Consider the following 61,293-nt stretch of genomic DNA (forward strand, 5'->3'; position numbering starts at 1 on the left):
GAAAGAAATGATACTAGCTGGGCAGGAAACTAATACTACTTTACCTCTAATCATACATTCACTTTTTTATTGTTTCCATGAAAGACCCAGATCAAACACAACACATGGTCCAGTCTAAAGTCCAGTGAGCGTGGGAAGTGGAATTCCATCAAGGCCACTCCATTTTGCTAACATGTACCAAACTAGTGTGATGTACTCTGTAAAATGGGAGAAATAAGCAGCAGGTGGCGCTGTGGTCCATACCACTGAGCCTTTTGAGCCTGCCGATTGGAAGGTCACCAGTTCGATTCCCAGTGACAGAGTGAGCTCCCAGTTCCTGCCAACCTAGCAGTTCAAAAGCACACTAGTGCAAGTAGATAAATAGTACCACTGTGGCTGGAGGATAAAACGACATTTCCATGTGCTCTGGCACACGTCCTGCTGTCCCATTGCGCCAGAAGCAGTTTAGTCAAGCTGGCCACATGACCCAGAAAGTTGTCTGTGGACAAACACTGGCTCCCTCAGCCTGAAAACAAGATGAGTGCCACAACCGCATAGTTACCTTTAACTGGACTTAGCCCTCCTGGGGTCCTTTACATTTTACCTTACTCTGTAAAACAAAACAAAACAAACAAACAAACAAAAAACCAGCAACAAACTGTTGTGTTCCGTGCCTTTAGCTGCTCCATTGATTCTTAAAAGCTCGTATTTGCTTCTTTATCCCAACCAGTACGTTTCCGAGTACAATTAAAAGTGTTGGTGCTGACCTTTAAAGCCCTAAACTGCCTCGGTCCAGTATACCTGAAGGAGCGTCTCTACCCCCATCGTTCTGCCCAGACACTGAGGTCCAGCACCGAGGGCCTTCTGGCAGTTCCCTCACTGCAAGAAGTGAAGTTACAGGGAACCAGGCAGAGGGCCTTCTTGGTAGTGGCGCCTGCCCTGTGGAACGTCCCCCACCAGATGTCAAAGAGAAGAACGACTACCAGACTTTTAGAAGACATCTGAAGGCAGTCCTGTTTCGGGAAGCTTTTAATGTTTAACAGACTACTGTATTTTAATACTTAGTTGGAAGCTGCCCAGAGTGGCTGGGGAAACCCAGCCAGATGGACGGGGTATAAACAATAAATTCTATTCTATTCTATTCTAACTAGGGACTTCTCTGCAATTTGTTGTAGAGACAATGACCAATTTATACACGTCCAATTGACATGCAACCCAGAAGTGGCCAGGGAAGGGTGTGGGGCCTAATGGGGTGGGCCAGTTGATGCACACTCCACCATCAGGCACAATGACCTAGAACTCAACCCCTGTTCAAATCAGTGCCTGTACATGTCACCGCTTTCCCCACTGCCACTCAACAAAGATTCTCCTTGTCATCTTTGCGAAATGACAGAATTCTCTTGAGCACGAGGTGTAGTGAATTGAGAGAGCTTGGTTCTTGCATCTTCCCAGAAGCCACAGGGGTGGAAAAGAAACGCGTTCCAGGAAAGACCTCATTCTCAAGACAGTATTGTAAAGTGAAATTGTGTTTATTAGCTGCAGGATTCTGGTCTATTTCTGGCTTACTGTGCTTATGATGGGTTGCAGTTGTTTCAGAATGAGCCACTAGAGAGAGATATTGCACTTCTGGCATCCCAAATACCTGCTGGAGATGTGGAGAACCAGGTGGCACCATGTATTATTTGTGGTGGGTGTGTAAAAAGATCAAAGTCTTTTGGAATGATATTTATTTATAACTTATTTTTTAAAGTTCTAAGCACCTCTGCTTAAAAAACCAGAATCATTCTTACTTGGTATTACGGGCCCCGATATTCCCTGGAATGCAAGAAGGATCTTTCTATATGCCACAGTAGCTGCGAGGGTACTCATTGCTACATATTGGAAAAGTGATAAAATCCCCTCTAGATCACAGTGGCTAATGAAGCTTGTAGAATACTAGACAATCTTTCAGAAAAGACCAAAAACAAGCCTAAGCAAGAGTTTATTTCAAATTGGGAAATTTTCAAGAATTACCTCAAGAACAGTTGCTATAGCTTAAATTGGGCAGCAGCCTTTGAACAACCTCAGTAAATAATTCATGTAAAAGGAAAATGACAAAGATATCTTTACTTTATTACCAAACGAGTAGATATGTTTATGCAACAGATTTAAAATTTATGAGATATGGAAAGGACGGGAGGTCAGACGCTTTGGAAGAAAGTTTATTGTTAAAATGTCTGGTATTTTATTTTATGAGTTTTTTTGATGATTTAGTCTATCGACAACAATGAATTGAAGTCTATGGTGTACAGATGTAAGTAATAATAATAATAATATATTTATTATTTATACCCCGCCCATCTGGCTGAGTTTCCCCAGCCACTCTGGGCGGTTCCCAATCAAGTGTTAAAAATAATACAGCTTTAAATATTAAAAACTTCCCTGAACAGGGCTGCCTTCAGATGTCTTTTGAAGATAGAATAGCTGCTTATTTCCTTCACATCTGAAGGGAGGGTGTTCCACACGGTGGGCGCCACTACCGAGAAGGCCCTCTGTCTGGTTCCCTGTAACCTCACTTCTCGCAATGGAGAAGCTGTCCCGGTTTCTGATCTGATCCTTTTCCCACTTTTCCTTAGGATGCCCCTATTTTCATTGGAGAAATGTTGGAGGGTATGGAGTTATCTAACCCCTGAGCCATCTAAAGGCAATCCTGTATAGGGACGGGTTTTTTTTAAAAAAAATTAATGTTTGATTTAGTTTTTATATATGCTGGAATCTGCCCAGAGTGGCTGGGGCAACTCAGAAAGATGTGTTGGGTATAAATAGTAAAATTATCCTTATGGAATGGGACGTCTCTGTTTTCATCGGAGAAATGTTGGAGGGCATGAGGTGAGTGAATTACAACCAATCACTCAACAGAAGAGAAAGGAAGATAAATATTCCCTTTGCCTGTGGTGACCCCAGACTGCCCCACCAAACTGTCCTGAATTGAAACTCTATGGACCCTCTGAGGGTATTAACAGTGTGGCGTGAATGAGCTGTGGGTTCTGATCTCTATTTCTGTGTTGCAAAGAGTTGCTGATAGCCTCCTTCCCTGGTCCAATGGGCGCCTTGCCCTTCTCCTGCTCCCCAATCCCACTGCCGCTGAAATCAATCTGTCTTCTTCTAACATCAGGCTCTCTCTCCCTCAGCTACTCCTGAGAGGTGGGAATCCCATGCATCAAGATGGAACCAGGGAGAGAAACCTCACAAAGAGAAAATACCCAAAGGTGATGGTCCAGTGGCTATGGACAGCCAAGGAACCAGGCATCAAATTGCAGTTCAACAATAGACTCGTTTGAGTGGCCTTAGAGCTCAGTTCACCTTCTCCAAAAGAGAATAAGTATGAGCTACCCCAAGGCCAGGAGTGGGGAACCTTCAGCTCTCCAGACGTTGCTGAACAACAACTCCCATCAGGCCTAGGAGGCACAGTGAATGGCCATGGATGATGGGAATTGTAGTCCAGAAGCATCTGAAGGGCCAAAGACTCCAACCTTCCCCCCACAACCACACCATAGGGTTATTGTAAAGGGAAACATGAAAATGAGTGTATAGCATTTTACAAACTTAGGAAAATGACAGAGAGTCCTGCAGGATTTCAAGATGGTGTTTCTCCACTATTCTGAACATACAGGGTCCGATCTGAAGTCCAAAAAAGTGCAGAACTTGGGGAGTGGGATTCCACTGAGGCCACCCTATTCTGCTAACAAGTCCCTAGCTGATGTGATGCACCCTGTTAGAAACAACAACACAAAAACAAAACCCTGTTGTGCTCTGCATGCCACTAGCTGCTGCATTGACTATTAACAGCTCATATACCCCTCCTTATTCCAATTACAGTATTCTCTGCTGAGGATGCATCATGCCCTATGACTATAGGAGAAGGCTGAGTCTCCACTACAGTATCTGCTCTCCCAGTTACAGACAGAGAAGCAGTGCTGCAATCACCACCTTCTTAATACCATCAGGATCCCAAGGGCTAAACAGCTGAAACTCCTACAGTATTTGACAGGTGGAAGCAGGTACGGGGGGGGGGGAGCCATAGGAAATAAGGAGGGAGGCTGAATTAGGACTCTTCCTTCTGTCTTCCTTCTGTCTTTCTCAAACTCCCCAAACCTTCTATTTACTTTCTTAGCCCACTTTAAAAATGGGGTGAACATATGAGACCTTTGTGGGTACATGTACAGTTGTGTACAAGAAGGGATTGGCATGAATGGCTATACGGGTCTTCTTTCCCAAGACTCAGAGCTCATCCACACTTTCTTTTTGCCCCATGCTTTCTAGACTATGCCGGTCCATGTCCAAGGACTTTTTCCCCTTTGCCTGAGAAATCCTGATCTTTACAGCTGAATCAGAACAAATAGCAATTGGGGTTTTCTGTGGATTGCTGTTTGATCCGATTCAGCAGTAAAGAGCAGGTTTTCACAAGGAAAGTTCCGGGCCAAAAAGAAAGTGCTCAGACATGGGTCTGGAAATCCCAGACCTGTGCCTAGCAATGCGGGGTAAAGAGAAGTGTAGATGAGCCCTTATATACTAAAAGGTAAAGGTACCCCTGCCCGTATGAGCCAGTCGTGTCCGACTCTAGGGTTGTGCGCCCATCTCACTTAAGAGGCCGGGGGCCAGCACTGTCCGGAGACACTTCCGGGTCACGTGGCCAGCATGACGAAGCTGCTCTGACGAGCCAGCACCAGCGCCGCACACGGAAACGCCGTTTTCCTTCCCGCTATAAAGCGGTACCTATTTATCTACTCGCACTTAGGGGTGCTTTCGAACTGCTAGGTGGGCAGGAGCTGGGACCGAAGGATGGGAGCTCATCCCGCCGCGGGGATTCGAACCGCCGACCATACGATCGGCAAGCCCTAGGCACTGTGGTTTTACCCACAGCGCCACCCGCGTCCCTCCTTATATACTGCCTCTCAGTAAAAAGCTCCAAAGGAAAGGTACAATAAAATCAACATAAAAACCATAAAATCACATGCAGACTCATCAAAACAATAGTAGCAAAAAGGCTGCAAACTGAAGCCACATCAACATGTGAAGTTCAGCCCCATCCCAACCAAACTGCCTCTGGGCTGCTTTAGTTTTTCTCACAGCACTCTGTCTTATTGTTGCCTTTTTTCATCAGCTCCTCAGTTCCCTTAAACCCTGCTTGCCCCTAGACATCAGTTTCCTTCCTATTCAGTTAGGTCCATACTTCTCAGTCCACTTCCTTTTCTGCACCTCCCCCCTTAAGCACCCTAATCTGTATCTTCATCTCACTCCCTTTTCCTCAATCCTCATCCTGCCCCACACAGAGTTTCCTATCACTGAACTCTGTACTAGGTTTTCATCCCAGCCCAGTGTGTAGTTTTCCCCCCCATCTGCCACAGAAGCTAAGAAGGTGCACATTCTGTTGCTGTTCCCTCCCTGCGCATTCAGAGGGTTCATGAACATTTTGTGATGTGACAGTTCAGGCAATCAGTGTCAGAGGTCTTACTGCTATGTGCAAGAATACAATGTATGTTTCTATTTTACTTAATATATGTGGGGTTTTGTGTCAGTGTTGCTTGTGCAGGTTCTCTGCTGTTCACTTGTGTTCCTTTGGTGGTGAGAGAGGTTGGGGTTGGCCTAGGGTGTGGTTATTCATTTGTGGTTGGCTGTGGTGGTCTTTGTTTTCACGTGTGAGTGGGGTGAGTGGGTGTTTTGGATCAGGTTAGCCATATTGATTTGTATGCTGTTGGTGGATTTTTGTCGTTGTCTTGTTGGGCTGTGTCTACACCACATTGCAATAAATGTTGTAGGTATTTCTACACCACACTGCAATAAATGTTGTAGGTAGGTCCGTGTTCTGTTTTGTATATTTAATAAAATCACTCCATATAGTGTAAAAAATCATCTTGTTTTTTCCTTTTCCCTTGCCACCTTCAGTTTTTGCAAACATTCCCATGTTTGTATGTTGTATTTGGCATCCTCTCCAACATAACAGAGAGCTATTGTGCCTTATGTAGGCACCTCAGTGTTAAATAACATCTAGTGAATGTGACAGAGATTTATATGGTGCTTTTATCCATAAATTGTTCCATTTATCCTCTTCAATGTTTATATCCCATTTTAATTCCCACCAGCTTTTTAGACCTTCTCCCAGATAAGTATATAACAAATCAGCTGATGCAGAGAAGGTATTTTGGGCAAACCTTCATGGGCCAAATTTAGCCTGCAAGCCAGAGGTTCCCCACTCCTGATATAACAATTGAAAAAGGGGTCTGTGGTGCAGATTGGTCTTGAAGGTCTGAAGAGATCAAAGATGACTAGCCTAGCCTGTCCGACAGTGCCTCTCCAGGGAATGGGGCAGTTCTGCCATCTAAAATTCTTTAACTAAAGGAGACACCAGAGGTCAACTTGGGGGCAGCTGTCAGGCCATGTGCTTGGGTGGGAGTCAGTGTGGATTACATGGATGGTGGCTGGATGGACTGAAGTGAGCTACAGAGTTACTTATCCTTGCACCCCTCCCAGCTTTTAGCTTATTTTTCTGTGTTTCTCTCTCCCCAGCTCAAACCCATGGGAAGTAAGAACCACACCAGCCAGCCTGATTTCATCCTGCTGGGTTTGTCCAGTGGGCAAGAGCAGGACCGCCTTCTCTTGGCTCTGTTCCTCACCCTGTACCTGCTGAACTTGCTGGGGAACCTGCTGATTATCCTCCTGATCCGCTCCGATGCCCAGCTCCTCCATGCCCCCATGTACTTCTTCCTCAGTCACCTCTCCTTGGTGGATGTTTGCTTCACCTCCACCACCATTCCCAAGATGTTGCGCAACCTTCACACAGGCCACAAGAACATTGCCTATGCTGGCTGCCTGGCCCAGATGTACTTCTTTGTGGCCTTCGCCATCACTGAGAACTTCCTCCTGGGCTCCATGGCCTTTGACCGCTTTGTGGCCATCTGCCAGCCCTTGCACTATTCCTTGGTGATGAGCCCCATGCGGTGTCATGTGATGGTGTTCATCGCCTGGCTGCTGGCCCACCTCCACTCCTTGCTCCACACCGTGCTGATGTCCAGGCTCTCTTTCTGTTCCCCTCGCCACATCCACCATTTCTTCTGTGACTCCCAGCCTTTGCTGGTGATGGCTTGCTCTGAGAAGAACCTCAATGAGATACTGAATTTCTACGAAGGTGGCAGCATTATAATAGGGAACTTCATCCTCATCCTCATCTCCTATGCTTTTATCTTCCGAGCTGTGCTCCGGGTGTCTTCTTCCCAAGGCCGGAGCAAGGCCTTCCAAACCTGCGCATCTCACCTGACTGTGGTCACCCTCTTCTACGGCTCAGCGATTGGAGTCTACTTCCGACCCCTCTCCAGCTACTCTGGGGACAAGGACAAGATTGCCACCGTCATGTACACCGTGGTGACCCCTATGCTCAACCCTTTCATTTACACCCTGAGGAATGCAGACATGAAAGCTGCCCTTCACAGAGCATTGGAGAAAGTAAGACATGCTTTGGGGAAGCCACACAATGTCAAGCCATGATGGGAAGGAGGGGAACCTGCGATGATCAGTTGTGAGAGATGCATTGTGAGAGACATGAGAGATCAGGCGTGAGTCGGAGAAGCATGGATCTTTGAAGGACACCATTGGTTGGTAGACAGTCATCAAGGCTGTCTTATAAGGCGAGCTGGAAGGGCCTGACCTTATCCAGCTTTCCCGCCTGGATATTCTGTGCAGAACCAGTCAACATCAGAGGGGTAGAAAGGAACTTCCATAGAAATTCCATTGTTCTCCACAGGAGGGAAGTCTGTCTGGGAGCTGGATGCAAGGGTCTTTACTTGGTGCTGGGTAGCAGAGGCAGAACAGGAATCTTGCTGGTTTATTGATCATTCAGGTGCCAAACAACCTCCCTCACAAAGCTGGCAGTGGCACTCTCTAGTATACTGTTGGAGAACTTCACTATCAATGTCGAATCTGCCTTGCCTGGGCCAGCTCATGACCTCATGGGTGCCATGACAACCACAGGGCTGTCTCAGTATGTCATGCACACAAGACACATGGCAGGTTTCATGAATGCCCTTCCTGGCAAAGTGCATCTGTCTCCTTCATTATTGAAATTTATAAGAAATTTTAAAACATTCCTATTCACCTAGGCATTTGATGGCTGAAATATACTGGCTATGACAGCCATAAAATTAATAACTGTGAGGGTCTGTGGTTGCTTTTTTAAAAAATAAATAAATCAGATATTCTAAACATTTTTAGATTGTTTTTAATTGTTTTAAATGTGGTTTTTATTGTACTGATTTAATCTTTTAATGTTTGCTACCCTGGGAGGAAGGACAGGATATAATAATAATAGTAGTAGTAGTAGTAGTAGTAGTAGTAATACAGAGCTCTTCAAAATCTGCTATGGACATAATTGGATGGGGCTTATATTTCAAATAACCTGATATTATTGTTTTCCTGTCAAGAGGCAAAAATACCTTTAACTTTAAAAATGAATTACTTGACCTGCATTGATAACACACTGCTATAGCTATTAAAGGTAAAGGGACCCCTGACCGTTAAGTCCAGTCGTGGATGACTCTGGGGTTGCGGCGCTCATCTCACTTTACTGGCGAGGGAGCTAGCATTTGTCTGTAGACAGCGCACAGAAACGCCTTTTACCTTCCCACCTATATATCTACTTGCACTTTGACATGCTTTAGAACTGCTAAGTGGGCAGAAGCTGGGATCGAACAATGGGAGCTCACCCCATCGCGGGGATTCAAACCACCGACCTACGGATTGGCAAGCCCTAGGCTCCAAATGCATTTTAAAAGAAACAACAGAGATACACCTTCAGATATTCTTCAGATACACCTCAGGTGTGACCAAAGCGAAGCCTCAAGAGCGGCTCTTTCTTTCTTTCTTTCTTTCTTTCTTTCTTTCTTTCTTTCTTTCTCTCTCTCTCTCTCTCTCTCTCTCTCTCTCTCTCTCTCTCCTTCTTTCTTATAATCTTTATTTGGTTTTACAAATTCATTCACATTCATATTCATCCGTAATAAAAAAAATTACACAAGATTCTTCCGAATCTCAAGACTTCCCTTCTCCCCTCTGTGGATTCTTTGCGTAACTTTTTAACTGCATATTAAAAGTCCATCCAGTTTACAGCCCTCCATTGTGTCCAAAATCTATTTAAAAATAGTTATTTAAAACTGACTAAAGAGTTCAAGTGTTTACAATGGTCTTTCAAATATAATATAAATTTGTCCCATTCTTTGTTGAAGTTTTGATCCTCCTGGTTTCTGATTTTCCCAGTTAGTCTCACCATCTGTGTGTACTCCAATAGTTTCATCTTCTAATCCACCCTGGTAGGCATCTTGTTCTCTTTCATCGCCCAAATCTCCGCTCCATGGTGGGCCTCAGACAGGAGTGCAACATCTCTCTCTAGTGGCTCATTCTGAAACAACCTGCAACTCATGATAAGCCCAGTAAGCTTCAAACAAGGAGTTACGCTAATACCAGACCATGTTATTACCAAGGAGGCAGGTTTAGTCCTTGTTTGAAGACTATCCCTGTCTCTGGGTCTGGTCTTGACTGGAAGGATACTGGAATCAACAAAGGAGACCCAAGTGACCTTAAGGTGCTCCTGTGCAATGCCAGGTCAATGATTCACAAGACCTCTGTCATCCACGACTTGATCATGGATGGAGGACTTGACCTGGCATGTGTAACAGAGACTTGGTTGGATGAAGCAGATGGGCCTGTTCTTGCCGCTGCTTGTCCACCAAGGTTTCTCTTACACACAGCAACCCAGGTCATACGGGGGGGGGGGGAGTGTTGCAGTGGTTTTTAGGAATTCATTAGCTTGCACCAGGCATCCTGTCGGAAAGATCCAGTTTTTTGAGTACATGTTTTGGAAGTTGGACAATAGGGGCAGTACAGGATTCCTTTTGGTGTACCGACCTCCCCACTGCATCAAGGATTCCCTGCCCGAGCTGCTTCAGGTCATGGCGGATGTTCTCCTGGAGACACCTAGTTTGGTTGTCCTAGGGGATTTTAACATCCATGCTGACATGACCTTACAAGGGGCCGCTCGGGACTTCGTGGAAAGCATGGCCTCCATGGGGCTGTCCCTGAATAAGTTTGGCCCAACTCATAGTTGTGGACATGCCTTAGACCTGGTGTTTACCTCTTTGGATGTGGGTGATCTGACACTAAGTAAAAGTGAAACAAAAGAAGTGCCATGGTCGGATCACTTCCTGGTGCAACTGGTCTTCTCCATGACCCTTTCCCTCTGCAAGGAGGTGGGACCACTTTGGATGGTCTGCTCCCACCACTTAATGGATCCAAATGGTTTCCAGAGAATGGTAGGGGATGTTTTATCCCACACTGATGGCCATTCAGCTGATTCCCTGGTAGCCCTAGTGGCCTACTGGAATGCAGAGTTAACCAGGGCTATTGACTGTCTGGCTCCACATTCAGCCCGGACACTGAAGTCCAGCACCAAGAGCCTTCTGGTAGTTCCCTCACTGCGAGAAGTGAGGTTACGGGGAACCAGATAGAGGACCTTCTCGGTAGTGGCGCCCGCACTGTGGAACGCCCTCCCATCAGATGCCAAGGAAAGAAACAACTATCCGACTTTTAGAAGGCATCTGAAGGCAGCCCTGTTTAGGGAAGTTTTTTATGTTTGAAGTTTTATTCTGTTTTTAATGTTCTGTTGAAAGCCGCCTAGAGTAGCTGGGGAAACCCAGCCAGATGGGTGGGGTAGAAATAATAAATTGTTGTTGTTGTTTCCTGACCTGCAGCTAATAAACACAATTTCATTTTTTCACAATTTCAAAGAAATTAGGTCATTCCTGAAATACATTTCCCCATCACCACCTTTCTGGACAGAAAATGCGCTTTTGGAGCACATGGGGATATCTGGAAGAAACCAGATATATTGGGTCACTGCTCCTTGTTCTCAAGAGAATGTTATCTCCTCAGAAAGATGACAGGGAGGAACTTTGTAAAGTGGTAGTGAGGAAGCTGACAACATGTAGAGGAATGGGATTTCACCACAGAGTCAAGAGACGACAGAGGCAGGTCAATAACTCCTCCACAGACAGTGGTGGGCAAGAACATGTTTGTTTGTTTGTTTGTTTGTTTGTTTGTTTGTTTGTTTGTTTGTTGTGTTTCTTTATCACCTTTTTTCTCCAAGGAGCTCAAGGTGGCATACATGGTTCTCCTCCTCTTCTTTTAATCCCCACAACAAGTCTGTGGAGTAGTTTAGGCTGAGAGGCAGTGCCTGGCCCAGCATAAGTCAGTGAGCTTCATGACCAAGCAGGGACTTGAACTCAGATCTGACTCTGCTGTACTACACTGGCTGCTCCTTAACTGGCTGGGAGTTAAGGATAGCTTGATGGAAAAACTGAGCAAGCACCCCAGAGTCGTCTGATTCATGCAGGAAAGCCCCTCCCCACCACACAACCTCACCTTCCAACCCTGCAGGGCCCCAAACTGAGGGTCAGAATTTGAACTCTGGAAGCTGCCTTAGCAGAACACTAGCACAGCTAGCTCAGTATTGCTAACAGCAACTCTCCAGGATTTCAGAGCAACACCATACATTCAAAGCACATGACTTCCCCCTCCCCAAAGAATCTTAGGAACTGTAATTTACCACCCACAAAACTACAATTCCCAGTACCCTTAATAAACCACAGCATCCAGAGTCTTTGGGGCAAGGCATGTGCTCTGACTGCATGGTATAGATATCTCTCCAAGCCCTACCTAGAGATGGTGGGGATTGAACTCTACCTCTCTTTTAAATCAGAACCAGTGAAGGCGGTAAAGGTCCTGTGTGAGTGTCTGGAAGCGGTTGGGGGATGGATGGCGGCTAACAGATTGAGGTTGAATACTGACAAGACAGAAGTACTGTTTTTGGGGGACAGGAGGCGGGCAGGTGTGGAGGATTCCCTGGTCCTGAATGGGGTAACTGTGCCCCTGCAGGACCATTTTGGACTCACAGCTGTCCATGGAGGCACAGGTCAAATCTGTATCCAGGGCAGCTGTTTACCAGCTCCATCTGGTACGTAGGCTGAGACCCTATCTGCCTGCAGACTGTCTCGCCAGAGTGGTACATGCTCTGGTTATCTCCCGCTTGGACTACTGCAATGCACTCTACGTGGGGCTACCTTTGAAGGTGACCCGGAAACTACAACTAATCCAGAATGCGGCAGCTAGACTGGTGACTGGGAGCGGCCGCCGAGACCATATAACACCGGTCTTGAAAGACCTACATTGGCTCCCAGTACGTTTCCGAGCACAATTCAAAGTGTTGGTGCTGACCTTTAAAGCCCTAAATGGCCTCGGTCCAGTATATCTGAAGGAGCGTCTCCTCCCCCATCGTTCTGCCCGGACACTGAGGTCCAGCTCCGAGGGCCTTCTGGCGGTTCCCTCACTGCGAGAGGCCAAGTTGCAGGGAACCAGGCAGAGGGCCTTCTCGGTGGTGGCGCCCGCCCTGTGGAATGCCCTCCCATCGGATGTCAAGGCGATGGACAACTACCTGACATTCAGAAGACATCTGAAGGCAGCCCTGTTCAGGGAAGTTTTTAATATGTGACATTTTAGTGTATTTTTTATCTCTGTTGGAAGCCGCCCAGAGTGGCTGGGGAAACCCAGCCAGATGGGCGGGGTACAAATAATAAATTATTATTATTATTATTATTATTATTATTATTATTATTATTGAACCTGGGTCCTTGTGCATGCCAAGCAAGTGCTCTACCACTGAGCTACAGTGGCCTGTATAAATTAAGGGACCTATATGGAAGTTGAGTGTGCATGAAAACAATGGAATCCCAAGACTGAGGTCTGAGTTTATCTCTGAGTTCAGGGTGAACCAAAGTGGAAGTTGACTGGACAGCATGAGCAGTGTCAAGGTCCAGAGATCCAGAGATGATCCCTGCCTCTGTTTCCTTATCAGGAGCTCTCTTCAGAGTTTTGGTCCTGCTAATGTCCACAGCCCTTAGAAGTACAGTGGCACCTTGGTTTGCATACGTTTTGGATTACAAACACGTCAAACCCGGAAGTGCGGTTTGCAAGCTTTTTTTGGATTACAACCCATTTTGGGGGGATTATGAACAAAAAAATTTGGAGGCCCCATTAGCAAAAGCGCGCCTTGGGTTACAACCTTCTTTGGTTTACAAATGGACCTCCAGAACAGATTATGGTTGTAAACCAAGGTACCACTGTACTAATAAAGTGGACGCTCGGGTTGTGAACGTGATCCATTTGGGATGCATGTTCGCAACCCGCAGAGTTCGCAACCTGCGTCTGCTTGTCTGCACACATCCGGGTTGCAGTTTGGTGCTTCTGCGCATATGCAGAGAGCAATTTAGTGCTTCTGCGCATGCGTGACCACGGAAACCTGGAAGTAACCCGTTCTGGTACTTCTGGGATTCGGTGGTCTATAACCCAAAAAAACGCAACCTGAAGCGGCTATAATTTGAGGTATGACTGTACTAGTATTCAACAATGACACAAAGTAGAATTAACAATGCAAACCATTGCCTTTGTGAACAAGCAGGTAGCGTTCAAGATACAAGAAGTCCATGATCCCAGTTTGCAATCTTAGAATATTGCCATTATACATGACTCTCGTGTGGTCCTATACAATTTTTTTTTTCATTCCACCACCTAAACAAATCCCATTTCCCGCCACAAATGATTGTATTGCATTCTCCCCTCTGCTGTGGAATTTGCTCTGGTGGACCACACAACACTGCAGAGCTTTCCGGAAACATCTGAAGACTTTATCTCTCTGCCCCCTGCAGGGGTTTCTCCCCCCCCCCTCCACCCCGTTGAAGGAGGTCTTAATTGGTGGGTTTGTTTTCTACTGCAGGGTTTGGCTCTATCTTTGCAATCTTTGCCTGGCAGCTTGTCTTTGCAGTTGTAGCTTTTTACTATAGTTTTTGTACTGATTTTCTGTGGTTTATTGGAAAGTTTAGATCCTTATTGTCAAAGGTTAACTTTATATTATTGTTCGCTTCCTTGTGAGAAATTTTATAAAAGGTGGTGTAGAAATTTATTTTTAAAATGAATAAATAATTACATTTCCAAGGCGCCTACACAAAATTACTGTTGCCTTATTTGTAAGTATAATGTTCCTAGTTTTCTGGTGCCATTCCCTCAGAAGCTAAACTTTTGTAGAGAAATTCAACTCTGTCTGTTAGCTATTAATATATCACTTACTGTGTCAGAGGATTCCAGTATCAGTTAAAAAGGCTAATTGGAATTCTATTTTCCACCATGAACCAAGATTATCCCCAAAGTTGTTGGTCAAAGTTCATCACTGAAATTGGCCTTTTTCAATGTTATCAGACATTTCATATGACTGTAACAGCCTCTAAACAAGTTGGAACAAGACTTTAGATCATATCTGTGAATCTGGAGTTAATCAACAAAGGATAAGGAAGTGTTGAAAAGGATTCAGATTTGGTCTGGGTTTTTTTTTTAAAAAAAACCCCAATATATTTGATTGAATTGCTAAGTGCTCAAAAAAGTTTCATTTCAGGTTAAGGTTGAGAAGCATAAGTAACCATGTTGAGCCATCAGGTAGGTTAAAAAACCCCCAACTTTAATGGGGCCAATAGAATTGTGCAAGCTTTCAAGATCAGCAGAACTATGAATCCAGACTCAGAATCTAGTCTTAAAAAGAAGCATAGGGAATTAAAAAGCTTACACATTAGTTTGCGGTAGATCTATTTTGTTGGTCTTAATAAATGCATTGCTGTACCCACAACAACAGCAAAACTTGGGGTCTCTTGAAGACTAATGCAATGTTATACATGTCTATTCAGAAGTGAGCCCCATTGAGTTCAAAGGGTTTGCTCCCAGGAAGGTGTGTGCACATACCTATTTACCTGGGAGTAAGCCTCAGGGAACTTCCTGGAACTTACTTTTAAGTAAGCAAAAATAGGCATAATTGCTCTGTAATAGGTCTATTGTGCCCTAACCTTTCCTGAACTAGAACTTAATTTTCAGACCCCAGAAGACAATATGACTCAGTATGGATGTGGTGGCCCTGCCTTCAGGCTTGTACATCTTGGAATCTGATTTTTAATGACCTACAAAAGCTTATAAAGCAGCCTATGGAAAGAACTCCACAACTGGCATTGCTGAAATTTTCCTTAAACCAAAATAAAGACGTTCCACATGATAATGAGACTTGCTGGAATGCCTCTTAATCACAATGTTCCTGACTGTTGCCAAACTCTGGAAATACATGGAAGGTACAACGTGGATATATTAGTAAAATGCAGGGCATATATGGAAAAACGGAGACACAAACTCAAAGTTACACATGTTCTTTCAAAATAGGATAAAACGAAGTTTGATTTTATCATGCAAAGCTAAAATCTAGGTCCACCACCACAATAAGTCACAATAGGGAATGCACAGTGACCCTACCTCTTCTTTGACTTTTTCATGCCCTATTTTGATACTTTCTCTGATACCTCTTCATGTTCTCAGTACTGTATTTTTTCTTTGAATCCTGCTTACAGTCTGGATTATAGGTATTTGGATTATAGGTATGGGGGGGCGATTATCTGGATGTTTTTATTGATTGCATGTTTAAAATGATGTCACTTCCTTTATAATTAAAACAATAAAGATTTTTTTAAAAAATAGCAAAAAACCTGTGCTTATGAGCCCTTTCGTGTTTCCACAAGACTTATTTGATATGGTGCTGCCACCCAGCTATCCTTCTGGACTTCCTCAAGGTTAGTGTCTCAGGAGTAAGGCTCGATTTTTTAAAAGTTCCATTGAAATCATCGTCGGAGCCACACATGTCTGGGTTGAAGCGGAGATGGCAGGATGGAAGGCAAGGTATGGTTGGAATCTTGCTCTTCTTGCATCCTCTTTTCTCCTCCCCCCCCCCATCAAAACTAATTGGCTCTTCTGATCTAATCTAGTCTGAATGTTAATGAGAAGCAAGCAGGGCTCACAGTTCCCCCTTCCTTGCACAATGGTTCATCTCCTTCCCCTCCCATCGCCCTTTGATATTCATGGCTGTAGGAGCCCAACTCCCGCTGTGGGGTAAGACAATGAAGGCTTGATTTGCCCGGGGCCCCTCCAAGAAGACTTTCACAACCTCCATCCATCCATCGAACCAGAAATGGAACCGACTCAACAACAGGAGCTATCTCAAATAACCAGTCCTTCTTAGATGATGTGGGATGGGTCCTCCCTTGGGTGGCATAGAGTTCCTAGTGTTGGTATTTGACATGTCTTTTACAAAGTTCTAGAGAGAGGACCATGAAGGGACTGTAGCTTTCCCCCCTCCCCAGTCAAGGATCCCCTTGAGCTGAATGTCTCCTTGGGAGACAATCCTCATTGGTTCAAATTTAGAAGGATAAATAACTACGAACCCCCAAATTTCGTGGTTAATGGGGCCAAATTAAGAGTCTTGTGACAGCCTAGAGACTGAACAGATCTATGATGCCATCCGGGATTTGTGGAGTAATAACAGTCCACTTTCTCAGGTGTATTAAGATGTACAGTTGGTAGATAGATAGCACACACATACACACACACACACGTGCAGAGAGAGAGAGAGAGAGAGAGAGAGAGAGAGAGAGAGAGAGAGATATGCAGAGGGGGGAAACAGTAAACATGATGTTCAAGAACAGCAGCCTGTGACAATTGTACGTAAAACCTACATTTATATAAGGAAAGCGCATTGACCAGTCACACTGTGAGTTTATCTTGTGTATGGACTGAAACATTACTTGAAAACTACTTTTTGCATGATGTGGACATTTGACTCAATATACTTCCATCTCTGGAACACTTTGGGACTTCACCCATATTTGAATTCTCCCAGTACATGAGATGTAACAGGGAGTGGGGCTGTAAGTTTCCACTGAATTTTGACCAAGGGATCAGCATATTTGACTGAACTCTCATTCTACTTCCAGAATTGCAGTCGCCCAAAATATGGCAATGAATAGCTCAATCTTATTTACTTGCAGTATTGCCACACTCTGATCTTCCTCTAAAACAGGGATGGGTGACCTATGGTCTTCCAGATCATGTTAGACTCCAACCCCCATCAGCTCCTGCCAGCATGGCCAAAGATGAGGGAGATGGAACCCAATAACATCTCAAGGACCCCTCCTGTTCTAAATGCCATCTGCCAAAAGGCAAACATAAGGGCCAGACCTGCTTCGCTTCAATAACTGAACTGACTTGTGTGTCTTTGGCCCAGTCTTATCCTATTAATGCAAGGCACAGTCCAATGTCCACGTTTCTTCTAAGGTGCTGAGGGTAGCATACTCAAGAGTTCCCCCACTTATTCCATCACAACAACCCTGCCAGGTAGGTTAGGCTGAAAGATAGTGATTGGCTCTGGTACACCTGGCCTAAGCAGGAATCTCAGCCCATCTCTTACAGGTGGTAAGGTGCATTGTATTGACTTTCCATATTTGATGCGTCTCACTGTTCATCTGAACATGTGGAGTCAGTTTCCATGGACAGGGGGCAGGAGTTCTCAAGTAAGTTCACATCCCCAGGCGTATTGCTCCACACCTTCAGTCACTGGCCTTCCCTGCACTGAGCAGGGCAAGCTTATAAGTGGCCTCTACTCATGTTCCCTGGGCTGGTGGGCAGGGCTGGTTGCCAGTGTCAGTGACAAAGTGCTCGGCTGTGTGGTTCCCTAGGCTGATTCGCGATCATTGTGTTGTAAATAAAAATATGCCCTTTTCCCTTACGGGGTATCCAAGAGCCCATATAGAGTCCTTACATAGGTTCCCTATTGGTAGGAGAAAATAACAGAGGCCAACCAGAGAATATTGAGAAGCAAAGCAGCTAGTAAGCTTGATCTTTATTGATCTGTTGCAACAGGGTGCTCCCCTCACACGCAGGAGAGGAAGAGGACCCCCAAAATTGCTGTGCAAGGGCTTATAAAGACTTGAAATTCCCATCCTCTAGATCAAGACCACCCCCCAGAAACATTATGCATACATCACAGAAGGGTTGTAACCTAAGACCACCCCTCAGATACATCCCACCTACATCACAGAAATTTAAATGTTGTTTTTCTCTTGTCCTTGTTTATCTCCTGTCTGGCAGGTTACTTGATTGGATTTCCTGGGGAGCCTGGACATTCTTTCCTAGTGGTAAAATACTTATTTCCTGGGCCAGGTCACAGGCTCACACCTTGTATCTTAAATGTGTCCTTAAGACAGGATTTGTGAGGAAAGAGACAATGGAGAGATTTTTCCATTTTGACCATGCAGAGAAACATTTGCTCAGTTTAGGAATCAAAATGGTTCCAGGTTGGCTTTCCTGTGCTGATCTATGTACATGTGGTTATGAACGTTGCCATATATCTAAAGCCATAAATTTCCTATCACAACTGTAATATCCGATCAGAGGGAACAAAGTGTGTTAGGAATGTTAGACTCGGTTCAAATCCAACAAAGCCATGGAGCTATGAATCAACTGACCTTGGGCCACTCAGCCTCCTTCACAGGGTTCTTGTGAGTAGCAGGAAGATGTAGAACTTGAGCTTCCAGGAGGAAAGAAGGGATCTAAATGTAATTTAATACATTTGTGAAAAGCACAGTAAACTGGAGGACTGGGGGCTTAGCTAGAAGGTATATTATCTTTGAGGGAGAGCACAAAGAGCTCAAAAAGCAGGGGAGGAGGAGTCCCTCAGCACAAGTAGCATATCACAGCCCAAAAGAGCTTGTAGAATTTATTCATTTATTCCATTTCTATCTCTCCTGCATACGGGGTTCTCCCTCTCCTCGTTTTATCCTCACAACAGCCCTGTGAGGTAGGATGAACTGAGAGACAGTTTCAGAACTGCATGCAGGAATATATAGGGCTGTGGTTTCTTCCTAGGTTCTTAATTCAGGAATGGAGTGTAGGGGTGGAAAGGTGTGACATAAATGTTTAAACAAACCCACCCATGTGTCACTATCATTTCCCTCTGGGAAATATCCGAGGTTATGCATCTAGTGAGTTTGTGGCTGAAGAATGATTCGATCCCAGGGAATCTCCATACCCACCACGCAAGCTAACATGCTTAAAAAGGTAAAGGGACCCCTGACCGTTAGGTCCTGTGGTGGACAACTCGGGTTGCGGCGCTCATCTCGCTTTACTGGCCGAGGGAGCTGGTGTTTGTCCGCAGACAGCTTCCTGGTCATGTGGCCAGAATGGTAAAACCAGAGCAGCACACGGAAACACCGTTTACCTTCCCGCCGGAGTGGCACCTATTTATCTACTTGCATTTTGACGTGCTTTTGAACTGCTAGGTTGGCAGGAGCTGGGACTAAGCAACAGGAGCTCACCCCATCGCTGGGATTCAAACCGCCAACCTTCCGATTGTCAAGCCCTAGGCTCTGTGGTTTAGACCACAGCACCCCCCCCCCCCGTGTCCCTAGCTAACATGCTTAGCCACTGCCTAAAACCAGCTCCATTGCCACCAAAAGTGTCTGGATCCCCCAGAACTGAGTAATAGCTCTGCATCCAAGGTTGGGAGCTAAAGAACAGAAGAAAAGCCAAATGAATCAGGCGAATGGCCCATCTAATCTAGCATCCTGTTCTCACAGGTGCTAACCAGATGCCTATTGGAAGTCTGCAAGCAAGACCTGAGTAAAACAGAACTCTCCCCATTTGACCCCATGTTCTAGTATTTATGACGGAGAGAGAACAGCCTATCCAATTTCCCTGTGCCATGTATCCTTTTTAAGCACCTCTATCATGCCCATCCTTACCTAGGTGAAGTCCTGTGCTTCAACTGTATGGTTTGTACCCTGCATATGCCTACTGAAACCTCTGGAGAAATGTGGTTAAGAGAGGACTGTGGACAAAGAAGGCAAATGGCCATATTTATTCAAGGACATCTATTTGAATTAATGTCTACTGATGCTAACTTGCTCTCAGCAACCTTGCCATAATAAGCCAGCTCAGAATACACTCGCCAAGTCCAGCGCTAGTCGCTCACTTGTTCCATGGCTTCAATAACCTCACACACACTTCCTCAAGCATTATCCCCAATGAACTCACTGGGGAGGACTTCCTTCAGAGTCAACCTGCATAGACTCCAGCTGTAAATCATTCCCTACCAAGTCTTTTGCTTGCAGCAACCCCCAGAAGCCATTGCTATTGCTGTGACTTTGCTTTTCCTCACCACATTCCCTTGGGGAAGGGGGGGGGTTTGCCCTCCCTCCAGAGAGAACTGGAATGGGCAGCCAGCAGCAGGTCTGGTGGGGAGGGCTCATCTTTGGGGTGCAGACAGCTCTGGATCCAAGCCCTCTTTATTGCTCCTTTCCCTCCTCCACAACTCAGTCCTTTGTCTCTGTTTGCTTCCCTTCTTCCTGCCCTTCCTCAATTTGCAAATGAATTTCAGCCTTGAAGGCCACATTCCTGCATATCAGATTAAGGGATGTGAGAAGGAAAATAGCTCCTTGCATACAGGCAACACACACAAACACACACACTTGTCACTGGTTTCTGAAATCCCTCTCCCAAGTAGGAATAAGGATTGTGGGGGTTTTTTTGACAGGCCCCAGCAATATCAATCTGCACCAACCTGGGCCAACCTGGCTTCCTCCATCCATCCTTCGGGCTGGGGCTAATATGAGTTGCAGCCCAAAGCATCTGAGGGTGCCAGGCTGCTAAAGGCTGATCTATGGAATCTCAGTCCTCACATATTTGGGAGCGAGCCTCATGGATCACAGAGGGTCTTACTTTTGGGTCAGTGTGCCTGGAGTTAGGCTGCACAATGTCTAAACTTCATTGTATGTGGGGCTACCTTTGAAGGTGACTCGGAAACTGCAATTAATCCAGAATGCGGCAGCTAGTTTGGTGACTGGGAGTGGCCGCCAAGACCATATAACACTGGTCCTGAAAGATCTTCATTGGCTCCCAGTACGTTTCCGGGCACAATTCAAAGTCTTGGTGCTGACCTTTAAAGCCTTAAACGGCCTCGGTCCAGTATACCTGAAGGAGCGTCTCCACCCCCATCATCCAACCCAGACACTGAGGTCCAGCTTCGAGGGCCTTCTGGTGGTTCCCTTGCTGTGAGAAGTGAGGTTACAGGGAACCAGGCAGAAGGCCTTCTCGGTAGTGGCGCCTGCCCTGTGAAACGCCCTCCCATCAGATGTCAAGGCAATAAACAACTACAGTGGACGCTCGGGTTGCGAATGTGATCCGTGTGGGATCACGCAACCTGCAGCGTTCGCAACCCGAAAAAACACAACCTGAAGCGGCTGTAACCTGGGGTATTACTGTATTTTACTTTTAAAAGACAACTGAAGGTGGCCCTGTTTAGGGAAGTTTTTTACTTCTGACGCTGTATTGTTTTTAATATTCATTTGGAAGCCACCCAGAGTGGCTGGGGAAACCCAGCCAAATGGGTGGGGTATAAATAATAAATTATTATTATTATATTATTATTACTAACTCCCACAAAAGCAGGGAAAGTGGTTGCTGCAGGGTACCCTCCAGGTATGCCATTCATTTTCATTTCTTCAATGTGTCATAATGCATCTGAATGATGAAACAAGTGAAAAGTGGAATGTACATCTGTCACATAAATATCTCACTACTATACAGCAAATGTGGATAAAGTATGTTTTTTAAAATTTTCAATAAAACTTAAACTCTCATATTTCTATCACTTTCCAATTTCTTATCACATTGCCTTCTTTTGCCTTTTTTTTTTACAGCTTTTATAATTCTGAGTATTTATTTCATTTATACCCCACCATTCCTCCAAGCAGTTCCAGGTAGCATACATAATTCCCCCCTCCAACTTATTCTCACAGCAGCCCTAGGAGGGGGGAGACTAGGGTTAGAAACAGTGACTGGCCCAAGGTCACCCAGTGAGCTTCATGGCTGAGTGGGGATTTGAACCCTGGTCTCCCAAGTCCTAGTCTAAGATTCCATCTACTACATTACACTAGCTCTCAACAGGGAAAGGGCCATAGCTCAGTGGTAGGAGATCTGCCTTGCATGTAGAAGATCTCAGGTTCAACCCACAGCATCTCCAGGTAGATATCAGGTTTGGCATCCAGGTCTCTCAAAACCAGACTCAGAATTCTCATTTCAGTAGCTTACATTTGCTCTCACCAACAACTGTAATTTGAAGAATTTTGGGAGCTGTCTTTCCAAGCGACTAATGTAACAACCATCCTAGTAAGAGTTAAAGGGGAGACCTAAGAACCTTTAAACTTCCCAGTATGGTATAAGAAACAGAACATATATATTTTTTTACTATTGAGGACTGCATTCCCTTGGGGTTATCTAGTGGGCTCAACTCCCCACTCAGCCATGAAGCTCAGTGGACCTTGGACCACAGGGACACATCCTTGCTGAGGATGGTCTTCATCTCCAATAAGCGTCAGCAATGAGGCTCAATAATGAGAAACACACCAAAAAATAAAAATGCTTTCCCCAGCACATATTGAAATGCTAGTTGGTTAGAAAGCAAGACTGAATTTGGGGTCATGTGTTTCTTTTGGCATTGGCTGAAGTCATTTCACATGCTGAGGAAGAAAACAAAGCCCAGAGATGATTGGATTTGGGATGGGTGTGAGTCATCTTTGCCTAGATGGTGATAGCATTTACACAAAGGGTGAGTGATAAGGATTGAGTCACTCCATGGAGCATTTGAGGTGCCACCCTTGGCCAATAGCTTAAGTAATGATCTATCAACACAAAGCTCAGGAAATCCCCAGGGAATCTGCCCATCCCATCCAGGCTTCCAAAATAATGGATCTCTGGAGTTTTGGAGAGAGGGGGTCTAGAGGAGGATAACTGCATCTAAGCACTGTGAAAATAAAATGGTGGTTTGAACATAATGTGGCTCTGTCAGTGCAAGGCCAATGTCTCTCAGCATCTTGGTAAGAATACCCACATACAACCCAATACATTTCCTGGCTATTGGAGACAGAGACACAGGCTGGCCAGGCTTCTGACCCAAACTTTGTATCTTGCACTACAGAGGAATGGACAGGTGAAAGGGGATCAGGGATCTGATACTTTCCACGCCCCCACCCCCCAACACTTGGGACTACCAAGATGTATATGAAATTGAAATACTTTATTGTCACTTGTACAACTTGTATACAGTGAGATTATACGAGCTCCCCCCACTCAGCTCTCTTAGTCTTAATTCCCCTCGTTTACTGACACATACCCACCAAACCCGAAAGTCAGTTGCCCTGTTGTTGTCTTTTCATTCAGCAGCCTAACAGCCCAAGGATAGAATCATGCTTCTATATCTTCTGCCTGAGGGCAGGAGATCAAGAAAGTGCTGGCCAGGGTGTGAATCATCCCTGAGGGTGTGAATCATCCCTGAGAATTTTCCTCACTCTCCTGAGGCACCATTCTATTTCATCCAGCAGATTCACGGGACAGCCCATAATAATATATCGTGCTGTATTCACCACCCTCTGTAGCCACTTCCTATCCGTTGATGTCAAACCAGCGTACCACACCATGATGCAGTATGAAAGGACACTTTCTATTGTGGAACGCTGGAAGAAGATCATCAAATGTTGATTAACATCCTTCTTTCGCAATACTCTGAGGAAATGGAGTCTCTGTTGGGCTTTCTTAACCACCTGGGTTGTATTGATTTTCCAAGTAAGGTCTTCCCTGGGATAAACTCCTAAGAATTTAAAGGAAGAGACTCTCTCCACACAGCCCTCCCTGATGTACAGCGGGGCTAGTTCTCCTCTCTTCCTCCAAAATTCCAACACCGTCTCCTTTGTCTTGCTGATATTAAGGTGCAAGTTGTTCCCTAGGCACCATGTAGATATTTTTTGGACCTCCCCTCTATAAGCTGATTCATCTCCACCTGTTATTAAACCCATTATGGTGGTGTCATCTGCAAACTTAATAATTGCAGTATACGGGTCAGATGATACACAATCATATGTATACAACGAATACAGGTAGGGACTTAGCACGCATCCCTGTGGTGTGCCAGTGCTGATTTAGAGGTTACATGTCCAATCCTCACTGTTTGTGTCAGATCTATCAGAAAGTCTTTGATCCAGTCACAGATGGTAGAAGAAAGTAAATGTGGGGAAAATAAATTCAGACACCATGGATTTTTCAGGATTGAGAGTTTTGGCAAGAACAGCATTTCTCAACATTAAAAAACTACCTGCTATTTGTTTCATGCCCATCTTCTGTGAGAAGCAATATGCATGGAACCCCCAGATGGTCTCCCTCTGAGTACTGCCCAGGCCCAGACCTGCTTAGGACCTGCTTCCATGGAGGATAACACACTTAAGTAGTAGTAATGGCTATTTTGTCTTCTGCCTCCACTATCAGAAGCTACATAACTCAGTATGCAAGGATTCGCAGTCAGGAGACCACTGTTGCACCCATGTCCTGCTTGCATGCTTCCAGTGGGAACTCGTTGGCTGCTGTGAGAACAGAATATTGGACAAGGTGGACCATTGGCCCAATCTAGAATGACTATTTTTTCTGTTTGTAAGTTCTTATATGCCTTTAGCCCATGCCTAGGCTGTACTCTCTAAATTCTACCTCCTGGGACAACATCATCACCCCATTCTTATGCCACATGAAGTTCGCCCAGACAACAATATGCATTCCGCTCCTGCCGGAGGAAAACAGTAGAGCTTGATGTTTTCCTGAGAGTTTTCAGAGCTAGTGTGGTATAGTATGTAAGAGCGTTAGGCTAGGATCTAGGAAACTTGGGCTCAAATCCCCGCTCAGGCATGGTTCTCACTGGGTGGCCTTGGCCCAGTCACTGTCTCTCAGCTAAACCTACCTCACCTTGAGCGGTTCGAATCCAAGTGATGGGGTGAGCTCCCATTGCTCTGTCCCAGCTCCTGCCAACCCAGCAGTTCAAAAGCACGCCAGCGCAAAAAGATAAATAGGTACCGCTGTGGCGGGAAGGTAAACGGCATTTCCGTGTGCTCTGGTTTCCGTCATGGTGTTCTGTTACACCACATTCTGGCCACATGACCCAGAAAGCTGTCTGCAGACAAACACTGGCTCCCTCAGCCTGAAAGCAAGATGCACACCACAACCCCATAGTCACCTTTGACTGGACTTTACCATCCAGAGGTCCTTTACCTTGGAGCAAATGTTGGGTGTAAATGAATGAATTAAATAAAATAGAGAAGACCATTTAGATGGCAGGGCACTTCACCTCCAACTGATACCTCAAAAAGCAAGTTGTGTTGCTCCAGCCACCACTCCCACACATCTCAGGGGTCACCCAATACTTTCCAACCACTAGAGAACCCTGTGTATAATTACATTCCCCACCCATCTTTCCTCCATGGAGCTCAAGGCAAGATGTAAGATTCTCCCCACCCCATTATTAAACCTCACAACAACCCTGTGAGGTAGGTTAAGCTGAGGCATTGTCTTGCCCAAGGCCATCTAGTGAACCCAGATTTCCTGAGTCCTTGTCTGACACTCTAATCAGAACACAACACTGGTTCTCTTGAAGCATATCTGACGAGACGAGCCAATGACCCCAGAAGGAATTGCTTCCATCTCAGTAATGGGCGACTTTAAGTCGGAATGGTACATTTTCATCCATCCAACTGAGTGGATGGAGGGCTCATCTGGGAATCTCCAGTTTGAGGGCAGAATGAATTCAATTCACAAACCCAAGCACCGCACAGCAACTTGGACAAACACTGGTGGCAACATGAAAAGGTCCCGCCACTGAACTTGTGTGTGGGATATGCTGGATCAGGCCAGTGGCCCATCTATTCCAGCATCCTGTTTCCACAGCAGCCAACCAGATCCCTTGGGAAACCCGCAAGCAGGACCTGAGTACAATAGCCCTATCTACTCCAGAGGTTTCCAGCAATTGGTATTCCGAAGCATTGCTGCCTCTGACTGTGGAAGCAGAGTGTGGAATCATGTCTTGTAGCCATTGATAACCTTCTCCTCCATGAATTTGTCCAATTCTCTCTCTCTCTCTTTCTCTCTATTTGATTTTATTAATTTTCCAGAAAAGGGATATAAGAATAACATAACATTATCAAAATAATTGGTCCCCCGCCACATCTCCCCTAGAAGGCTAATACAGCAAATTTCCCCATAAATATACAAACTATATTTGTAGTTGTTGGGTGCCACTCATTAAAAATTGTCAATAAACCTAGGCATGGATTGCATTGTACACCCCGATTCATAATTTTGCATATTTCTGTAAATACCCCTTTTAAAAATAGCTGTACTAATGCCAATATCCAATACTCTCTTAAAGCCATCTCTCTCTCTCTCTCTCTCTCTCTCTCTCTCTCTCTCTCTGTGTGTGTGTGTGTGTGTGTGTGTGTGATAGTTATGGAAAGGTTTTGCAATTAAATATATGCTTTCCACTCCAGGGCCGGAAACACAGTGAAGCATTAAAAATACACTTTTGGTTTCAGCCACCCATGCAATCTCATGTCGTGTCCAAACTTTTTTCAAAGAGGGCAGATTTGATGAAGGGCTGTGAGGGCCAACCAAAGTGCCAACCATAGTTGTTAACCTTTTTTTAGGATTGAAGTTGTTGAGCTTTTTTATGATTTTACCCCAAAGTTGTTGAGCTTCTTTTAGGATTGAAATTGCTGAGGTTTAGAATTTTGCCCCAGGAAATAAACTGCCACAGGGGCCGATTAAACCGACTGGCGGCCCGGATTAGACCCCCAAAACGGACTTTGGACATGCCTGTCAGAGATCAGCCATGGTTGCCCATGAAAACATGATGAGAACCATCTTGACAGTAGGCTTGGCAAAGCCTCAATTATCTGAGATTAACCTCCTGCTGTACTGCAGGAGGTGAGCTTGAACGTGCTGAAACAGCTATTCTGGGGAATTAAAAATAATAGAATACACAGAGTTAGCACATTTAACTAATAAAATAAGAAAACAAGAGGTTCGAGTATATAAAGAGGAATGGGAGAACTTTGTGGAGTATCTGGGAAATAACTGTAAACTATTCTAATATGCACCATGTTGGGGCAGAGAACTTGTGGCCCTTCAGATGTTTGGCTCCAATTCCCACCATGCATAGATGGTGATCAAGGATGATGGAAGCTGTAGTCCAACAACACCAGCAGGGCCACATGTTCCCCATCACAACAGTATTTGGACTATGTCTGCAATGGCACACTTACCAAGCTATAGACCAGGGATTGGGGAACCTGTGGCCCTCCTGGTGTTGTTGGGCTTCAGCTCCCATCATCCCTGACCATTTGCCATTCTGGCTGGGGCTGATGGGAGTTGGAGTCCAGCAGTAGCCAGAAGAAGTCCATGGGTTCCCCATGTTGAAGGAAGACATAAGAAAAATAGAAACCTACAGTCTAGATGGAAAGACTCCAGGAAGCCACTAGGCATGATCTGGAGGATCACAAGTTTGGCCTAAGGAAGCTGGGAAGGAGGATTTTTGGCTTCTAGAGAAGGTAGCAACAGAAACTCTTGGAAAGGAGCAGACTTGGAGAACTTCTCTTTGGCCTTAGGTTCATTTCCCTATCAATTGAAAGTTGATTATGGAGTGTCTTTGCAAGTCAACCTTGGCTCCAGGCTTCTGAAACAGTTCCAGGAAGATGCTTATGATGGGTGGGGGATGTTGAGATAGTTGGTGGCAGGACACTTAATCTTCCCATCACAAAGCCTCTCTGTCTATTGAACTTTCATTCAAATGCAGAGATATCCTCCCCCACCCCAACCCCCTATGGGCCAAAGATTTCCTGCCTGTGCCCTCCTCTCAAGACTCTTCCCAAAAACTATTGATATGCAGGAATCTCCAACTCCCCCCCCCCCAGCCCTTGCTGTAAGCCATCAACAGCCAGCAGAATGGGAAGCTTGATCCTGGTGGCCAGGATTCCACCCCCACCCACCCCATCTTCACTGTTAACCACTTCAGTTCTGGAGCAAGATTCCTGATGACTAAAATAATATAAAATAACTCCTGTTTTCAGCCAGATTTGTCCCCAATTAGCACATCTTCTTTTGTTGCTATGGATTTAATGGAAAGGGTGCATATATTTGTGTGTGTGTTTATGAAGGATGATTTTCTAAAGAATTCTTTATAAAAGTCCCATAGAGTTCAATCAACAGAGATTTCTATAGCAAATACTGTGGCCCAAAGTTATGCTTAAAAACCATTAACTTAAAATGCATGATAAGATTACTCAAATTCCCCCCTCAATAAGTATTTCTTTTTCCTTTTCCCTGTTTTGCTTTATTTCATGTGTCTGTATTGGTGTGTGAGAGAGGTTTGTTAGCCTCACCAATTTTGCTGTTTCCCCCCATTTGCTTAAGCAGTTTTATAGATTTCCCTTTATATTTTGCAAATAACAAACATAAGGAAAGAGCAAGAATGAATGGCCTATATAAGCCTGTATTTACTATAGAAACTTAATTTTTAAAAATGCATTTATTACTACCTCTGCACTTGGCCATCTGATCAATTCAATATTTTAGATGCCACTGTGAAAAACACTCAACGTACATCAAAACACTTAGATGCCTTTGGGGGTATTATTTCATATGTTGTGGGACACTCTGAATATTTATTTTTAACAATGGGAGCATAGGATATAAATCCTCTTAAATAAATAATAAATACTTGCTCGCTCCCCCCCCCTTAGAATTAAAAGACATGCTGTTAATGTGTAAGGGAGTACCCAAATATTCCTGGTTTAGGGAATTAATTCTGAATCCTTGATCTTCCATTATCACTCTAATGCTGATTTCCAAAGGATACTCAGAGATTACTGGATTACTCAGAAGCAGCTAAATCTGCCAAAGCAATAAATAATAGTGGAGGGGTCACTAATTTCCAGGGATAATTACCAGCAGTGGACTAATACTGTACGGGTTTTCAATCTTTCTTCCTCTCTTTTCTTCTTCTTCTTCTTCTTCTTCTTCTTCTTCTTCTTCTTCTTCTTCTTCTTCTTTTTGGCTGCAATCCTATACTGAGGTTCCTGGAAGCAAGTCTCATTTAACTCAATGTGACTTATTTCTGACAGAGTAGACATTTATACAATAAATGTGCCAATTAAAAATTGACTAGGGACATCAACAATAAGAAGACTGAGCATTTTAGACTGCTGGAAGTTATTCAAAATCATTGTATTGTGGCCCTTATACCCCTGCAAATTAGGTCAGCATTAATTACCTACATATTTTGGATTTTAAGCCGCTCTGTTTTCTTCTGAGGAAGTGCAAAATATACCTGTTTATGCTTTTATGGTGAATGACATTGCACCCTGCACACACACCTCAAAATCAACTGTTTAACTTACTTAAAGCAGATTGGAATGGAAAGGGAAGGAAATGCTTCACAAATATTTAGTATGCATGTGAAAATTCTCAGAATCTTACATTTGAAATTGGTATGCACAGTGCTTTTTTCAGGGGGTACTCAAGAGTATGCAGTCCCAGCACCTCTTTTTTTTTGTTGTTGTTAAAAAGTGTGTCACAACTTCATGGTGAGTAGCTATGCTTGTATTTAAAAATACAAAACATTTTTTTTAAATAAAATAATAATTGTGGGGTGGGGTGTTGTGGTGAGAATGATAGATTAATTCTGGGGAGAGTTGGGTTCAAATCCCCACTCTAACATGAAGTTACCAGGGTGACCTGGGAATACCCACTATCTCTCAGCCTAACCTACCTCACAGGGATGTTGTGAAAGTAAAATGGGGAGTCAAGGATGCTGCACTGAGCACATCTAGTCTTCCTGAGACAGCAGGGATAACTGTGGCTAGCTTCAGTGATGAATGGCTCTGGGGCTAGTTAATAATAATTCTGGGTTATTATTAAATTGCAATTTTGACTGTTCAGTGTGCTCACTACCTTAAATCTTATTAACTGTAAGCAAGATCAATTTGATTGTCCTTGAAGAGAGGATGTGGGATTGAGGCTAAGAAATTGGGGGGGGGGCTGGGGCTGGCTATGACCACCTGTTTTGTCCATGTCAGAGGGAAATTTTCAGCTGGAGATTTTGAGATTTCCTTGCTCAGACCATGCTGGCTTTTAGTGCTACTGCCAACATGTTGGGCTAGGACTAGGCTTAAATCCTGATGCTATACAGCTCCCAGGGTAACCTCATAAAATTGGCTGCTGTGCCAAACCCTAAATTGTTATAACATGACATGTTACAAATTAAAACAAATCTGGCACCAGCTTTCATAGCTAAGGGCCTATATCATCAGTTGCATGAAGCAGATAGAGATTGATGAAGATATACATGCACAAATATTATATACGTTGCTAATCATCATGTGAAGTCTATAGATGGTTGGCCTTATAAAACCATATATATAACACATATATACATTGTTATTTATCCTGCGAAATCTGTTGATTATGTAAAGCCTGCATATTATTTGACTTTTAAAAACGGATTCCATTTTTGGTTTTACATGCTTGTTAACCAACCCTGAGAAGACTTTCTGATGTTTGTGTAGAGTGGGACAAAAATCTCTTAACAAAATTAAATAAAGTGTGCACATAAGAATCACATAAAGTCGGGAGGGAAGGTTAAAATGGAAGGAATAAAATGGATGAGCCCTCCAGCGTGAATAGACCATACAAGCCTGTAGGTTTTCTTTCCAACGTCCTCCCTCCCTCCCAATACTTGGGCATTTTCAATTGATTCAAAATAATTGGCTTTAGCATGATGATCACCTCAACTTCTTTAAAACAAAGGAACTCTTCTCACTCCCCAGGGCTTAAGGAAAGGCTGGCCCATTGGAATGGGATGGGCGGGAATCTGCATGCCTGAGGCTCTCCTCTCTTTCCCACCTTCCTGGGTGTGGGGGTGATGGCTTGACCCATTGTCTCCAGCAAAGGCTTGCGCTATCTGCCCTCCATCACCCCCTTGATTGTTTCACCTCTCTACCCCACCCATTCCTTGATCCATTCACCAGGCAAGGGCTTGGTCAGGGAAAGGTGGGAGGGGAAGGGGACCCCAGCTCTTGAACTTGATTGGAGGAAGATAGCCAATGGAGGGAAGTGGCGAGCCAATGGCACCCTCGAGGCTCCAGGCTTTATAAAGGGCGCCCCTCGACTGGGACAGCACATCTCTGGATCCCAGGAGCAGAGACCACCACGGAAGATGGCACGGCTGGTGAGCATTGGAGGGAAAGGGATCGGGGCGCTGGTGGGCTTGGGAAGACCTCTCCCAAACCATGCTTGGGATCTTGGGACGGCCAAGGGGAGATCTCTTGATCTGCCCGGGAGGTTTAAATTCTTGGGATTCTTTTGGCTCTGTTCGTGGAAATTTGCAGGACGGGCCGGACTTTTTTTTGTGTGTGTTCCCCGAACGTGAAACCTTTCAGGTTGATCTCTTTACCTTCCAAAAGTATATTTTTTTGCGGCTTCCGGGAGGTGGGATGCAGAAATTTGTATCTTTTATATAGCTTGCAGACGTAGGAGTTGGGGGGCTTTAAAGCGCGCAATGACACTTGGAGGGGGAATGGTCGTTTCTCAACTGGTTGTATTTTTTAAGCATTACACTTTTTAACATTACACAGCAAAACCCTCTCTACCCAACCCTAAATGTTTTCTGTTTGGTAAACATGAGGTAGGGGATAATTGGGTGGGGGGTTTTGATATGGGGAAGGGGGAGGCGTATTCATTTGCTTTGGGGAAGCTACGAAGGAGTCTTGTCTTCTCAGAAGACTGGCAACTTAATACGTAATTTTCCACAATCGAGGCCACGTGTTTGAGAAGGTCAAAAACTGGAAGTTTTTGAGTTGTGGGGATCCAGTAGACGGGAGGAGGAAGTTGGGTCTCCTTTTCTTTGGTGTTGGTTTGGCATCATTTCTGCAGCTGGGGTGAAGGATCTCTTTGGCATTTCGCGGGGTTTTTTTTGGGGGGGGGTTGGGTCGGGACTGCATCCTGGAGCCACGAGGGTTGGACCCAAGCACGCTTTCTCTGCTGCCTGGACGCCGCCAATACGATAGCACTGCCTTGTGATTTTAAAACTGAGAAAGTGCTTCATTATATTGGCAACGTCTTGGTCAGGTTTTCGCTTAAAATTTCTTGACTTGGTCAAATACCCAACCAGGTACACTCCTCTGGCTGCCGTCCATTAAAATGCCAGGGTGGTGGTTGAACTGTTGGCGCCTCTAGCGGTAGCAATCGGATTAGCCCGCTCCGCTCCGCTTTTGTCAACCCAGTGCAAATCTCTATTTTTAATGCTTTTAGCATTTCACGTGTTTTGAGCAGCGTCGGGTTATTGTGTTCTTCATAGGTCAAGGTACCTTTCCCCGTGCTGTTCAGTATCCGCTGTGCAGAGTTTAAACCCGGATCAGCTGTTTGCGCATCCCATCGCGACCGCAAAGATCCCGAGTTCATCCCGAGCAATTTTTATGAAGGGCTGCAAACTTTTCCCCATTCGCACAGATCTGGAAACCCAGGGCCTTCTGAACTCCACGCAGACAGTGGCACTTTCTTGTTTATATTCAGAGTCAATTAAGTGCTATATTGTTTGTGTGGAGTTAAGGCCTGACTGAGCTACAAGCTACAGCAGCTTTAACTATTTCTTTAACTTCTGTAACTTTTATCCATCTTTCCCTAATCTTAAATCTTGTGATTTTTATTGAGATGTCAGGAGTCCCTTCCTGCCTTCCAGATCTTTAACACTGTTTTTCTTGCTATTTTACAGGGAATACAAGCAAAGCCTGCACTCCCTCATCACCTGGAACCAAGTCAAACCTTCTTTGACCAGACTAGGATTATTTATCTTCTATGTATCCTAGCAGGATGATCTTTGAGCCAACCCTTGCTGAACCTTGCCCAGGCACTGGCACTTTCTGTTGCATGAGACCAGGAAAGTGCTTCATTGTTTGGGTGAGGTTCTGGCTCTAGTTCACTCTTCAGAGACCTTGTCCATTGGTATATTCAGCTTTTTGTGTCCTCTTTTTGCAAGTCCCTGCCAAAGGTGTGACTCCTTTCTCCTCCTCATAGGCTACTTCACCTCTGAGCACTTCTGTAGCCTCTACTCATAAGTGCTCCTTGATGAAGTGGCTTCTAGGGGGTCCTGCACCAAAAAGGATTAATCTCTGGCCAGATGCTGCTCAAACATTAGCACTCTACTGTTGTGGCAATATGGGGTAAGTGCTACATTGTTTGGGTAGTTTCCAGTCAGAATTTGCAACAAGTATTTTCCATAGTGTTTTCCCTATTTTCCCTAACATAATGTCACAATGTATGGTTGCATAGGTTTTGTTTAAACTAAAGCAAAAGGTCTGGAGAACCTTAAAACAAAACTTGATACATTCCCTAGTCACCTTGCTTTTTTAACCCTCCCCTGCAATCTTTCCCTTTAACTAACTGACTAAACTTTAGTTCTTGGTATGAGCTTTCGTGTGCATGCACACTTCTTCAGATACACTGGAAACAGTTGGTCTTTAAGGATACAGTTGGTCTTTAAGGATCTGAAGAAGTGTGCATGCACACGAAACCTCATACCAAGAACTGACTTAGTTGGTCTTTAAGGTGCTACTGGAAGGATTTTTTTTTTGTTTTTCTGTAACTGACTAAACTTTGTTCTTTATAACATTGTTGCTGTACACGTGTACTGTAGCTACTGCATGAAACTACTAAAAGCTGTTTAAATTAATAAAAATTGTGCTCTAATGAATTTTAATGTGACTTTTGTGGTTTTGTCAAATAGTTTGCCATGCCTGGTGAATAGCTCAATAGACCCATTGCTTGGTCTCTCAACACTTGGAAGCCACATTAGGTCAAACCACATTAACTGTAAAACCTTGGTTGCATTTTGCACATAAACTAGATGTTTCCATCCTTTGGTTTAATTCTCTTTTCCACTGCTAACCTTTTAAAACACCCAAATACTGCATGCTACACTAGTACACTTAAATTATTCAGTACTAGTTGGTTGCAGTGTCTTGTAGCCATAAGTGGCAATAAGATTGTCTTCCATAAAAGTTTTAACCATGAGTCTGGAGGCCAATTCTGGGATCCACACAGTTGATCATTGGATTTGCCAAGCCTTATCACTTTCAAGGGATCTGCTGTCCCTTATATTTGGGGAAACTTATCCAAGTATTTTGTAGCTAGAGTTCAAATCCCCCTCCAACCATGAAATTAAATAAATGACTTTCATACCTCAACCTGCAAATCCTGTTGTCCTTATATAGAATATAGATCTTTCCAATAACTTAACAGACATACATGAACCACCACCAGCCAGTGACTTATTTTCTCAATCTTGTAATGAAAAAGTGAGGCTATATAAAGTGTTACTCATTGGGGCACATTTTACATCTTCCAGGGCAAATATGGATTTTCACTATTTGCTTTTTGGGAATTTAATTATTGAGGCAATTGTGGGATTTAATACTGTATTTTATCTAATGATTGAGCCGCAATGTGTGCATCCCTGCAGTGGCTCCTGAAAATGAGAAGTAATTGGTCAAGAAACAGCATGCATATTGGGAGAGGTGCATAGAGGTCAAAGACACCAAAATAAAGCTGGAAGGGTGTGGAATTGGCCATCATGGGCAATATTGTTTGTGTAATAGGCTCAGAACCTCAATCCTTGTAAAAGGATTTATCTTCCAGCTTTATCTTCTGAGAAACTCTAGGAGGTGCTGTACATGGTTCTCCAACCCTGTAAGGTAGATTAGGCGATTGTTGCTGGCCCAAGTCAGTGCTTTCCCCCCAAGGGTATGCAGTCAAGCTATTTTTCTGGAAGATAGTTGGGATTTGAACCCTGCACTCCCAAAAGGTTACATTATGTAAAGGTTTAGCTGCTAAATCTGGCCAAAGGCTCAGCATCCTTCTCAAGGTGGCTCCAGGAAACCTAAAAGTAGAACATGAGCTCATTGCCAAGCAGCAAGGGGTGACCAGTGGTGTAGCGTGGGGGGTGCAGGGGTTAGGGGGTGCAAATCCACGGGTTAGGGGGTGCAAATTACTTGCCTTGCCCCGGGTGCTGACAACCCACGCTACGCCATTGGGTTCGACTAGATGACTTTCATCCTTTCCAACTCTGCTACTATCAACATCACTTTGTTAAATGACTCCAGATTCTTATTTTCTTAACACAGTGTACGATGGTATATGCCTCTGTAATGTTTTCTCTTATTTGCCCCTTTTATTAATAAAAGGGGGGGGGACAACCCAAATTGTGGGAATTATCCACCCCCCCCATTAACAGTGGCCATATGCCTGTGAAACTGATGCATGCATCTTCCTCAGTGGTTCTCAGACTGCATTATGGAGAAGCCTGGGGCCTTGGAAGCTTCTCAGGGATTCCTCAATGGGTTAAGTGGTTGTGTTTGACAGATGCTTCCCCAGGGACAACTGGCCACCCCTTTTTGCAATGCAAACCACTGAAGGCTGGCTTGTGGTGTAGTGGGCAGAGCCTCAGTCTAGGACACAAGAGGCCAGGATTCAAATCCTCACTCAGACATGAAGCCCTTGTTCCAGTCACTATGGCAGCATAAACAAGAATTCTGGGAGCTGTAGTTAAGGGTTCTGAGAATTCTAGCTGTGAAAAGAAAATTACCGTTCCCATGATTATTTTTTTTGGTGTGAGGAGTGGAGGCTGTGCTTAAAATGTTTTATGTTGTGTACACAGCCCATCTCTTAGCAGACCCTACCCCACAGGGTTGTTGCAAGGAAAAAGTGGAGAGGGAGAAGAACATGTATGTAATAATAAAAATAAATGTAAGAATAAATACAAATAAATGTAAGTAAAATGTAAGAATTCTCCTATGTTCCTTGTTTAAACTGGGGGTATACTAGGGCCTTTTCTGCAGTGGCTCCCCATTTGTGGAATGCTCTCCCTAGGGAGGTTTGGTTGGCACCTTCATAAAACGTTTTTAGGCTTTCAAATGTTCTGTGGAAGGTGGCTTATTTGTTCCCGTTCTTATTTTTATTGTATATTTTGTGTTTTTATATTGTAATTTTATGTTGAGAACCATCCTGAGTTCTATTGGTATAGAGTGGCACACAAATTTAATTAACAAAACAACTTGTCCTTGCAGGAATCTTGTTTACCATTACTGACCTTTAAACTGAGGAAGCCCCGATAAGGACCTGGGGGACCTCTTGGAATACAGTTTGAAAACTGAGGCATCATAGATCCCAACGTGTCCCCTCACATGAGCTGCAATACACGGTACCTCAAATCACAGAGTCTGAAGAAATATTTTTATAGCACAAGATTTGGTTCTCATTGTCCAAGTTACAATCACTCTCCCCACTGCCGGGCCCAGCCGAGAGCTTTAAATGAGTTTATTCATGCAGCGCTATTTAGCTCCAGGAAGGCAGTAGTCCCAGGGCGCAAGCCACACATCCGGCGCCCAGCCCTTCCACAGCCGCCTTTCTGTCCTCCTTGTTATTCTCTCACAGAATACATCCTTTCAACCAGGCAGACAAATCAAGGCCTTCGCAATTTTCCCTCCAACCCATCCTGAGTGAGAGAAAGAAAGGGAATCTCATTAAAGAGAAATTCATGGATAAAGTATGGAATGTAAATTTACAGGATAGCTTCTGCTGTACAAGTCCCAAAGAAACAGACAGGAAGAGTATAACCTGTGCTTGGAATAAACTAATTCAAATTAACTAATGCACTGAATAAATTCAAAAACCTCTGGATCACACCTGGGAGTAGTTCCTATAATTTCCAGGTGAGCTAAATGGTGGAAATTAGGACAATTTTTAATTGTTTGATTGTGACCATTGCATTTACCATTTTTAGCTATCTGAAAAGTGATGCTGCAAGTGTCCCTATTTACCAGGGACACCCCTGATTTAGAGAAGCTGTCCCAGTTTCTGATATGATCCCGAGATACCCTACTTTTCCTTAGGCTGTCCCTATTTTCATTGGAGAAATGTTGGAGGGTATGGAGTTATCCAACCCCCAAGCCATCTAAGGGTAATCCTGTATAGGGAAGGTTTTTTTGAAAAAATGTTTAATGTTTTATTATGTTTTTATATATGTTGGAATCTGCTCAGAGTGGCTGGGGCAACCCAAGTAAGATGTGTGAGGTATAAATAGTAAAATTATCCTTATGGCATGAGACATCCCTATTTTCATCGGAGAAATGTCGGAGGGTATGCTGCAGTTGAAGATTAAAGCTCATGATTGTTGGAAAGAAGAAATGAAACAAGTGTTCACATTACACTGAGGATGGTGGGGATTTTAAAATGTTTCATAGTCTTCTTAAGCAGATTTTATACTTTAGCAATTTAAAATTCTGAAGACTAGGGGGAAATGCTAAGAACCATGTGAATGAATTGTGAACTGAGCTGTGAAGTGAACTGGAACAGAGTTAGTTGCTTTCTGGAGGGGTGAACTGGAACAAAGCCCTTTTAAAATGAACTTTCCAAGCCCAGAGCATAATTCCATCTTCACCAACCGGATGATTTGGACTACAACTTCCATCAGCCCCTGCGTCGTATGCCTGTCCCAGATGGGGCTCATGGGAACTGTAATCCAAAACATCTGGATGGCACCAGACTGGCAAGGGCCACCATAACCAGACAACTAGCTTCTGCAAAGCTGCAGAGACATAATGGTCCACTGGAATCTGAATGGTCAAGGAATCTATAATGTCAGGCTTACAATATGATTCTTCTAAGGGCCGTAGCTCCATGGTAGAGCATCTGGTTTGCTTTGCAGAAGGTCCCGGGTTCAGTCCCCAGGAGCATCTCCAGGTAGGGCTGGGAGAGACCACCTGAAACCTTGGAGAGCCATTGCCAGTCAGTCTAGGCACAGTTGAGAGGGACATGCCAACGATCTGACTCAGTATGGCAGCTTCTATCTTCTATGAGCCTGTGATAAACACTTTAGACTGCGTTAGCTGGCAGGGGTCTGATACAGGTTGGAGTCCACCACCATGGGCAGCCAGTGTGGTGTAATAGTCGGGGTGCCTGACTAGGATGTGGGAGACCAGGGTCCAAATCTCTACTCAGCCATGAAATTCACTGGGTGATGAGCGTCAGCCCTACAACATCTGTAGGGCCACAGCTTCCTTACTCCTGAACTGTGGGGCTGTTATTGCATTTATTCAATCAATGAACAAATCTGGTAAAGGTAAAGGTAAAGGGACCCCTGACCATTAGGTCCAGTCGTGACCGACTCTGGGGTTGCGGAGCTCATCTCGCTTTATTGGCCAAGGGAGCCGGCCTACAGCTTCCGGGTCATGTGGCCAGCATGATGAAGCCGCTTCTTGTGAACCAGAGCAGAGCACAGAAACACCATTTACCTTCCCGCTGGAGCAGTATTTATCTTCTTGCACTTTGAGGTGCTTTTGAACTGCTAGGTTGGCAGGAGCAGGGACCGGGCAATGGGAGCTCATCCCGTCGCGGGGATTCAAACCGCCGACCTTCTGATCGGCAAGTCCTAGACTCTGTGGTGTAACCCACAGCGCCACCCGCGTCCCAGTCTGCTGAGGTTACCCTAAATAGGATTTTGTAAGAACAGGCCCAATGACTCCTGATCAGCTAACACTGAGATCTGAATTTTTTGGACTTTGAAATCTCTCTGTTATTTAAAAGTGTATCAGACTTAATAAGGGATTTTTATTTGGGCATTTTGTGGCTTTGCAAGGCAATTGTTCATTATTGCTTTTAAAATTATGCTGTGCATCAGATCCTTGTATGTGTTTGTGGTTTCTTTTTTTTTTAATAAATATTTATTAAAGATTTTCTTAGAACAATAGAAAGAACAAACAAAATAACATATAATTTTTTCCAATATCCACATTTTCATCACTTCTTTGGACTTCCTCGCATCTCTCGTTCCTGCGTTCCAAATTTTCGAACTTTACCCAGCAATTTATCACCTTGTTTCAATTCTTATATTATAATTTTCTGATATTGTATCCCTAATTTTAGATAATTTAACCCAAACCTTAAAAGCTTAATTTTAACATAATATTTATCCAAAATTTATCTTTTCTTATATTTTCATTTATCTTCATATTCCTTTTAACTAACTTATTGGTGCCATATTGTTGATAATCTTACATCTTTCTTAACATTCATACAATTTACAATATTTATGTAATTAGTCCTTGAATTTCTTCCAGTCCTCCTCCACAACTTCTTCTCCCAGGTCTCGGATTCTGCCAGTCATTTCTGCAAGCTCCATATAGTCTATCAGTTGCATCTGCCATTCTTCCAGTGTGGGCAAATCTTGGGTTTTCCAGTATTTAGCGACAAGTATCCTTGCTGCTGTTGTTGCATACATAAAAAATGTTCGGTCCTTCTTTAACACCCTCTGGCCGACGATGCCCAAAAGAAAGGCCTCTGGTTTCTTAGGGAAGGTATACTTAAATACCTTTTTCAACTCATTATATATCATTTCCCAGAAAGCCTTAACTCTAGGGCAGGTCCACCAGAGGTGAAAGAACGTTCCTTCAGTTTCTTTACATTTCCAACATTTATTATCAGACAAATGGTATATTTTTGCAAGCTTGACTGGGGTCATGTACCACCTATATATCATTTTCATAATATTTTCTTTCAAGGCATTACATGCTGTGAATTTCAAACTGGTGGTCCATAACCTTTCCCAGTCAGCAAACATAATATTATACCCTATGTCCTGTGCCCATTTTATCATAGCCTATTTGACCGTTTCATCTTGTGTATTCCATTTTAGCAGCAAATTATACATTCTTGAAAGTACCTTAGTCTTAGGTTCTAACAATTCCGTTTCTAACTTTGATTTTTCCACCTGGAATCCTATCTTTTTATCCAACTTAAAAACTTCTTTGATCTGAGCATAATGTAACCAATCTCGCACTTTATCTTTTAATTTCTCCAAACTCTGCAACCTCCAATTATCTCCCTCTTTTTCTAATATTTCCCAATATTTCGGCCATTTGACCTCCATATTGAGTCTTTTCCGGGCCTTAGCTTCCATTGGTGATAACCACCTTGGGGTCTTATTTTCCAATAAGTCTTTATATTTTATCCAGACATTGAACACTGCTTTCCTGACAATATGGTTCTTGAAAGCCTTATGAATTTTAACCTTGTCATACCACAAATATGCATGCCATCCAAAAACGTTGTTGAATCCTTCTAAATCTAAAACATCAGTGTTTTCAAGAAGCAGCCAATCTTTCAACCAGCAGAAAGCTGCTGATTCATAGTACAGCTTTAAGTCTGGCAGGGCAAAGCCCCCTCTTTCTTTAGCATCAGTTAGTATCTTAAACTTAATTCTGGGCTTTCTAAGTATCTTAAACTTAATTCTGTGGTTTCTAAGTGCTATGTATTATATTTTAAAAAGATTGTTGCAATTCTGCACTATACAGTGGTACCTCGGGATGCGAACAGGATCCGTTCCGGAGCCCCGTTTGCATCCTGAATAGAACGTATGACGCGACCGGGAGTCTGCGCGTGTGCGGGTTGTGTTTTGCCGCTTCCTCGCATACGCGTGACATCATTTTGAGCGTCTGTGCATGTGCGAGCGGCGAAACCTGGAAGTAATGTGCTCCGTTACTTCCGGGTTGCCACGGAGCGCAACCCGAAAGCGCTCAACCTGAAGCACATTCAACCCGAGGTATGACTGTACTTTAATAATAATTTCTGTTGATTGATTTCTTTGGATTTTTTCAACATTGATTTACCATCCATTTTAAGAGACAAGATCCTTCTGATGGCTGGTTGTCCAGAGGATGGGGACTAACAGTGAGGCTGGATATCACCACGGTGTCTTGCTAACAAATTCTCCTGTTTTGCTTAGCATGCAGCAGAAGCGCAGGACCTAGTGGTGGTCACCAGATTCTACCCCGCTACCTCCGAGAGCTCCCCTTACCATGCTCCTAGGCCTCTTGGTCCTTGTGCTATCCTCATGGCACAGACAATGTCATCCTTGATGTCACTGGTCAGCAGATCTGTGGGGACAAAGGAAAAGAAAGCATGAGGGGCTGAGGCAACACCCTCAACTCCTGCTTCTGCAGAGGTGACCTTCTGCAGAGAAGAAGCCTGCAGAGGTGACCCATAAGTTACAACATCCCTCCAGAGCCTCTCTCCAACCAGCTCCTTAGCCTGAGTCTTGTGCCTTCCTATTGGAAAGAGAATATCTCTGCAGACCAGCAAATCCCCCTAGTACAGAAACCCCCAAAATGTCTGCCAGGGGACATAAACATGCCATGAGATGGACAGCCCTCCATAATTTGCTGGGCTACAACTCCCAACAGCCCTGGCCATTGGTCAGGCTGGCTGGGGTGGATGGGAGCTGTACTCCAAAGGTCCATGGGTCCCCCATTCCTTCTATAAGAGGACGGCAGGGAATCAAATCTCCCACCTGCGTGGATGTTTGCCTGTTGCTTCTTTGTGTGATACCTGGGTCTGGCTTGGCCAGCTTCTGATGAAGAGGGATTGGGGCACAGGTAATTCAGCCTTGTTGCCACATTGTCTGGGCATGGATCTTTCAATTGCAGCACCTTGGAGGAGGCAGCCAGTGTCTCTCTCCCTAGGTCCCTGTGCTTGCCCTCTTCCAATCAGAAGGTGCGTGTCCAAGATCAGTGGCTCACGCAGAAATGCAGGATGCAGGCTCCACTGAGTGGATTTTACAAGCAAAGGCGGCAGCAGATGCTGTAGTCCCTGCAGGGAACTCGGCTGCAACCTGGTCCCATATGGCTGCTGAGCAGCGCCCTCTAATGCCAGGATGTAGAACTGAAGCCAACCCACTTCAGAGCTCACCGCTGCAATGCATTTTGCAGAAGTTCGGCTGGAAGTGTTTGTAATCTTCACACCAAAGGTGGCTGTTGATCTGGAAGATGCCATTGCTGGTGCTGCCGTCAGCTTCATGGTCCACAATTGCCGTGTCAAAGCGGCTCTCATAGAAGGCCAAGCAGACCCCTATAAGGTGGAGAGGGAGAAGGATGCAGGAATTCTGCGCCAAGATTAACACAAATTCTGCTCCAGGAAATGCTGGGGTTTGGGCCACCTGTATAAATTATGCAAATTAAGCATATTTACATATAGGTCCTTGTTTTGCATAATTTATTTGCTTCTGTCAGTCATGCGGGAGGGACAAGGAGCTAGGTGGGGCACACATGCAGCAAGGTGGCTCAGATATTGCAATGCGGTCCATGCAAGGCTACGCTTGGGCCTGGCCTGCAGGCTGCCGCTGGTGCAAAAGGCTGCAGCTAGACTGTTGACGGGAACAGAACAACACCAGCACTTGCACTGGCTGCCCACACCTGGGCCAGGCTCAAGGTGTTTGTCTCAATTTACAAGGCTCTTAACAACATGAGCCCAGGATACCCCACAAACCGCTTGAATCTTTATATCCTGCCCAAGCCCTGAGGTTTCCAGGGGAGACACTGGTAGCAGTCTCCCCACCCCCCAGCTAAGATGCACAGCTTAAATTTCCCAGGCAGAGTCCATTCAGCATTTCAGGCCCAATTTTATGGAACCGCTTTCAAGATGAGGTCAGACAGGCTCCCTCCCTTTTGAACTCCCAGAGCCTGTTGGAAATTGCTATGCCAGCAGTCATTTTAACTGAATTCTGATTTTATAATTTGAACCGATGTTTGTTTTCACTGTCTTCAATTTCCTGTGCACCGCTTAGGGACAGATGACTGCAATTAAGCAGTAGATAAATTGTCATAATATATAAATAATAAATGACTAAGCGTACATTTCCAAGTCTTTCTTTTCATAGTCAGGAGGGCTAGTAGCACGCCATTTTCTTTTTGGGATTAAAGCTCACACATTCTCACCACTAAATTTCATGTGACACTTTTCTTTTTTACTGCACTTGCACATGCTTGTAGAACAGAGCTTTCCAAACTGTGTGTTGCGACACATTAGTGTGTTGGCTGCAGTGTGTAGGTCTGTTGCATGAACGCTCCCTGTGGTCCTCCTGGGACTGGAAAGGGGTCAGTTTAACTTCTGGTTTGCTAGTAAAACTGAATTAGTAAAGAGACCTCTGGCCATTAGGTCCAGTCATGGCCGACTCTGGGGTTGTGGCGCTCATCTCACTTTATTGGCTGAGGGAGCTGGCATACAGCATCCGGGTCATGTGGCCAGCATGACTAAGCCGCTTCTGGCGAACCAGAGCAATGCACGGAAACACAGTTTACCTTCCCGCCGGAGCGGTACCTATTTATCTACTTGCACTTTGATGTGCTTTTGAACTGCTAGGTTGTCAGGAGCAGGGACCGAGCAATAGGAGCTCACCCCGTCGCGGGGATTCAAACCGCCGACCTTCTGATCGGCAAGCCCTAGGCTCTGTGGTTTAACCCACAGCACCACCAGCGTCCCACTGAATTGCTGTGTCACAAAATGATGCATGTCTAAAAAGTGTGCCACCAACATGAAAAGTTTGGAAAGCTCTGCTGTAGAATATGCAGCCCTGATTATTACAACCACCCCACCCCAATACCCAGGTCCTGAGCAGGAGCGCCAGGAGATTCTGCTCCCCATACATGAGGGCTGACCTCAGTTCAGGTGAGAGGGACGGAGGGAAGAGATGGAGAGAAGCACTCACAGTCAGCTAGACTGTATCCACGGTAACCTTCCAAGCCAGACACCTTCAATAAGTGGGCCAGCTCACAGCGTCCGAAGATCTTTCCCCCAACTCTGGATGTAAAGCACATGAGGAGAGGCAGCAGCAAAATAAGTTTCTTCCCTAAGAAAAGTGTTGGGAAGGACATGATCCCCGGGGAACGACAGGTGGGGCATGGGACTCCAAGGCAGCCTATGGAGAAAGAGAAAACCACCATGAGGCCCCTTGTGGTGAAAGGGTTCGGTTAGCAAGCGACTAGGACACTGCGATTTGTCCTTACATTTGAGGAATGGGGGGAAAGCTCACCACTTATTCCTGGTGTGTGAACACTTCCATGCACATCACCAGACCTCATTCAGACCCTACAATACGTGAGTCCTCAGACAAAACAATTCATCAGCTCACACTTCTGGAAATGAATGTTTAAAGCTTTTTGGATGTCAAAGACTACATGTATGATTATGTTTATACCTGATCCTTCCTCTTTACATGGGGAACTATGGTCCTCCAGATACAACTGGACTCCCACTCCCATCAGCTCCAGCCAGCATCGAGAACAATGGGAGCTGTAGTCCAGCATCATCTGTAGGACCATCCCAGAAGAGTGAGCTTGTAGGCTTTGTCTTAGCCACACTCCCTGTCTTGGCCGTAGTGTTGACTAACTTTGTGAAAGGCAACAAAATGTTGGTCCCAGGGTATGTGGTCTTAATGCATATGATAAGACTCGGCACCCGGCTAAGCTAAGTGGGTCTGTGTTTGGTCACTGCCTGGAGTGGGAACCATCGGGGAAGCTTGGGTTCCATGTTGAAAGAAAAGCTGGATACAAATGTAAGATCAATGAAGAAAACTCTCTGGCACAGCAGTCCAAAATTCTCCAGTCCTTCGGCTATGCCCAGATGGCTATCTTTCAAGAGTATTCCTAAAGTGAATATTGTCTGCTCCCCCTCTACACACAGTAAGTGTGCCTCAGCTGACTAAGATAAGGTTACCAGATTTTTTTCAATGAATCCGGGGACGCATTTCAGCTCCAATGGATTTTGTATGGGGACTGATCTGTAAATCTGGGGACTGTGCCCAGGAAATGGGGATGTCTGGTAACCTTAGACTAAGAGTCTAAGAATCAACTTTCCTTGTAGGATTTGAAAGAGAACCCCTCCACAAATATACATTCCACCCCATCAGAGACATGCAAATGAAAACACAAGTCCCCACTTCCCTTGTAGACCAGCTAGAACTCAAGAATCGAGCCTCATGCACCTGTTCCGCTCTGTTTATCCCATGAGAACACATGTCCATCCCAAAGCTGTGGCTGAGGTCTACACATCATGACTCCACACCCAGCCTGGCTCTTCTCCCACCCTTCCAGAAAGCCACTTACTGAACAAGCCCTGCGTGAGTGAGAGAATCACTTGGGTCCCTCTGCAATTGGAGGCAGACTTCCCAAGGGGCAGGTGCTTCTGGAATCCGACGGGTTTCCTGTGACGTCACAGCAACTGGGCTTCTAGAACATGACCTGCTACTGCTTCCTACTGCCAGCAGAGCTACGCTGCTGAGAAATGGGTGCACCCATCCCTGCCATTCTTCAATATTGCGCCCGTTGTGAGCGGTGGGAGTAGGAGTCATGGGATCTTCTGGGTGATTGTCCAATAGGCTCCACAGCTGAGTCAATATAAGCTAAGCTATATGTAGATAAGAGAGTCCATTCTGTACATTAGCTCTGAAGGGTATTCTTTCTTGGCTTGGGTTTTGTGTGAAGGACTGACAAAGAACCCACCATTTCCCATTATTTGGTTGATCTCTTGTGTCTTTTTGATGGATTAAAGAGTCCCTCTCCCATCCTCCCTTTGGCAAATCGTTAAATACGGAGCTGATCTTATCACAACCCAAAAAAGGGGAGTTTATCATAATCCAAAAAAAGGGGAGTCCAAGAACAACATTCACCTATAGCTGCAACTTAGCCCCATTAGCTACTGAGGGCTGCATGTGCACAGGTCTCAGAGACATTTTTGGGGCACAGGATGGAGCCTCTGGATTGGTCAGACTTGGTCTATAAATAGACCAGGATCTTCTTTCCCTTGCCTATTCAAAAGAACAGCTCCTTCTTTCTGTGGTATTTCAGCAGGACCCTTGGGTCCAGCTCCCTGCTTTGGTTAGGAATGTGAGAAGAGCGCAGCTGGATCAAACAAAAGGTCTCTCTCGGGTTTGGGGAATCTTTTTCAGCCCACGGGCCACGTTTCATTTATGGGCTACATGCTAGTGGTGGGTGGGGCCAGAGGCAGAAGTAGATGGAACAACAAATGTACATTTGCTTTTGTGCAATACAGTGGTACCTCGGGTTACATACGCTTCAGGTTACAGACTCTGCTAACCCAGAAATAGTGCTTCAGGTTAAGAACTTTGCTTCAGGGTGAGAACAGAAATTGTGCTCCGGCGGCGTGGCAGCAGCAGGAGGCCCCATTAGCTAAAGTGGTGCTTCAGGTTAAGAACAGTTTCAGGTTAAGAACGGACCTCCGGAACGAATTAAGTACTTAACCTGAGGTACCACTGTACGCTGTTTTCTACCTGTCCTCCACACCCCATTTCCAGCTTCCATCCAGACAAGCAAAAGGCATTGTCAGAGTGCCAGGGCATATTCCAACCAGGCAGATATACTCAAGGAGGGTGTGAAGCAGGGCTGGTGAGAGGGGGGCCATGGGAGAAGAGGTGTGTGGCTTGGGGGAGAATCCTGGGGGCTGGGTAGAGAAACTTGGAGGGCTGAATTTCCCCACCCTTGGCCTCTCTTGCCCTACCATCTTGCTTCCCTGCAGTGGCCAACCAAATACCCGTGCAAACTCCCTAAGAGAATAGGAGCACAACAACATTCTCCTGCTGCTGATTGTACAGCGAAACAGTCCCAGCACCATTGTGGGAGGTGGGGGGCAATGCATCAGCAGTTAGGATTTGGATACAGTCGACCTTGTCCCATGGAAAGAAAAAGTATAATGTGTCCAAGGCACTTGAAATTTTGCCACTCTGTGGACAAGACTGAAACTTTCCTTGTTAGGCCGAATTGCTGCTATTAAGATGAATGTATTGCCAAAAATGTTGTTTTTGTTTCAAACTTTGCAAGTTGTGGACAAAACAGAATGCTTTCGGAAGTGGCAGAGAGATATTTCTAAATTTGTCTGGCAGGGCAAAAAGCCCAGAATTAAGTTTAAGATATTAACTGATGCGAAAGAAAGAGGGGGCTTTGCCCTGCCAGACTTAAAGTTGTACTATGAGGCCGCAGCTTTCTGCTGGCTAAAAGATTGGCTACTTCTCGAGGACACTGACGTATTAGATTTGGAAGGTTTTAATAACGCTTTTGGGTGGCATGCATATTTATGGTATGACAAGGTTAAGATCAATAAGACTTTCAAGAACCATATTGTCAGAAAAGCAGTGTTTAATGTCTGGATAAAATACAAAGACTTATTGGAAAATAAAACTCCAAGGTGGCTTTCACCATTGGAAGCTAAAGCCCGGAAAAGACTCAATATGGAGGCCAAATGGCCGAAGTATTGGGAAATATTAGAAAAAGATGGAGATAATTGGAAATTGCAGAGTCAGGAGAAAATGAAAGACAAAGTGCGAGACTGGTTACATTATGCTCAGATTAAAGAAGTTTTTAAACTTGACAAAAAGTTAGGATTCCAGGTGGAAAAATCAAAGTTAGAAACGGAATTGTTAGAGCCTAAGACTAAAGTACTTTCAAAAATGTATAACTTGCTGCTGAAGTGGAATACACAAGATGAAACGGTTAAATCGGCTATGATAAAGTGGGCACAGGACATTGGATATAACATTATGTTTGAAGACTGGGAGAGGTTGTGGACTACTGGGTTGAAGTTTACTGCATGTAATGCTTTGAAAGAAAATGTTATGAAAATGATATATAGATGGTATTTGACCCCAGTCAAACTTGCAAAAATATACCACCTGTCTGATAACAAATGTTGGAAGTGTAAGGAAATTGAAGGAACATTCTTTCACCTCTGGTGGACTTGCCCTAGAGTGAAGGCTTTCTGGGAAATGATATATAATGAGTTGAAAAAGGTATTTAAGTATACCTTCCCTAAGAAACCAGAGGCCTTTCTTTTGGGTATTGTCGGCCAGAGTGTGTTAAAGAAGGATCGAACATTTTTTATGTATGCAACAACAGCAGCACGGATACTTGTCGCCAGGCATTGGAAGACACAAGATCTACCCACACTGGAAGAGTGGCAGATGCAACTGATAGACTACATGGAACTGGCTGAGATGACCGGCAGAATCCGAGACCTGGGAGAGGAGACAGTGGAAGAAGATTGGAAGAAATTTAAGATTTATTTACAAAAATATTGCAAATTGTATGAATGTTAAGAAGGATGCTAGAGTATAAACAACTTGGCACCATTGAGTTTAAGGAAGTGAATTAGGAAGATAAGATAAATTTAAGAAATGATAAAAATTTTGGAATATGTTGGTTATATCTAAACCTGTTAAGATTTGAATAAAACGATAGTCAAATTTAGAGGTATAACATTGGAAAATTAGTTATGATGATTAAAAAGTAAGGGGATTAATTTGCTGAATAAAATTATAACCAGGAACGCAGGAGCGGGAGATGCGAGGGAGTCCAAAGAAGTGAAAAGATCTATGTTAAAGAGATGTGATATTGTATTGTTTTATTGGCATTGTGATTAAAACAAAAAATTGTTAATAAAAATATTTATTAAAAAAAAGAAAGAAATTTTGCCACTCTGATGCTTGCCTTGATTGCTTTAAAGTCCGTAAGTCAGGCAACACAACAATTTTAAGCTTCTTTCACGGTGCTTTTTAGCAGCACAGTGTCGCTATTTCCATTTAGAGGTACACATGCAAGGAATGAGATCTGCTCACATAATGGGTCTTTCCTCTTACAGAGCACCCTCTAAACCTGTTCTTGTCAGGATGCTGTCAGCGGCTCCCAGCTGGTTGCCCAGGAAAGTATAAAGACAAGGAAATGTTCCTTACCGTCCTTTTTTATTTCAGTCTTTACAGAGAGGGGCTACAGAACCCAGTCTCTTGGATAATGGCGTTATCCCGAGTGAATCTCCACCCCCCGTCTCTCCCACTTCCTCATTCGTCATTCTCATTGTCTCCTCCTCTGCGGGTGCTGCTATGTGCCCTCTGCCTTTGAGCTCTTTGTTCTCTACTTTTAAGGCTCGCCGGGTTCTGGGAGATGGAGGCTCTGGAATTCTTTTTAATGACAACATGTCAGCTGGGTGTTGTTCCGACTCTCCCATGATTTCCCAGGTTCCCACCTCATCTGCCTCTGAGCTGCGACCTCCCTCAAACCCCTGTTGTAATTTATTATTAATGTTGCAACACATATATGAAATCTTTACATAATGATACATATATATATAATATTCGTAAATTCACATTTTCACATTTCATTATTTACCAACATTTATCCATTTCTTATTTCTTGCCCTGTGTTTTCCCTTAACCCGTGCATGACTTCCTTGTTATTATTTTGTAACTTTATTATTGAGACTGTATTTTTGTATCTATACTGTCTTCCTTTTCCTCCTCCTGGGGAGGCAGTCTCCACCATTCCTTCTCTGCTCAGTCCCTGACAGTTCTAGGAGTTCCCCATGCCCTCTAGATTTAGGGAGGTGCAAGAAGGGGAGAGCGTGGAGGGAAGTCCCGTTGTGCGAGTGGGCCTCATTCTGCACACACAACAACTTAGCTGGATCCCACCCAGTGTCTCGACCGTATAGGCATGAAATGTGCAGATCAACAAAGCCAAATACACAGAAAAGAAGATGAACTTGAAACAAATCTGAACAAAGCAGCCAAGGCACACATCATGAAAACAGTGTTGTTGATACTTCTAAAACAGAGGTGGAAAACCTGTCCCAGACAACCATCTAGGGGTCACCTGCCAGTATTGAGCGTGACCAGAGTGAAAGTCAGTGGAGCAGCGGGTCTGACCTTTCCACATTAGGCTCCATCCCAGCCAGGCAAACTTCAGCAGTCTGCACACATCCATCTCCATGTCCCATCCAAGCAAACAAGAAGCATTATGCAAGGCATGTTCCTGTCAGGAAAAAGCAAACAAGAAACATTATGCAAGGCATGTTCCTGCCAGGAAAAAGCAGCAAAGAAGGGTGCTGAGCAGGCCAGGGAGGGGTATGGCCTGGGAAAGTCCTAGGGGCCAGTTAGAGTGGCCTGGAGGGCCACATTTGGTCCCAAGGTCTCAGGTTCCTCACTCTCCATTCTAAAACAATCTGCCATAAAAATGTCCTTGTGATGTTGTCATGTCAATTTTCTGGGATGAATATTGCCTTTTTCATGTGAAAAGGATTTTTACTGGATCAGTCTGGGAACAAAGTATATTTGCCAGGCATGACTGCTCTCAGGCTGGTCATGCTGGCTGCTGAAGAACCCCAAGGGTCCTTTTTATTGCACGTGGATGAACATTTGTGCTTGGAGTTGCCAGGTCAGGAACATCCCAGACCCTGAGATTCCAGTGCCCCAACCTGAGAGCTAAGGGCAGGCCCTGCTGGTGTCATGGGGCAGGCCCCAGAGATGTCACTAAGACACAATAAGCATTAAACACAACTGCTGGGAGCACATCATTCAGATAAAAAAACACAGAGTCTAACAAATTAACAAATAAGTCACTGGTTGGAAATTCAGATAGAAACTGTAGCTAAAGGATGCTTTTGTAGCTCCAGAGGAAGGGAGGAGTCCATTTCTTCTCACATGCTGAGGGAGCCTGGGGAGGGAACATTTAATCTAGCTTCCTTGTTTCTGGCCAGAAGGGTTCAAGTGCCCTCAAGCACTTAAATCACTTGACTCACCCAGTGGAGAAATATCCTTGGCACATGTCAGGTGTGCATGCAGGAGTGAGGCGCTGTGACCAATAGGACTTTGCAGGACTGGGGCCTTCCTAAGTTTGTTCTGAAGAGGCAAGGTGTGGCCTCACAGGTGAGGCCAATTGGTAACTCACAGCACCTGGTGGCAAGAGCTGGGAAGGGATATAAGGTCAGCATTTCCCTTCAGCTCTTTGCCACAGCAACACGCTTCCTGCCTTGCTGCGTTTGGCTTCTTGCTTTCTGATCCTTGAACCTCAGCTTCTTGACACCTCGCTTCTTGATCCTCAGATCCCTGACTTCGTGACTCTTTGCTTCCTGACCCTCGGACCCTTGGCTTCTTGACTCCCAGCTCTCTGACCCTCAGACTCTTGGCTTCCTGACTCCTGGCTTCTGGACCCCCATTCCTGCTCCCACCCAACCATCTTGCCCCCAGTCCTGACGTCCCCTGCCGGGACTTCGATTGCCCGTGAACTGGACCATGACAGCACAAGAGGATCAAAAGGATACCTGTTCATCCCCTAAGCAACCGGTCCCTTCGGAGGAACTGCTTCCCTCTTCCTCGGAGTGGTACTCTCCTTCCCTAAGACCTTCATTCTCCCTGACAGCAGCGGAGCTACCATTCTGGGAGTGGGACACAGCTATAACATCCTCAAAAGCCTCATCCATCAACTTTGCTTTTCCAAATCTGCCACCTTGGCCTCAAGAGAAAAGATTTGTCCCTAGAGACCCAGGAGCTCATTGCACCTCAGACACACCCAAGACTCCTGTCCAAGAGAGCAGGGGCGCCGACTTATAAAAAATATTGGGGGGGCCCATACCGGGGTCCTGCCCCGGGAAGTTTTCTAAATTTTAGATGAAAATTAGTGAGTTTTAAAGTTTTTTAAACGTATTTTAGAGTCATATGATCAACATTAGAACCCCGAAAACTCGACTCTCTATAACTCCACAGTCCGGGAAACTCGACAAGCCTGAAACACTTTTTGGCTTTGAAAAAAGAAACAAAACATAAACACGCACGGTATTTTCGTAAAAAGCTAATTTAATTTACAGTAACAATTATGCTTATAGACTATTACAGAGCAGTGAATATATAGCTCTGAAAAGACTGAAATGATATTTAAATAAATCCTAAACTATCATTAAAAGAATAAAACATAAAATATTGCTGTCGCACAGTAATAGCACTTTGATTAATAAGTGAAATAGCTAATTTAAGCTTACTTTGAATAAGGCTGAGGGTTCATTAAATAAAAATAATATCTCAAAGTTAATGCTTTAATACAGTTAATAAAGTTAATACAGTATGCCTAATACTGTATGTAAATACTGTAATACTGTATGTAAATAACGGGCTTTAATTGGGTCTTACACCCTAAAAATATTTAAGTATTTGAAAATAACTAATACAGTACTATAGTAATATAGAAATACAGTACTAAACTAGTACTAATATTTCAAAACTGAAAATTTAACATTCTGTATGTATTTAATTCTCTATTTTATAAAGATTTTTAATATCTGACAGTGAGTTTGGAGTAGCCCAATGCAAAAATCCTGAGGATCCATGTGGATCCGTGCTTTGTAACCACGTTTTTGCACCATTGTGGCCCCAGGCCACAGTGGGTGCGTGATTTTTTTGGTGCAGGCTGTAGCCATGGACATGGATTCCCTGCTCTTTGTTGAGTTTGAGCAAACGCAGCAACAGAAGCGGGTGGGCAGTAAGACCCTGAGACAGAATGCAGGAAAGCAGCAGCTTCCGCCTTCCCTCCGCCCGCCCGCCTGATCTTATTTTTGCCGGATTTTTGCCTATTTTTGCCCCTGCGCTCCGGCGAGTCAGCTCCAGGGACCACACATTCGCTCAATAACACGCACAGACATTTCCCCTTACTTTTTAGGAGAAAAAATCTGCGTGTTATAGAGCGAAATTTACGGTAATAATTTTCCTAAATTATTGGGGGGGCAGAGCCCCCCCAAACGAATTTTTGAGGGGGCTCGGGCCCCCTCAGGCCCCATGGAGTCGGCGCCTATGCAAGAGAGATAGGTATACTTGTGACGGACAGTTCAAAACACTGGAAAGCCCAAACTCCCCTTCTGGCTTTCTTCTCACATAGTTGTTTTTGTGCTTCAAGTTACTTCATTGAAAGCTTGGGTCAAGGAAAGGAAAAGCAGGGTGGGTTGTCCTGACCTCCTTGGCCCTGCTGCCCAACTCCCACATCTGCTCAACTCACCTGGATGCTTTGTCAGCCAGGGCTCCCTTTACCTCATGGGCTGGGAACCCTTAGCAGGGTTGTGCCACAAAATATTGGGCCACCAAGACCTGTTTTTGAAGAACTAATATGCAAGAATACACAGACATGAAAATACTCGGCACCCTTCCCAGCGGTGAAGGAACAGGCTGTGCCAGTTGACTGCCTTTGCAAATAACTAGGTGCCAGTTTTTCCACTGGACAAAAACAATAAGCAGGGAACAAATCAGAGGGCATCACTCCCACTGTTTGTTCTGGGTTCAGGAGGTGGTAAGATAAGGTGGTGAAAGTCAAGCGACAGCCATAGGAAAGTCATTTCGACTAGACCATGGAAATTGCCAAGAGCAGAGGCAAAGCCAATTGCTATAGTGAAAGAAGGCGTCATGTGGTTGAAGGGGTGCCCCATCATCATCATCATTTCCACAGTTAGGGGACGCGGGTGGTGCTGTGGGTTAAACCACAGAGCCTAGGGCTTGCCGATCAGAAGGTCGGCGGTTTGAATCCCCACGACGGGGTGAGCTCCCGTTGCTCGGTCCCTGCTCCTGCCAACCTAGCAGTTCGAAAGCATGTCCAAGCGCAAGTAGATAAATAGGTACCACTCCAGCAGGAAAGTAAACGGTGTTTCTGTGTGCTGCTCTGGTTCGCCAGAAGCAGCTTAGTCATGCTGGCCACATGACCCGGAAGCTGTACGCCGGCTCCCTCGGCCAGTAAAGTGAGATGAGCACCGCAACTCCAGAGTCAGCCACGACTGGACCTAATGGTCAGGGGTCCCTTTACCTTTATCCCGCCCATCTGGCTGGGCCTCCCCAGCCACTCTGGGCGGCTTCCAATAAAGATTAAAAATACAAGGGCACACATTCCCCATCCCTACTTTGAACAAAAGGAGATGGTTGGGCTGAAGTACAAGGCTTTTCATCTATCTTTCCCTGACCCTTCAAATGAGTCTGGCTCTCAGTCTCTTCCTTTGAGGTAGTAGGGAGAGAGCTGCATGTTATATCAAAGGTAAGGCAAGGCGCAGAGAAGCTGTCAGCTTTACCAAGTGTGCAATGTGCTTAGCCAAAATCAACCTTGTGATTTTGAGTTGGAAATACATCAGTATATAACTGTCCACCTAATGTTCAGGGGTCCCTTTACCTTTTTTCCACAGTTAATACTCAAGGCAGCTTACGATATGAAAAAATTTACATAATTATAAACATAGCAAAGTAGTCATAAAAATAAACAAAACACATCAAAAACTACATAACCAAACTGAACAATTTCCACATAAAAATAAAGATACAAAAAATTAATATCAATAACAACAAAAACTCCAAACAAAATTATCCCCCAAATACCTCAGTCCTTGCTGGGTGGCAGCAGCAGCAGCAGTTCTTACAAAGCCTGTCAGGCCCCAGGTGGAGAGCCAGGTGGAGAGAGGCAGGAATGGGGCCCTCAAGCTCTCAGCAGGTCAGACTTCCCCACCCACCTGCCTTTCCCTTGCGAAGCTGATCCTGATCAGGCTCTGGCCCATGGAGCCAAAAGGTTTCTACACTTCTGCACTAGTGCAAAAAAATCATTGAATATGGCCCATTAGGTCCATTCATTTCAGCCGGTCTCCGCTGAGTAAAACTTAGCTGAATACCAATCATAGAAAGTTCTCATAAATTACCCTATTTGTACACTAAAGTAAAAATTCGAATACAGGAATTAAATTGATTAGATTGTGAATTTATCAAATATAGTATGGCAATACTTCTTTTTTAATGAATTAAAATCTAGTAATACAACTTGGATCCTGGAGCTACAGCTCTCAGCCCTCCACCACAGAGAGTGGGACCCAAAGAGTCATGTCCCCTTCTTCTTGTTGACACACACATGCAGATTAGCTAAGCAAGGTCAGGGTGAACGTCCTCAAGGGTCTGGCAACATCATGCAGACCTTGGCTTCTTTCCAGAGGAGTGCCCAAGAGCCCATATAAAAGCAGGCGTGACACCCTCACCATCTACCTTGACCTCCTGCACTACAACGATGAAGGCTCTTTGGCTGCTACCCTTCCTTGCTGGTCTCCTCACCACAGGAGAAGGCATGATCTATGGCCGCTGTGAGCTGGCTCAGAGGCTCCAGCAGTTGGGCTTAGATGGTTATGCTGGCTATAGCCTGGCCAACTGTAAGTCCATTGGGGGACATCTGGGTATTGGCTAGGCAAGCATTATGAAAAGACAGAATTTATCTGAGTGGGGGGCAGCAGGGGGCAGCGGCGGCAGGTGGCTGTGCACTACATCTGAGGAGAGTGCTTAATCTCCTGGGTCTGACTGACTAGGTGTGTAGCTGTAATTATGAGAGGAAGGTTTCCTCCCTCCGCATTTCTATAGCTAATTTGGAACATGCCATGCTGCATCCTGCTATAGGGCTGCTATAGGACGCAGGTGGCTCTGTGGTCTAAACCACAGAGCCCTTTGGGCTTGCCAATCAGAAGGTTGGGGGTTCAAATCTCCACGATGGGGTGAGCTCCCGTTGCTCTGTCCCAGCTTCTGCCAATCTAGCAGTTCGAAAGCACACCAGTGCAAGTAGATAAATAGGTACTGCTCCAGCGGGAAGGTAAATGTTGTTTCCGTGCGCTCTGGTTTCTGTCATGGTGTCCCGTTGGGCAGAAGCGGTTTAGTCATCCTGGACACATGACCTAGGAAGCTGTCTACAGACAAATGCTGGCTCCCTCAGCCTGAAAGCAAGATGAGCGCCACACCCTATAGTCACCTTTGACTGGGGTCCTTTACCTTTTTACCTTATAGGGCTGCAGGAATAGGGTGTAAATGATGTGTGTGAATGAATGAATCAGGGTGAAGAATGTGGTTTGTGCATCCACATACTGAGAAGTGGAATGGTGCAGTGTAGAGGTGGAGGTGATGAAGCCAAGAACTCACTGGACAGCTGGATTTTTATTTTTTTTTGAATTTGCATTTTATTTATTTGTTAACATTCTTATATTACATCGGAAAATGTTGTCATATTACATTACAAGATATACTATAATTTCCAACATGTATACAAAAATTATATAAAAATTTTATATACCTAGAAAGAAAATGAAACAAAAAAAGAAAGAAAGAACAAAGAGGGAGGGGGAAAACATTTTCCCCCCAAAATCATATACATACCAACACACTAGACTTCCTGTCTTTCCCGTTGTATATTCCTTTTTTACAAATGAATGTACTCTTATTATTGTATGTTTCTTTACATATTATCTAATACATTCCTATATCAATATGTGCTCTCAATGTATTTCTCAACTCAATCTCACTCCAATGTCAATCAAATGCTAGCATAGATAGTGAACCTTTACTGTATTTTTGAACATGTTTTATATCTATCCCACTTTTCCGTAAATTTTTGTTTTGAATTGCCTCTCAGGGTATTTGTTAACTGCGCCATTTCAGCAAATTCTTGTAGCTTGCAATGCCAGTCCGTTATTGTTGGGGGTTCTTGTTCCTTCCACCCCTTTGCCACCAAAGTCCGCAGCTCAGACTCAGTGGACAGTTGGATAAGGCAGGATTTCGAAACACGTGTGGGTGTGAAGAATGGGACATCCTCCTCAGAATCTGCGCACTTAGTTCTGACCGTATCATGCCTTCTGTCTCAGGGGTCTGCACAGCATGTCATGAGAGCAGCTACAATACCCAGGCCATACACTACGACTCTGATGGCAGTGCTGACTATGGCATCTTCCAGATCAACAGCCGTTACTGGTGCCAGAGTCCCAGCGAGCCAAGTTCCAACATATGCGGAATTCAATGCTCTGGTGAGAATCGGCTTCTCCTGGAGGGAGATTCAGTGGCGTAGCATGGGTTGTCAGCACCCGGGGCAAGGCAAGTAATTTGCACCCCCTAACCCGTGGATTTGCGCCAACCTAACCCGTGGATTTGCGCCCCCTAACCCTATCCCCCAGATGTTGCGCCCGGTGCGGCCGGCCCCCCCTGCACCCCCCACGCTACGCCACTGGGGAGATTTGCCTCTTTCAGAGATGGAGAACCTTTGGCCCACCAGATGTTGATAGTCTACAATTTCCACCATCCCAGACTATTGGTCTTGCTGGCCGGGGCTGATGGAAGTTAGAACCAAATGACATCTGGAGGGCCACAGGTTCCCCACCCCAATCTAAACTGTGATACACAGCACATCAATTGCTTCTGGGAGACAGAAAGGATCAGTTGTCCTTCCTCACCCTGGAGCATTCTGCTTCAGCTCTTTGCAGGTGTGGCATTTGCACTCCCAAAGAGAAAAAGTCAGGTAGCTGTGGGTCAGCAGTCTAGCTTGACCAGCTTATTCATATGTTGATGTATATGCTGGCTGGGAAAGCCCCAGCTTCCTACCAGAAATGCAGCCCTCCTAGCCAGGAGATTTCAAGTTCCACATGTAGTGGACATTAAATTGTGTAGTCAGATCATAGAAGATACATTTATTTGACTTGGAATTAGCAAGCGTATAGGGACTGTTCCCCATTTTTTACCCTCTGGATACAAAAGGCCATTTCAAGCTGCATGCTAATGGACAGAGGGTCAGTCTAGGACGACTAGTTGTTGTTTTTTCCAGGCAGCTCCTGTTTCTTTAGCATTTGCAAAATAGACATAAATTCCACATAGAGCAGCCATGGCCAAACTTGGCCCTTCAGATGTTTTGGGACTACAATTCACATCATCCCTAGCTAACAGGACCAGTGGTCAGGGATGATGGGGATTGTAGTTCCAAAACATCTGGAGGGCCAAGTTTGGCCATGCCTGACATAGAGCTTCATCCCACCATCACGGCTTTCCCATGCTGGAGGAAGCTACATCTGTTGTATTTCTGACCGCCTCATAGGAGCCATGCCAGGTGGGAGGGGAGAAAAGGTTGCAACTATGGGAGAATCAGGCAATATTGCCTAGCCCTTTTTACATCTCTTTTGTCCCTTCAAAACTGCACCAGGCCTATAACATCCCAACAGGGCCCCTTCATGCCAGAGGTGAAGCTGGCCGCTCGGGCACCTGGAACAGTGCACATGTCATGCACCCGGGGGCAGAGTGATCTACCCAGGGGGTGGGGCAATCTGCCTGGGGGCAATCGCACAGTCCGCCCAGGGTGGGTTTTGTCACCCCCACTCTGGGATGACATCTGGGGTAGGCCACCCCCCCTTCCTACACCCCTGCTTCATGCACCTATTGCATCTTCTTTCCTTGCAGAACTGCTGACGGACAACATCGCCGTAGACGTGGCTTGTGCTAAGGTTGTCGTTGACAATTCACCCAACGGACTGGGTGCCTGGTAAGAAGCCTGCGAACTGTTGGGAGAAGGGTTTTCCCTTGTGAGAGGTGGAGGGACACCCTAAACACCACAATCACTGCAGAAGCACAAGTTCTCTCTGAGCTGGGGAATATGAGGGTGCCACAATTATGATAGAAATACTCCTGTTTGATTTGAAAATGGAAGCCACGGTTGAGTTGAGGTGTGTCCACTTGAGACAGTCATTGCAAATGCACAGATGAACAGAATAGAAGTTGAATAGAAGTCTTTTGGGGGGTTGAACGTATAGTGAAACAAATCAGGTAACAAGCCTTGGATGAAGACATCCCCAACCCCAACTCCAACCCCCGCCCCCCAGGTGTGTAATGTAAAAATGTGAGTTGGAAGACAGCAGGGGAACATCACTGTGTTTCAAGCCACTAATGTGCACACAGTCTAGGTTGCCATGCCTGTGAAATGTGCTGCATTTCAGTTTTTCAAGGGGGGCCCATGGCAATCTGTTAGATGATATTATTATACAGTGGTACCTCGGGTTACATATGCTTCAAGTTACAGACTCTGCTAACCCAGAAATATTACCTTGAGTTAAGAACTTTGCTTCAGGATGAGAACAGAAATCATGCAGCGGCAGCAGGAGGCCCCATTAGCTAAAGTGATGCTTCAAGTTAAGAACAGTATCAGGTTAAGAACAGACCTCCAGAACGAATTAAGTTCTTAACCCGAGGTACCACTGTATGTTCTTTAACACATCTATTTTAGTTAAGAAAGTTTCACATAGGTAGAAGGGAAACAAGTCAAGTAGAATAGAATAGAATAGAATAGAATAGAATAGAATAGAATAGAATAGAATAGAATAGAATAGAATAGAATTTATCATTTATACCCCGCCCATCTGGCTGGGTTTCCCCAGCCACTCTGGGCGGCTTCCAACTGAGTATTAAAATACAGTGGTCTGTTAAACATTAAAAGCTTCCCTAAACAGGGCTTCCTTCAGATGTCTTCTAAAAGTCTGGTAGTTGTTCTTCTCTTTGACATCTGGTGGGAGGGTGTTCCACAGGGCGGGTTCCACTACCGAGAAGGCCCTCAGCCTGGTTCCCTGTAACTTGGCTTCTCGCAGTGAGGGAATCGCCAGAAGGCCCGGGTGCTGGACCTCAGCAGAACGATGGGGGTGGAGACGCTCCTTCAGGTATACTGGACCGAGGCTGTTTAGTGATAAAACAAAAGCATTGTGCACACATATTTTCTCTGTATCCAGAGTATTCCCACCACTGGTTTGTGAAGCAGCGTGCACACAACTGTAGCCACAAACTATATCAATCCAGTTGTGATATAACTGTGATTTGATGCATTCTCCCCTCACCCCCAGCCAGCTTCAATCCAAATGGAGAAAACGGACAACCTAGCTGTGTTTGAAGCTGATAAAATGCACGCACAGTTCATTTTTCATATTTGTTCATTTTCCCCTCCAGGGTGGCATGGAGATTACATTGCCAAGGTCAGGACCTGTCTCAATACGTTGCAGGGTGCAACTTGTAGAAAAAACACAATATCCTGGTGTCGGCAGGGATGCTAGAAAACTGACTCCAGCCTCAGTTATGTCTCAGCCTGTTAAGAAATTGTTCTAACTCAATCGCAGAAATAAATGCATTAAAAAACAGTGGAGACCTGTTTTATAATGTCAGTTCAGCACCTATCCTTACATTTTAGGTGGGAGCAGCTTGGGAGGAGTTACTGCAAAGATGTCCTAGGCAGGTGAAGTCCTGGGTTATTCACGCATGTCTCAGAAAGATCGTAGGAACTACCTGGAAGATGACTTGTTTATTGAGCGGTTATTATTGTTGCTGTTATTGTTTGCATTTATTGCCTGCCTTCCACCAGCAAGTCCCATGGCAGGTTACAACAACTTAAAACTCAGAATTAAAAGCACACACACATTACAGCCACAGGAATAGGGTGGGCTAAATGCCAGGATAAAGAAGTTTGTGTCTTCAGCCCTTGCTCAAACCTATAATGCCACAACTTAGGAGCTGCCAAAGAGAAGGCCTTCCTTCCCCAGGGCCAACAGCTGAGTTTGAGAACAATCTCAAGAGGCCAGATCTATGCCAAAACATGGATGAAGTCATGCCACATTGATGTTTCAGTCCTCCATTTTGATTCAAAATAGTGCCCAGCATCCAGACAGTGACAGAGTCCACTGCTCTGACCTTGGTAACCCTCATGGTGAGTTTTGCAATGATATATTTAGTGGTAGCTAAACCTATGCAAAAAAAAAAAAAAGGGTTGTCATGCCAAAATCGTATTTCAGTCTACCATCTTGAATCACAATGGTGCCCAGCATCCAAATATCGACAAAGACCATTGCCCCCGTGGTGGGAACCTCATGCCAAGTTTGTCGACAATATCTCAAGAGGTTGCCAAACCTATGCCAAAAAGTTACCCTCAGGATAACTTCCAACTCTACAATTCTATGATTCTATGGATGCATAATACAAAAGTCACATTTTGGTCCACCATCCAGATTCAAAATTGCACTGGGTACCCACATATTGATGTAGACCCTGACCTCAAGAACCTTCATGGCAAGGATATCTCAAGAGGTGGGCTAACCTGTGGAAAAAAGGGGGGCAAAGTAACACCAAAGTGATGTTTTAGCCTGCCGTATTGATTCAGAATGGCACCTGGCATTGAAATGGCAAGGCAGGCTGCTACCCCCACCTCAGGAACCCAGTGTGGCAAAGATATATCATGAGGTGACAGAGCACATGCCGAAAATTGGACAAAGTCATGTCAAAGTGACTTTTTCGTCAACCATCTTGATTCAAAATGGTGGCTAGCATCCAAACATTGACAAAGATTGCTGCCCCCATCTCAAGAGCCCTCCTGCCAAGTTGGGTGGCAAGATCTTGAGCAACAGCCAAACCTATCGAACCACCCTAAGAGACAAGAGTCTCAAGAGCTCCTCTTCTTGGTATGTTGCTCACTTTCCTTTGTAAGGACATAAGAAGAGCTCGGCTGGATCAGGCCAAAGACCCATCTAGTCCCGCATCCTGTTTTCATAGTGACCCACCAGGTGCCCCATTTCAATTCAGTTCGGTCTCAGAATTAACCCTTGAATGAGTCAAGGCTGAAGTGAGTTCAGAAGCTGATAGCCCATCACAACAAGCAAATAGATGGAGTGTAGCTCCACAGGAACAGGGCGTATCATACTGAAGGATGTGTCATACAACTAATTTTGGGTAGCTGTTGTCAAAAAGGCTACACCAGCTGCACAGAAAAATATAAGAGGTGAAACCAACAGCAAGGGCTCATCCACACTTTGTCTTGACCCATATTTTGCTCATATTACAGGCTTCCTCAACCTCGGCCCTCCAGATGTTTTGAGTCTACAGTTCCCATCATCCCTGACCACTGGTCCTGCTAGCTAGGAATGATGGGAGCTGTAGTCCCAAAACATCTGGAGATCCAAGTTTGGGGATGT

At 44.8% G+C, this 61,293-nt stretch overlaps 3 protein-coding genes across 4 annotated transcripts; 2 read left to right on the forward strand and 1 right to left on the reverse strand.

Moving 5' to 3' along the window:
• The first annotated feature begins 3,070 nt into the window (after nt 1–3,070).
• Nucleotides 3,071–8,131, forward strand: LOC310834532 (olfactory receptor 1f45-like). Its single transcript, XM_083718012.1, has 3 exons — nt 3,071–3,227; nt 3,838–4,019; nt 6,526–8,131. Exon 3 carries the CDS (start codon nt 6,535–6,537, stop codon nt 7,498–7,500), a length of 966 nt encoding a protein of 321 aa, XP_083574138.1. The 5' UTR covers nt 3,071–3,227; nt 3,838–4,019; nt 6,526–6,534; the 3' UTR covers nt 7,501–8,131.
• A 27,975-nt stretch (nt 8,132–36,106) lies between these two features.
• LOC310835151 (sperm acrosome membrane-associated protein 3-like) lies at nt 36,107–44,939 on the reverse strand. Of its 2 annotated transcripts, none has more exons than XM_083719941.1 (5): nt 44,823–44,939; nt 43,427–43,636; nt 41,632–41,790; nt 40,742–40,820; nt 36,107–36,382 (listed from the first exon to the last, which is right to left on the reverse strand). In XM_083719941.1, the coding sequence occupies exons 2-5, from the start codon at nt 43,590–43,592 to the stop codon at nt 36,316–36,318; spliced, it is 471 nt and encodes a 156-aa protein (XP_083576067.1). In that variant the 5' UTR covers nt 43,593–43,636; nt 44,823–44,939; the 3' UTR covers nt 36,107–36,315. The 2 variants fall into 2 exon arrangements, with proteins under 2 accessions (XP_083576067.1, XP_083576066.1); XM_083719940.1 differs by having other exon boundaries at nt 44,702–44,830.
• Nucleotides 44,940–54,534: 9,595 nt separating this feature from the next.
• On the forward strand, nt 54,535–59,472 carry LOC310835192 (lysozyme C, milk isozyme-like). The gene is made up of 4 exons (XM_083720001.1): nt 54,535–54,705; nt 56,179–56,337; nt 57,755–57,836; nt 59,285–59,472. The coding sequence occupies exons 1-4, from the start codon at nt 54,567–54,569 to the stop codon at nt 59,349–59,351; spliced, it is 447 nt and encodes a 148-aa protein (XP_083576127.1). The 5' UTR covers nt 54,535–54,566; the 3' UTR covers nt 59,352–59,472.
• The last annotated feature ends 1,821 nt before the right edge of the window (nt 59,473–61,293 follow it).

This window comes from Podarcis gaigeae (genome assembly GCF_964106915.1).
Source record: "Podarcis gaigeae genome assembly, chromosome: 17".
In the NCBI taxonomy this organism is placed as follows: domain Eukaryota; kingdom Metazoa; phylum Chordata; class Lepidosauria; order Squamata; family Lacertidae; genus Podarcis; species Podarcis gaigeae.

Bases quoted from the DNA above. Each gene is read 5' to 3' on its own strand.
- LOC310834532 (XM_083718012.1), top strand. From the start codon at position 6,535: ATGGGAAGTAAGAACCACACCAGCCAGCCTGATTTCATCCTGCTGGGT.
- LOC310835192 (XM_083720001.1), top strand. From the start codon at position 54,567: ATGAAGGCTCTTTGGCTGCTACCCTTCCTTGCTGGTCTCCTCACCACA. The intron at 56,338-57,754 runs GTGAGAATCGGC...CTTTCCTTGCAG, and splicing joins ATGCGGAATTCAATGCTCTG to AACTGCTGACGGACAACATC. The intron at 57,837-59,284 runs GTAAGAAGCCTG...TTTCCCCTCCAG, and splicing joins CCCAACGGACTGGGTGCCTG to GGTGGCATGGAGATTACATT.
- LOC310835151 (XM_083719940.1), bottom strand. From the start codon at position 44,771: ATGATGTGTAGACCTCAGCCACAGCTTTGGGATGGACATGTGTTCTCA. The intron at 41,791-43,426 runs GTGAGTGCTTCT...TCCACCTTATAG, and splicing joins TGGATACAGTCTAGCTGACT to GGGTCTGCTTGGCCTTCTAT. The intron at 40,821-41,631 runs GTGAGCTCTGAA...TTGTCCCCACAG, and splicing joins CTGCAAAATGCATTGCAGCG to ATCTGCTGACCAGTGACATC.